The sequence below is a fragment of the Centruroides vittatus genome, unplaced genomic scaffold (assembly GCF_030686945.1).
Source record: "Centruroides vittatus isolate TY-2023 unplaced genomic scaffold, ASM3068694v2 contig_290, whole genome shotgun sequence".
Taxonomy (NCBI): domain Eukaryota; kingdom Metazoa; phylum Arthropoda; class Arachnida; order Scorpiones; family Buthidae; genus Centruroides; species Centruroides vittatus.
The window spans coordinates 432,557-504,645 of NW_027121846.1; the positions used below are offsets into that span (position 1 = coordinate 432,557).

The 72,089-nt window shown below is 32.1% G+C and overlaps 2 protein-coding genes and 3 long non-coding RNA genes across 5 annotated transcripts; 2 read left to right on the top strand and 3 right to left on the bottom strand.

Moving 5' to 3' along the window:
- Positions 1-2,880: 2,880 nt before the first annotated feature.
- On the top strand, positions 2,881-21,384 carry LOC136972359 (glucose dehydrogenase [FAD, quinone]-like). The gene is made up of 11 exons (XM_067266929.1): positions 2,881-2,997; positions 7,115-7,317; positions 7,395-7,584; positions 14,433-14,564; positions 14,662-14,783; positions 16,288-16,458; positions 16,559-16,712; positions 16,795-16,958; positions 17,032-17,209; positions 17,308-17,530; positions 21,153-21,384. The coding sequence occupies exons 1-9, from the start codon at positions 2,889-2,891 to the stop codon at positions 17,200-17,202; spliced, it is 1,416 nt and encodes a 471-aa protein (XP_067123030.1). The 5' UTR covers positions 2,881-2,888; the 3' UTR covers positions 17,203-17,209; positions 17,308-17,530; positions 21,153-21,384.
- A 12,145-nt stretch (positions 21,385-33,529) lies between these two features.
- Positions 33,530-34,268, bottom strand: LOC136972426 (uncharacterized). Its single transcript, XR_010880325.1, has 2 exons — positions 34,169-34,268; positions 33,530-33,804 (listed from the first exon to the last, which is right to left on the bottom strand). It is a non-coding gene; the product is annotated as an uncharacterized lncRNA (long non-coding RNA).
- A 10,622-nt stretch (positions 34,269-44,890) lies between these two features.
- Positions 44,891-45,696, bottom strand: LOC136972427 (uncharacterized). Its single transcript, XR_010880326.1, has 2 exons — positions 45,593-45,696; positions 44,891-45,169 (listed from the first exon to the last, which is right to left on the bottom strand). It is a non-coding gene; the product is annotated as an uncharacterized lncRNA (long non-coding RNA).
- A 7,731-nt stretch (positions 45,697-53,427) lies between these two features.
- Positions 53,428-54,159, top strand: LOC136972428 (uncharacterized). Its single transcript, XR_010880327.1, has 2 exons — positions 53,428-53,521; positions 53,888-54,159. It is a non-coding gene; the product is annotated as an uncharacterized lncRNA (long non-coding RNA).
- Positions 54,160-68,810: 14,651 nt separating this feature from the next.
- Positions 68,811-69,398, bottom strand: LOC136972329 (telomerase reverse transcriptase-like). Its single transcript, XM_067266883.1, has one exon. It carries the CDS (start codon positions 69,396-69,398, stop codon positions 68,811-68,813), a length of 588 nt encoding a protein of 195 aa, XP_067122984.1.
- Between the last annotated feature and the right edge of the window lie 2,691 nt (positions 69,399-72,089).

Genomic DNA, 72,089 nt, shown 5'->3' on the forward strand with positions numbered 1-72,089 from the left:
AAATAGGAAACTTACAAAACAGATACATTGACGGCATTCTTCTGGAAAGCTACACCTAGAACTCCTCCTATCAGAGTAATATATCAGAGATGCAAATGGGAGTTTTCCTTTAGACCGTTTCTTTATCAAGAATAAATAAAACAATTAAACTCCGCGTTTATCGACCAATTCCCATAATAAGTAGAAATGAAACTCGATCGTTAAGTAAATAGTGCCTGTATTATCGTTTTTGCCATTAGGCAAAAACGATAATACAGGCACTATTTACTTAACGGCACTAATTTACAGGCACTAATTATAATACATGCAATCAATTTTTAATTATTCCCTTACAGAATTAATAAAGAAATTAAACGAAAAAGACGTACGTTGTTTCAAAAAATCTTTCACACCGTTGTTCATCTTTCATTGTTATTCATTAATGTCACTTGTTAGTTACTTCTTTACTGTGAAGTGGAAGTTCTAGAATTTCGCTCTAAGGGCGTTTTTTACTGTCCTATTTTTTTTCAGAATAAATGCGTACGGTGTCATGGTAACATCCAAAATCAGGTAATGATGTAAATCATTTCTGAGGTGTGATAACCTTCTTAACTTAATAAAGTTATCTTAATTTTTAAAAAATAAGAATATGGACGTTCTTCAAGCGAACAACTTTGTGTGATATTTGTAAAATTTCCCTCCTAAGAACTTTGCACTACGCCTAGCAATTCAGCAATGAAACGTGTGATTTTTACTAAGCAAAGAAACGTTTCATTTAGCTAAGAGCCAGATAGAAAAGCTGGCAAATTTCTGAAAGGATTATGTCATTATGAATATTTTGTGCGTCAGGTGCTAAAATAAACATTGTTTAGATGTTAAATGCTGATCATATTTATACAAATTGAGTGTTAATAAATCTGTAATAAACGCCCGATTGTGAAAGAGGGACTGGTACAATTAAACGTCCTCGCAGTCCTCGGAAGAGAATTGTGCTTGCACCTAGGAATTAACCTTCGACTCTGTCAACAGTCAATCATGTAATTATTTTCCCCAGGCCAATAGCGTAAAAGGTGGAGACGCCGGTGTTCCGGGCGTTCGTCCCATACAAAGTCGGAAGCAGGCGTTCGTCTCAAACGACGTGAAGGAGCGTTCGGCCCCTACACAGTCGGAAGAAAGGCGATGTCACATAGAAGAAATTAATTAGTGCCCAGAAATACGACGACAAGGTGCAACCTTCAGCGGACCTCCATAAACGGACATTCCCGGCCCATACAAGTCTCGCACACGAAGACTCGCCAGCGACTCGTCAGTCATCGACCTCCGATAGAGCAACGTCATATCCTTGAAAAACGAATATTGAGGTATCAGCAGATTATTGTAAACTCTCTCTCCGCCAGCAAAGCATCAGAACTAGGGCAACAGGTCAAGCACGCGCTTCGCGAGTTAAGTAGAACGGTTTGGCACTCCACCCGATAGGAGTATATGTAACCGTATTTAACCGCATATAGATCTATATATACTAGATTTAGTTATAGAATAAACTTTTATTTTGTTATGTTAATACCTGTCAACCTGTCTTATTTGACAAATGGACACCTATCGCACTCCCACTCGACAATTTGTTCTTCTATCAAGTTTTAGTCAATCCGACAACTCCGAGGTCGGGATTCAACAACGCGTACAGTGTAAGTGGTCAGAAGGGATTAACATTCTTTAAGGAATGATAAAGATAAGGTTAAAAAAATTACACAGAATACAGAATCCCATATAAAAATGAATAATTGGTTTGGAGAAAGAATACACAGTACAAGAATACAAACAGAAACCTTAATAAACGTCTTAAACAACACATATGTAACAGAGAGAAAGAGCAGTTTTATACGGCTTTGTCTAGAATGGTGCAAAGTAAAGGATCGGTGTTAGAATGGACTGAAGCTGTTATAAAATTATAACAGCTAAATTAAATTAAATTATTAAATTAAATTATAACATTATAAAACTGTTATACTTATCAACATTAGCGATGAATTTGGAAAAAGTTGAAATTTACAGAAGTAGCCTTTTGGGCAGATGTATAAACTATAAAGATGCCACAGTATTACCCACAGGTGGAAATAGACGGTTGAAAGAAAGTTATTAGAAAATAGTGCACAATGTCCATACAATCAAAAACTGATATTGTGAATGTGATTTTTTTTTTGCTTTTTTATCTGTTCTATTAATTTTTTATTTTAAATTGTATATATATTAATGTAATTTATTCCTTGCATTCAAATGGGTCAATATACCAAAGAATTTTGTATTTTTAAAATGTATTCTTAACTATTCTACAAAAAAAAACAAAACAAAAAAAATAGTTATCTGTATTCCATGATTTTTAGGTTGAAAACGTTTTTTATAATTAATAAATAATCCCCAGTGAACTAAGGTGTTGTTATGTAGGTTAAGAAGCCTCTAGTTGGGTATTAATTAGGCACAATATTATCAAAAACAATTAAAGCTTTGTTTGATGTATACTTTTATTTTTAAGTTAAAGTAAACAACAAGATAAAAGATTAAAAATTTATTTTTTAAATTTTTAAATAACTTTTAATAATGTGTTAAATTTATCTTTAATAAATAAAATATTTTTATCCAATTAAGTAGTAAAATTTCAAGAGGAATTTATTGAAATTTTAATGTATTTGTAACTCCTGTGAAAAACTAAAAATCAATTAATGGAATAGTATTCTACAAATTGACATTTTATATAAAAATACATTATTATTCTAAACAACAAATTTTAGGAATTAATTTTATAGGTTAATTTTTTTTAACGTAAATCTTAATTATCTCTGTCAAGGTCATCACGTGATATTCGCCAATATCTACTTTAGATGTGGGAATGATTACTGATCTTCAGTAACATAATGAATCTCGTCAGTGCGATTGTAATGTTAACAATTGCGTTTTTCAGAAAGAGGGATGAGAAAATAGAACTTTCGAAATACCCCGAATGGGAATACGATTACATTATTGGTAAGTTGTATTTTAATTGTAATATGATTTTTAAAAATTTGAATTTGAATAGAAATAATAGCTAATTTTAATCTCTATATATTTTGATTTTTAATACTTTTATTAAAAATAAATTTAATTTAAAATTATTATAATAAGTGATAAAAATAGTTAATATTATTATGTAACGATTTTTACGTTATTAAATGCTTAGCCTTCAGAAAAAGAAATTTTTATAAATTTTTTCACGTTTAAAATGTAAAAAATTTTGATATTATTTCATTAAAAATATTATGCGTGGTCATTTGATTACAGAGAATCTTCGAGTTACGCGAAGAGATCGTTCCGTAACCGACTATGTAAATTACATTTCTCACTCGAAGCCCTGCCCAATGTACTTTAGAGTATCTTTACATAGACTATGTGTTTGTTTCGGACACAAATATAACAAATATAACAAACATTATACACTGGGAAGATGCAGCAGCCTACTTTGTGTAGCTGCGCAAACTTCCGCATTAACTTTGCTTGCTTTGCGTAAGCGCTATCTATACATTTTGTGTATGCCAAAGATATTTATACTAAAAGTATGGATTTACGCATTTCAGATTTGTACAGAGGTCTGTCTGTATATAGAAAGTTTTCATATACAGAATTATTATTCGTATATTGTTGACTCGAAAAAGGTTTTTCGAATTATCTATCCACTTTACGATATGGAAAAACCAATTCTCTATGTATCAGTATATTAATAAAAATACGAAAATGCTAAAGGAGTTTGATTGTCTAACGCAGTGGCTCTCAACCTTCCTAATGCCGCGACCCTTTAATACTGTTACTCATTAAATTAGATAAAGTTAGATAACCTCAGTAAATAGGATTTAAACAACTTGGAGGCTTATCACACCAAGACCGACAGAAAGAAGGACCAGATCTTTTACAAAAAAAGTTAGTCTTTAATAATCACATTTAAATTTAGGTAAGACTGCATTTTGGGTACAAGGACCCCTGATCAGCTTACAAACACATGGCACCAACACAATAATTATAGCACTAATAGTTAGCCAATACAAAAAGATATCTAGTATATACAGTACTCTGTATTTACAATTTTTAATGTAACCCATATTCTAACAGAACTAAAACTATCGAGCATAAAAGTTTAATACAATGACAATGTGATATATCGTATTATTTGGGAGCAGTAAACGTCTTATTTTCTCCCACATTTTCCAAATTCTGGTAGATGGTTCCACTATTAATAATAAATATTTTAAGTATATTAAAAACGAAAAAGGAAGGGAAACTAACAGAGCCGTAACTAACCATTCCTGTGCCCTGTGCAAAAATTTGAATTTAGGCCCTTTAATTTATTTGGTTTGGAAAAATAATAATATTTATTTTAATTGAACTTTTCTGGCTTTCATTTCAGCAAATTTATTAATTATATCAATTTAGCAAATAAAAAAATTTCCGGGCAGATTTACTTTTGTTACAAAATGTTACCTTTACAGATTTCTAGCTCTGCACACTAGAAAAATTTAAAAATACGGTTTTGTATAGCGTAATAATATTAGTCGTTGCCAGAGAGCGCTATAGAGAAAAATTTGTAACTTTGAAAACTAAACATAAATTTAAATTTCTCAAAAAATAAATAAAAAAGATTTCAAAAGTCGCTACTTTTGGCTGATTTGTCTGCGGTTGCCGCAACGTCACTACGTCTCTCTAAAAGTCGCCACGGTTGGGAACACTGGTGAGCAGACATTTAGGGTCTAAGTAAGGCAAAATGTAATCGCCAAACCGCGCTGTAGAAAGGCGGAAAAATTTAAAATTTAAAAATATAATTGTGAACAGCAGTTTGGGCCCCCTTTCCAAGTGGGCCCTGTGCGGGTGCACCTGTTGCACCTGCCTAGTTACGGCTCTGGAAACTAACAATGTACTTACAATTATTAAAATAATTGGTTTCCGGACTTTAAACAAATACAAATACGCCTGATGCATAAGACTGTGTGAAGTCAAGTCTTGTTACATCACATTGTAAAATGAATTGTAATGAATTGTAAAATACGAGTTGTTATAAATTTTTTAACTGAACGATAAAAATCATCTGTGAGCAGTAGACATTTTTTGAATAATTTTAAAGTTTTTGTTTTATTTAAACTTTTAACCAAAAAAAAATTTATCAAATAATTTTTAATTTTAATAAATCAATAATTTAAGCATTTTCATACAGTCGACTAATTAATATAATAACTTCATTTAATATATATTGAAAGTTTTAGTAATTTACACTGCAATAATTATAGAAAATTAAACTATAAATTTCTTAGTTTTGCTATTACAATCAATAATTAACAGCTTTTCGTCAGTAATTATTTATGCACATCATGTTTACGTAATGTAGACCTGCCACAACTTAATAAGATGAATTAAAAAATATGCAGAATTTTTTTCGATTAAAGGAACACGTAAAGATTGAGAGCGCGATTAAAAATTTGTTTTATATTTAATGACAAAATTTTAATACAAAAGTAAAAAAATATAATCAAAATGGAATTATTTGTCTAATATTTTATTGGAAAACAAGAAAACTAGCATAAATTTACTATTTATTAAGTTTTTCTTTATTTAAAAGAATATAATAATAAATAATAATTTAAAGTTTTTTCTGTACAATTCTTTGTTATTCATCTAGATACGCTTTATATTATCATACATTTTCTTGTTTTTCTATCATTTCATCGAAAAAACTGCATTAGGAAATATAAAAAGAAGACACACCCATCAATAATAAAAACTTACTTACTACTTAATAAATGAAATATCTGTAGTTTATCTGATATAGAAATATAGTTTATCTGATATAGTTTATCTGATATAGTTTATCTGATATATATAATGTTTTCATAAATCTTTTTGGATGTTTTAATATATATATATTTTTAAGATGTATATCTATTAAAAATGTTGAAACTTATAAAATTATTTTCTGTATTATCGGCGTTCGACACCCAAGTTTGAATATTAGAGAATATAATTAAGAGTTGGGCGTCGGGTTGGCAACCCGTTCCTATAAAAATTATGAGTGCTACGGAAACAGCAAGAATAAACAGAAATTTTGATCGAATAGGCGGAATTGCAGATCTAAATAATATGACAGGTTCGGAGGAAACCGACAACGGTGTCCGATGTCCAAAACAATTTTTTCCGCCAGAAATATTAAGAAAATTGGAACGTGGAATGTGCGTACTCTATATAAAAGTGGAAGACTCGCCCAGCTATTACGGATATTTGATGAAAACCGGTTGGACATCCCTGGCGTCGGTGAGGTTAGATAGACAACAGACGACCGAAACTACAGTACAAGGCTCTGGTTGGCCGTGATCTCCATTCTCTTCCCCCCCGATTGGTCCCTACTTTTTGCCAAGTCCTGTCGAGACAGAATTCGGAGATCGGATATCTGCCGAAAACTTTTTATTGAATTTTGCGCCTGTAGTTCAGAGTGAAGCGTTTTTACCTTGGTTGTAAATAGAACAAGCTGCACTCTCATGACGTTTGGTTTTATTATACATTCTATCTTCCTGTTTTCGCGATGGTTAGAGAAATTGGCCAAATTACCGATCTGCTCTCTCGCGATATTTTATTAATCAAAACATTTTAATCGAAACAACTAACTTTTAAAACAGATTTTGGTCGAGGTTTCGGCCTCTGGTCGAGATATCACATAAGTTACTTTTGCTTTACAGACGCCAAACTGATAAGGTTGCCATTGCCTACATTAATTAGCAAGTAAAAGTGGTGGCCATAAATAATTTGAAGTGGCGAAAAAATTAAAAACTGGCGTAATAGGGGCGATATTTTAAAATTTTCCAGAGTAATCTCTAAAAAATATATCGAGACACTTCTGTTGTGGAGTGAAGTTATTGAAAACAAAACTAAAATAATAAATAAATAAATGAAGATAAAACTAAAATAAAATACACGAAAACTCATATTTAAAATAAAAAATTCTTATAGAAATCTTGCATTATATCTCTTAATACCTTAGATTTAATGAATCAATAGATTAATTAACTTGTAAGATTAATACATACAATTCATAAAATCATTAACATTAAAGTATTTGCTTAACTTATAGTGGGAGGAGGATCTGCTGGGTCGGTCGTTGCCAACAGGTTATCAGAAAATCCTCATAATAAAGTATTGTTATTAGAAGCGGGAAGCAATGAAAACGAATTTTCTGAAATACCTGTAACGAGTGTTGGTTTACTAGTAACCTCAATAGCATGGAAATATGTAACCGAACCTCAGCATTTTGCTTGTTTTGGTTACCAAGGCAGTGTAAGTTTATTATAATTACTTCGTAATGAGTAATAAAGTGAATTTCATATAGTTGGTTATATCTATCACTAATTAAGTCTTCAAGGTGGCCTAGAGGAAAAGCTTTAGGAGGCACAAGTTCAGTCAACTTTATGATATACAGTAGAGGGAATAGACGAGACTACGATAATTGGGCTCGAAGAGGAGCGCGTGGATGGAGTTGGGAAGAAGTATTCCCTTATTTCCTTAAATCTGAAGATAATAGGGATATCAATGTTCTAATGAATGGTAAATAGTTAAATATTATCATTTCTCTATTAAATAGTATTTTAAATATGCAACGCAATAAAAATATTTAATTTTTAAAACTATTTTAATTTTAGCTAAATAATTAAATAAATCTTGAGATAAAAACATGCTAATTTCCAAATTTTTTATAAACAATTTCACTTGTTTTGAAATCTCATTCCTTCGGGTAAAGAGCAATGAAAACAAAAGAAAAGAATAAAAAAAGTATAAACATTTGAATTTTAAACTTAAAATAATTACTTTTTACAGTTAAAAGTAATATCATTAATATTTTGTGTTTTATTATCTTTAATGTATCTATATTTCATGTTTCATATTTCATCACCTGTAACGTAATTACTTAGAAAACCAATAATATTGTTTCTAAATTTTGTGATTATAATAAATTTTTTCTTCTAATATTGAGACTAGTGAGCTTTATGACGTCTTTCTTAATTATCCGCAATTGAGACATTTTACTAAATGTAAATAACATTTTCTTTACATATGTATTTACATATATATTTTTGACATTGCCGATAATTAAATATAGACTGTTAAAAGAAAAATTTCAAAAACATACTTTTATTACTTAAAATATTATTTTGACAAAAAAATCTCGAAGAAAGTGAAACGAGAAGAGAAATTCGTTTTATCTGATACTTGTGAAATGTCGGGTAAATTTTAGAATAGAAATGGATTTGATACTTTACGATAAATGTATATCTTAGTTTTATTAAAACTGTAAGTTTTGTTCGTTTATTAATGTTCGGTGTTTTCAAAAATGTTTCAGATTATTTAAAGATTTTGTTTCAAACAGAAGCCGTGTTACCTCAGTTATAACTTATTATTAATAATACAGGAAACACGGAAAAAAATATATATAATTTCTTATTAAAGAACCTTGTTTAAATGAGACAAGGTTAATAATTGTAACCACCGACGGCCATATTTATGATCCCGATGTCGACGGTGTGCGGCCAGTAAGCAATTTTCATTCTATTATACAGTATTTACGAATTTTATTTATGGTTTTCGTATTTTAATTTATTATTAAGTCATTTATTTCTGTTATTTTTACCTTAAATTATATGTGTATTGCGAGTTTATGTTTCTTGAAATGGGAATTGTTAAGATCTGGAAATAAATTAATAAAATTCCGTTATTTCTAATAGCAAAATTTGATTCTGACTTCAAACGATCCGGAGTTCGAACGGCTTCCTGTAATGAATTAAATGTAAACTATGAGGCACTAATGTATATTTTTTAAACTACTATTTATTGAAACTAGTTACCATTATTATTATTATTATTTTTAGCTTTTTCGCTGGATAAAAAATTTTTTATATAAATAAAAAAGACGTAGTCGTTTCCAAAACTTGGTCAATCACCGTTTATTTCGTTAAAATGTTCTAGAATAAAGATTCGGACGATCCGACCTTCCTTTTTAGGCTACATGATCGCCCAGGAAACAATTCCTTTAAAACATAGAAATAATCCAATTAAAAATATAAAATTTGTAAAAATTGGAATTGGTGACCTTACGACGCCTTTGAATTCATCCTTGACTTCCAGTCGGGAGTTCTGGATCCTTATATCCACGTGAAATAAACGGTGATTGACCAAGTTTTGGAAACGACTACGTCTTTTTTATTTATATTATTATTATTATTATGTTGGGTTAAGTGAGATATACTCGGTTAACACCGGTGGCTGTGTACTATGCCGAACCAAAGTCAAGGCATAGTAACCAAAACAGAAATTAAAGAAGTGTATCAGTGTGTGTGTCTGTATTCAGGAATTTTCTCACAATATGACATGTATTCAATATAGTGGCCTTCTGTAGTGTGATGTATGTGTTTCTATTCAATTCTAATGTGCCCAGGCTTTTGTGTAGTGCGTGTGGTATGACACCTGTAGAGGAGAGAACAACAGGTACAATAAGCACCCTATCCATCCTCCACAGATGCCTTATTTCCTGGGCGAGTTCTGTGTACTTGCTAATTTTTTCAGTGCATGCGTTTTGTATATTGTGAGTGTTTGGAATGGATATGTCTATAATGTATGTGATTTTATTGTGTTTGTCAATGAGTGTGATGTCTGGTCTGTTGTGGTAAATTGTTTTATCTGTGATTATGGCTCTGTCGTAGTACATTTTGTGCGTGTCGTTTTCCAATACTGTCTGTGGAATGTATTTGTAGTATGGTTCGTGGATGTCTGCTAATTTGTGTTTCTTTGCAAGCTCTTGGTGTATTATATTTGCTACTTGATTATGTCTGTGTAAATAATCTGTCTGTGCCAAGAGCTTGCAACCAGAGGTGATGTGTTGTATAGTTTCTGGCATGATGTGACATTTTCTGCATGTGTCATTTGTGAGTGTTGCATCTTTGAGTATGTGTTTTCTGTAGTTTTTAGTATTTATGACCTGATCCTGTATGGCAATCATGAATCCTTCCGTCTCCCCAAAGAGGCATCCCCGAGCTAACCAGCTGTTTGACGCAGTTTTGTCAACAAAATCCTGGGCCAGATCGTAAGGATGCCTGCCATGGAGTGCCTTTCGAGCCCACGATTGCTTAATGGTGTCTATGCTATTTATATGTTGTGTTGTGTCCATATGATGTGAGTGTAAGTTTAATGGTGTGTTATTTGAGTCTGCTAGAGTTACTGCTTTATGTAATTGTGATGTTTCTTGTTTTTTGTAGAAAAACTCTCGCAGTGACTGTATTTGTTTGTAGTGAAGGTTAACTATGTCAATCAGGCCACGTCCGCCATCTTTACGTGGAAGGGTTAATCTTTCTGTGGCGGATTTAGGATGATGTTGTTTATGCTTAGTAAGTGTTGTTCTTGTTTTCCTTTGGAGTTGCTCAAGATCTGTGTGAGTCCAATGTATAACTCCAAAAGAATATGTGAGTACTGGGATGACATATGTGTTTATTGCTTTAACTGTGTGTTTTGCATTTAATTGTGTTCTGAGAATAGCATTTAACCTACTTTGGTATTCTTTAATTAATCTTTGCTTTATTTGTGTATGTTCTGTTAGTTTGGCCTGTTGGAATCCTAAATACTTGTAGAACTCGCCCTCTTCCATGGATTCAATAATGTCTCCATTTCCAAGTGCAAAATCTTCTTTCTTCAGGATTCCTTTTTCTATGTGAACTGTTTTGCATTTATCTAGGCCAAATTCCATTTGTATGTCCTTGGTGTATGAATGTGTGATTTGTAGGAGTTGATGAAGTTGTTTTTGTGTGGATGCATAAAGTTTTATGTCATCCATGTACATGAGATGTGACAGTGTATACTGTGTTGTTTTTTCGTGTCTGATATTGTAGCCATATTGCGTGTTGTTTAACATGTTGGATAATGGATTCAGGGCTAGGCAGAACCAGAGAGGACTCAAGGAATCTCCTTGAAAAATTCCTCGCCTAATAAAAATTTGCTTTGTTTGTATGGAAGTGTTACTAACCCTGAGATGTAGTGTTGTTCTCCAGTGCTGCATAGTGTTTTGAAAGAATGCAATGAGTGATGGATGTATTTTGTACATATGTAGAATATGTAGCAGCCAACTGTGTGGAACACTGTCGAATGCTTTTCTGTAGTCTATATAAGCCATGTGTATGTTTCTGTGTTGTCTGTATGCTTGCCGTAGAATGACTGAATCTATGAGTAACTGTTCTTTGCATCCCCTGTGGTTTCTACAACAACCTTTTTGTTGTTCTGTTAGAATGTCGTGTTCTTCAACATGTTTGTATATTTTGTTTGCAATACAGGATGTCAATAATTTGTAGAGTGTTGGAAGACATGTAATTGGTCTGTATTGTGTGGGGTCTGTGGTATTGTTGTTTTTAGGTTTCATGTAGGTGATGCCCTGAGTAAGAAAATTTGGCATGTCTTGTGGATTGATGATGATGTGTGTTAGGTGTTTAGCTAGTTCCTGGTGCAGGGATGTAAACTTTTTGTACCAGAAATTGTGAATGTTGTCTACACCAGGTGTCTTCCAGTTGTGTGTTCTGTTAACAGTGTATTGGAAATCATGTATGCTTATTTCAACACAGGGCATAGTTGGTATGTTGTGTAAGTTTTTGTTCTCCTCCTCAATCCAGCCTGCTTCAGCATTGTGCGTGACAGCACTGGACCAAAGAGAAGACCAATATGTTGTGAGTTCTTCTTCTGTTGGTGTGCCACTGTGCTGTGTATCAGTGTTTGCTTTGTTATTAATTTGTCTGTAAAAGAGTTTTTCATTGTTTGTAAATAATTTATTTTGTTGTTTTCGTAGTGTACATGTTTTGTATCGTTTGAGTCTACGTGCTTTGGCAGCAAGTTTTTGCTTTAGTGTATCAATGTATTCTGTAATGTGTGTGTTGTGATGTTCATGTTTTGTATGTGTTTTTATTTTCTTAAAAATGTTTTTGAGCTGTTTTCTTAATTTGGGTGTTATGTTGCTTTTAGTGTATTGTGTCAGCCTGCCTAATTGCTGTCTAATGTCATTTATTTGTGTTTCTATTCTTCTCTGCCAGGCAGGTTTGTGATAGAATTGTGTTTTCTGTGTATTTGTCTGTGATTGTACTTTCAGTCCATGTTGTGTCACTACTGTGACTGCCCCAGCATAAACTAATGTATGAATGTCTGAGAGTGTAGAAACTGAATTAATGTAGTGTGGTAGTAAGTGAGTGTTTACATAATTTAGTGTTTTTCCTACTTCCTTCGACGTGTTGATTTTTGGTATTCGTGGTCTTTGTATGGGATCTGTGCCTGTATATTTAGTGAGTGTTTCCTGAAATATAAGTGAGAGCGTATTAACTAAATCCATGTCTATGTTATCAGTGATGGATGAGGAAGTGTCTGTAGTATCATTAGTGGTAATTGTTGTATGTGTGTTATTATCAATGCTTGTTCCTGGATTATCCTGACAGGTTACATGATCTTCATTAATGTTAGATGTTTCTGTCTGTTGATGTATTTGATCAGCAACCTGTTGTTTGATAAGTTCAAGTGTTGTTTGTAGAATAAGGTTGTTGTGTATAATTGTTCTTTTTTGATCAACAACCCTTTGTTCGGTGACAGTGAGATGAGGATACTGTTGTGTTAATCTAAGGTGTAGTTGTTGTCTGTATGCTGTCATGTTTGTTTCGAGTTTTGTGATCGTGTAGTAAGTACGGATGATAAACTCGTTCATTTCTACTGTCCATTTCATCCGTTGGCGTGGTTTTCCAGCCTTTGTGGTCTGTGGATGCATTGCCACAGAAACACCAAGGCTGGGTTGGTTCCTCACATCTGTTGAGGGCATTGCAGTAGCCATGCTTGGGCCGGTGCTGCTTTCGCCACCGGTAACCAGGGGAGACTGTGGCCTATTTTTCGAACGTGAGCCTCTGCCTAACTCACGAACGCGGACCTTGTTAACACGGGCGACGTCCGAGCCGGTATCACATTTGGATCTGGTTACTACCATAATACATATCTCCACAGAATGTGGGTTTGTGGTCACTCTTAGCTTCATTTCTCCCCATAGACCTTACTGGCATGGGTGTCCCTACCAGGAGCTTATGCTCCAGCCTGCATTGCTCTATGGATCAGTAAAATTACTGGGCTCTCCCACCACGACCAGGTGGTGACCACGGGAGAGTTATTATTATTATTATTATTATTATTATTATTATTGTTTTATTTAAAACATATCAGTAATTAAACAAACAAAAAAAATGTCTCCTTGTACTCATCCCATACATTATTAATGCTTCCGAGTTGATATAAATGAGGTTTTTGATTTTTGATTGTAAAAAATTTACCCATGTTGCTTTTCATTGTCAAGGTTTTCACATTGCAATAAATAGAATTTCTAACACATTTTCAGACAAAAACATTAATGTGTATCAGAATATGATTTAAACGCAAACTGAACAATACAAAACGTTAATAAGACATTAAAAACGAAATTTTATTAATAAAAAGTAATAAACAGACATCGATAATGAATATTTTTTTCAGATACGACTAACACAGAGGCGTCTGTAGTGGCAACGCAAAAAACTATATGGATGAATGGATGAACGGATGAAAGGCGAGAAAAAGTTGTAGCGAACTTCTGAAGGATGAAAATTATAAATAAAATATTTTAGCAGTGTGAAAAGTTGGATTTTGGCAAATACGAATCCAATTAATATATCAATTCACTAATTATGTATTTAGGTCGAGTGCGCATAATATTACTATTGGAATAGGAAGGAAATGAATAATTAATTATTGAACTATCAACTGTGTAATTCATTACAATAAATACTTCATAATATATAATCGGCTTGCTGTATGGTAGATTCCAATGTTAATCCGTCTCTGTAATCCAAACAAACACTTTGGTAGACGTATCTCACAGCAATTTCTGGTTAACAAAATTATTTTTTATTTACAATTGAACTACATATGAATTTCGGGTTGGTATAATATACTCCAACCCCTCCTCAGTGTTTTCACCATTATGTAAATTACAAAATCCTCCCACCTCCTATTTTAAGCATAATTTTGTAATTTACATAATGGTAAAAACACTGAGGAGGGGTTGGAGTATATTATACCAACCCGAAATTCATATGTAGTTCAATTGTAAATAAAAAATAATTTTGTTAACCAGAAATTGCTGTGAGATACGTCTACCAAAGTGTTTGTTTGGATTACAGAGACGGATTAGCATTGGAAATACTTCATATTTCTCTTTAGCATCGGTTTGTTTTATCATCGGTTCGGCTTTCTCTTTTTTGCACTTTGTCAAATTTACTGCCGTGAATTCTGATTTAGCAAAATGCATTTTTTGACAGATGTTAAATAAATAATTATAATTGTGATTTTTATTTCTTAAGGATACCACGCTTCAGGAGGCTACCAAACAATTTCTTCTCCGAATTATATAACTCCTTTAGTAAAAGCATATATGGAATCCGCATTATTAAATGGTCATACCATGAGAGACTTCAACGGACCTATTCAAACAGGTAGACTCTTTTAAATTGTTTTTGTTTTATACTAAAAGCCATTTATAATTTCTATTCAATGGTTGACTGTTTTACAAATTATTTACATTTTTTCAAGGTTTTGCTTTTCCACAAGCATTTATAAGGAATGGAAGGAGATGTAGCAGTAACAAAGCATTTCTACAACCAGTGAAAGATCGCCCTAATTTAACTATTCTTCTTTTTTCATTTGTTACTAAGGTAAGAAAATAACCGTTTCGTTTATTTTTACACGGAATAGTAATAAACAAGAGTAAGAAATCTTTCACATCGAGAGGAATCTCACCGGAATCATTGGGAATATATTAGATTCTAAAATGACATAGAAAAAGCTAATAGCTTTTAGCTATCTGAAATTATTAAGTACATCATTTGATACAATTCTTGTTTGCATTTAAATTCGATCCATAATTATTACTAAAATAAATTTTACTGATATGAATGATAATGATACATGCTTCATTACTTTTAGATATTGGAAAGTAAATGTTATAAAATTTATTAATATTCACATTTTTTGCTGAATTAGTTTCTACGATTTACATAAATATAACAAATTTAAAGACATTAATCGATGTTTTTATTTATTGATATCCTTTCTTGTGAAAATAAGCGTCAATAAATACATTTGAGCACTTTTTAAACATCTCTAAATGGTATCGGACCAAAGTGACATACTGTATAACATAATTTATATACGTTTAATCCAAAATTCAGATAAGGTCAGCCTAAAAGAATGAATAGTTTTTATTGAAAACTCATACTTTTATCGCAATTGACAAATGTTTGAATGTTTAGAATTTATTTTACATTTTTGTTATAAAAAATCAGTAATAATTTGTATTTCTCATATTATTTTCCAGCAATAGTGTTCAGCGATTCAGAAAGCATAATTCATAAACAGCGATAAATTCTAAAACAAGTTTTGTTTATTCAAAAATGTAATGCTCTTGTGACGAGTAGTGTAAAGCCAATGCTTTTAAGAGACGCCGTATAAAAATGTGTAAATTTCACAATATAATGTGATTGCTTTATATTAATTAGACAATAGTCTACAATAAACCTTTCTTTTCACAGTTAGCATAACAAACATGATGGAGTTAATATTACTCTATATAATTCCGAAAATATAAGGTTAATAAAAAAGTATTTTAAATTCAGTGTCATTTTTAGAAAATGTTGAATTTTTTTTTTTTTTTTTGTATTGGGAGGTTTCCGACACGTAAATGAAATTTGAATGGTATGTTTAGCAATATTTCTCATTAACATTTATTTTCTACAGGCAAAAACATGCAGTTGCAATTGCAAAAACAAAACGAAAAAATTAATACAGTTTGATATAAAAACCCGCGACATTTTAATTTTCTAAAATGGACATTATAAAAAATATAATGTTGCCTAATTCAGTACAACATGATACAAAACATTATTTCAATTATTTTTCATTGTTTGAATTAGCTATACTAAAAGTAAAAATATTAAATTTGCCTTTTAATTTAGAAAAAAAAAATTTAGGATATAGAAATGTTTTATAATATAAATAAGTATTATGTAATAAATTTTAAATTCATTACATAATATTTAACTAATAATATATATAATTCAACATAAATACATATAAGTAATTATATTACTGCATATTTAATTTATAATAATGTTTAGGCTTATATTACAATAAGTAAAAACGTTAAGTTTAACTTTTTAGATTGTGTTTGATCAATATAAAGTTGCTAGAGCCGTTCGTTTTGAGCGTTTCGGCAAATCTTTCATTGTGTATGCCAGAAAAGAAATCATTGTGTCTGCAGGCGTCGTTAATTCCCCACAACTATTAATGTTGTCAGGCGTCGGTCCTAGAGAAGATTTACACAGATTCGGAGTAAATATATGCTCTTTTATTATATTGTAACAACAATAATTATTAATAATATTAAATAATATTATAAAAATATAATTATTAATTGATATTTTGAATGAAGATTCCCGTTGTTTCTGATCTACCAGTCGGATATAATCTGCAGGATCACGTAGTTACATTTGGAATGGACTTCTTAGTTGATGTTCCTTATACTTACCTTATTTATCGTTTCTTGAAACCAACAAATATTGCTCGATATGTTAAACATGAAGAAGGTGAGATATTATTTAAAATTTGCGAAAAATAATTACTTTGTTTGAGAATTAGGCTATATTGAAAATTTATAATCGTTATAAGGACTTTTAACTGTACCTGGAGGTTTAGACGTCGTAGGTTATATAGATACGAAGTATGCAAATAAATCAGATGATTATCCCGATATCGAAATTAATTTTTACTCTTACGGTGCAGCAGCTGATAGAGGGCTGTTTTTTCGTCATGTTCTTGGATTCAAGAAAGAGGTCAGTTCATTTATGGTCCAAATATTAAATATGTAAAATGCTGTAAGAAAATTTTGTATTAATATTTGTGCAGACATGGGAACGTTGTTATAAACCATTTTCTTACCGAGAATCGTTTGGTATATTACCTATTTTACTCCGTCCAAAAAGTCGAGGGTATATAAAATTAAGGAGTGCAAATCCTCACGACCATCCCATCATCCAACCTAATTATTTATCTCGTTTTGAAGATGTTCTAGTTTAAGTTGATGGTAAGAAATGCCTTTATAATAAACATAATTTTAAATGCAAATAAATGTAAATATAAATAATTTTATGAAATAAATTACATGTGATTTGTATGATTTAGCCCTGAAAGAAATACTTAGATTAGGCAACTCAATAGCGTTAAAAAAATACGGAGCTCGGATATTTCCAAGAAGAATTCCAGGATGCGAAAAATATGTACAATTTAGCGATGAAGATTTGCACTGCATAGTAAGAACTTTAAGTACGACGGGATATCATCCGGTAGGAACATGCAAAATGGGAGCAATTGAAGATCCAACTACAGTAGTAGATTCCATGCTTAGGTTGGATATTACGGTTAAATCACTACTTTAAAATTATTGTAATTTATAATTACAAACACTATTGAAATGTGTTTGTTTTTCTTTTAATATTTATGCGTACTTAAGCCTTGCATCAGAGTCAGGATTTATTACACGTATTGCATGAAACGAAGTAATGATCAGGTAGATTCCGTAATCTATTTTTCTCAAACACATTTCGAATCACTTTGTCCTTTATTAGTGGGCACAAAAGGTTTTCTTCAGTACAGTATTTATAAACTAAAATTATTCAAAAACAGCTTTAACTATATAAAAAATTACATAAAGTGTATTACATTAATTATACAAAACTTCAACTTAGGCTATATGATTCTATATAAAATCATAATTTATATTTACAATGTTGTAGTTTCAATTCCTCAAAAGATTTAGTCTTTCACTATTTTTTTATGACTTAACTAAAATTATCCATGTAAGTTAATAGTAAGTTAATATTATTTACAATATTTCGATAATTTAAAATGCATCTTACTTCTGATTCATATTGCGATATTTCAATTTAACATTCGCTTAGTCTTATTTTGATGTGACACCATTATAATCTATTCCTCCTTTAATAAAATTTTAAACTAAGTAACTTAACTAAAATTAAATCTTAAATAAAAATAAAATAAAGCGCTAAATAAAATTATGCAAACAAATGTTGTTTATTCCTTTAGTTTTAGCTGTTATAAATCCCCAAAAATTTGTATCGAGGAAACAAAAAGACGGTTAAAAGTTAGAATTAATGAAGATATAACATAAATCCAAATAAATTATACACATTCTGCAGTAGTTAGGCATTGTAATGCCCAGGATTTAAAATGAAATTAAATATATTTAAAATCGTAAAAAAACCTGTTTAAATAAATTGTCTCCTTTAATTGTTTGAACATATTAAAATAAAACCTAATATTAACAATGTGGTAAATGATAATCAGGAAGAAATTTTACATAGTCGTGGAAAAGATTTGTATATGTAGGGGGGTATTTGTATACGGTTTTGTATATGTAGGGGGGAATTTGTATACGGTGGGGAAAATTATGTTAGATGGAAATTTATAAAAATAGTCGTTAAAGACTTTCATCTGATGTAAGTTAATTAAATAGGAAAATTTCGTCGATGACTGAAGCGCAGCGACGGCTTTAGAATGACGTTAGATTATAAGGGGCGCTAAATTACAGCGACTCTTCACTCTGCATAAACAGTAAATTCTTACATTTGTTCTACTTTTTAAACTTACATAATAAACTTGTGCAAGGTATAAATATGTTAACGTATATAGTTTATGACTTTATGGTATATGAACAATTTTTAGAGAAAATGTGAAAAGAAAATCGATATTAAAAAAAAAGAAGATTTGTTATTTCGAATGTCGGGTAGTGTTTGCTCGTTTTCTTGCGTTTTTAGAATGGAAAATTTTCTCTTGTTTTAAGCTTTTTTGTTCTTATAAAGAAAGATATTCTTTTTTAAACTAACCTTTTTGCTTAAATATTAAGACTTGTCATAAACCAATAGGAAGGCTTTTAAATTGTAGGATTTTTAATTAATTTATTAAGAAAAATAATTCCTACATTTTTATAATACTGTATAATAGTATGCATTTTAGAAGAGAGCTCTATTCAATTCTCTCTTCAACCTGAGATGATAAACACAATGTACTGGCAAACAGAAAATACATGTAAACGTGAACATTATATTTATTAACAGGAATACTTTCAACTAATTTAAAAAATTGAAAATGTACGATACATACTTTAGATAACTTATTTTCTTACCTTTTTTTAGACATTTTAACAATACCATGGAACTAATTCAAATTGCTACTCGATACCATGTTAAACATATAATAATACAAGGAATATATGTCAACTAACTATAGTCCATTTTAAAATTATAACATAATTTAATACGACTATACATCACTAACGTTATGGATATTGCAACGATACTGTAAACTAAGTACCTCCATACCCCGACTGTATAGTATTTACATATACCCACCAGGGCTGTGGAATCTTTTTACTTTCCAACTTGTTATGTATATAACACGGAAAAGTATTGGAATCGTGTCAAATTTGACTCCGAGTTTTTTGCAAATCCACACGTTTGGAGAACTTTTGAACCCAAAAACTGTAATATAAAGGGAAAATATTTGTGTGTATGTGAATGGCACAGTAGCTTGTGTATAAAGGGGCATTGATGCTATTACATTTTGGTTCTTAATTAAAAGTAAACAGGATGGAGACATAGGAGTCATGTGTCATGTCTCCAGAGTGATAGGACTTAATTATTATTTTACTCGTTATTAGCGTTAACAATTTTTATAAAATTCGTCTCTACCCTCAAATTAAGCTTCTTGTCATTTTATAATAGTACAGTAAAACCTGTTAAGATGTTCTCGCCTAAGATGTTAGAATGTGTATGGGGGTACGATTTAGTATAAACCACACTCGTACCCAGCAGAATTCAATATACAAAAATTATTAAATATATTTTTTGTCCGTTACTAATGATTTGAATTTTTTCAAACTATTGTATTCTTTTAATAGAACGATAATGTATCTTGTTCGAAAGTTATAACCTGAAGATGGCTTATTGAATAAGCCGAAAACGTTAGTTAAATTAATAAATTTCTCAGCGAACATTAAGGTGTTTGTTTAAGTTTTTTGGTACGATTTAGTTCAACCACTTTGAAGCTTAATAACTTCTGTGTTAAACCATCCGAGTCCGATTTAAACAATTTTCATCTATTTTGAGACCTGTATTATGACTGATCCTATTTTATCTGAAAATTTAACGATTTCGAGGTGTCTGTGCAATTAACGAATGATTTCTGCAACAGTTTTAATTACCTTTAATCAGTCTTTGTTTGATGAATTTTATTTACAGTAATAAATTATATTTATTAATTATGGTATTTTTATAAAATATCACACATTAATCACCATAACGAAAATATTTTATCACTCGTTTCATTTCTATCATCTTCAGTATATATCGTACTTAGCGGGCCAATTCATGGCCAAGACAAATTCTTATTGAAATGCCATCCGACAGTTTATAAAATTCTTTTTTAAATTCTAAATTGAAATATTGAAATATAAAATAGAAATAAGATGCATTTTAAATGATCGAAATATTATAAATAATATTAACTTATATGCATGATTTTAGTTAACAGTCATAAAATATGATAAAAGACTAAAGGTTTTTGAGGAATTAAAATTACAACATTGTAAATGTAAATCATGATTTAAGATATTATCATAAAAGTTGAAGGTTTATTTAATTCATGTAATATATATTTTACGTGATTTGTTATAGAATTTAAATTGTTTTTGAATAATTTTAGCTTGTAAATATTGTACGGAAAAACCTTTCTTTTGTGCCCACTGATAAAGATAAAAGTGATTCTAAATGTGTTTGGGAAAAATAAAAAGGATTACGGAATCTACCTAGTGATTACTTCGTTCCATGCAATACGTGTAATAAATACCGACTCTGATACAAGGTCCAACTACTCATAACTATTAAAAGATAAAATTAAAGACAAGAAGTCGCTTCTTGTTTCTGATTCTACTTCTACAAATTGTTTTACAGGGTAAAAGGAGTATCGAGATTAAGAGTTGTTGATGCATCAATTATGCCCACTATCATTTCAGGAAATACAAATGCTGCGACAATTATGATCGGTGAAAAAGCATCTGATATGATTCGAGAAAGTTCATATTTTTAATAACTAATTTAGAATATCGTTCATCTTATATTCGAAAACTTTTTCTCATTAAACTGACATGTGTTTTACTCTGATAACGAGAAAAAACATTGGTTCTTATTTCCTTCTTCCATATTCTTCAAAATTATCTTTTGATGTAAGTTTAAAATTAAAATTTTATTTTAATTATTTGTTGGATATTTAAGTTTTATTTTAAAGGTGATTTGAATACTTTCGGATATCAGAATAATTCTTATTACATGCACAGCTAGGATATAGTTTTTCATTAAAATTATACACTATAAAAAACACATACGATCAACAGGATAGAATATTTTCCTAATGGATATTGCCTATAAAAATTGTTTAGAAACAATCATTATATTATTGTATTATATACAGTAAGTGATCGGTTAACGAATATAATCTGTTCCAAGACTTTGTTCGCTATCCGAATTGTTCGTTAACCGATTATCGATAGGTTTTTATGGGAATTTGATTAATTCGTTCCGGAGACCCCAAAAAATAAAAATTATTTACTTTCTTACTGCGTTCATTTATATGTAATAATAATAATACATATATACACAGTTTTGCATTTTTATTAGTCATGTTTTTTCCGTTTGATTGGTTAAAGAATCTGTCTAATGTCGATTGCTCTTCTCATCTTCTTCAGGATTTTTCAGAAGTAATTAATGGCATTGTAATTGTAGAGATCCCTAAGCTTATTAATCTCAACCTGGTTTGGATGCCATTCTATGACCGTCGTTCTGACATCCTCTCACTTCTTCAAAAAAATGTTTATTAGCAGATATCGATATTAATTTTCTTTTTCAGAAGAAAAAATATCTCGCTGAGTTTCTTGACGTTTTTCTGTCGTCAGATCAGTTTCAGGTTCCATTATGAGCTCTTCAATGTTCTTTATTTCTCAGATGTGATTTTTGTTACTCTCTAAGCTGCTCGAGTCTTCTTGATTATACGGTATCTTTGTTAGATAAAATTGAACTGCGGCCTACTGTAGACCTGTTCAAGACATACTGCCCGGCAACATCAGACATCTTCTGCATTTGCTATTGTACTCTCACCTTTCGAAAATAAAAACCGATACAAAAGTTAACGAGTCCCCGTCCGACAGTTTCAGGAATACTATAAAAGAATTGTTTCGGTCAGAAAAGTAAAATGCTGGAATTACAAGAGAGAACTTCAAAGTTTGGAGCAATACAATCCGATCAGTATATACCGGGTTGAGCATCGATGTCAACGTCTTCCGCGCTCCAAAAAGTTTCGAATTGTTAACTGGAGACAAGGGAAGATCAATCGGTATTCATTATACTACGGCGCTCTTCTTGTGTTTGTTGTGTGAGGTGTTCGTTATCCGAACATAAAAATTTTTCGCGAAAGGGTTTGTTATCCGATCTGTACTTGTTAATTTTGACTGTATTTACAGAATTATTTAATAAAAATAATACATAAGAAGTAAAGGATACATAATCTGACAGTTTTAAAATGCACAGAATAAACAAGTAATATTAATGTATTGAGAAATCCCGCTTTTTTATTACATTTAGACTAATTTCGTTTTCATATTTTAATCGGGCCTTTTAAGTCATATTCATAATGGGTTTGGAATGTTCCACAAAGTGTAGAGGTTAGTAGCAAATGGTCTTGGGGAGATCGCGTATGAAAATTCCTAGGAGCTGGATGCGATATCGACTTCTCAGATCGGCTGGACGAGGTCTAAATTGCTTTGTCCATCCCATCTTCTTTAATACATCCTAAAGTAAGCCTATTTAATATGATGTTATTTTCGTCTACAAGTACGTAATTTCTATTATCAGGACTTACTAGACTGGTTTTGAAGGATACTGCAACACAGTTTCACAGATCAGAAATTCATTTTATATGATATATATTCGGACACATACATTTAACCATTGCGTTTCGAACTCTCTCGTCCCTCCTAAGCAGGTATTTATGCAGTACATTCTATATAAGTTAAAAATGATAAAATAATTTTTAAAACAACATTTTACATTTCCCGACAAGTTTACAGACATTAATATAAAATTCTTACATTTTCAAAACTTTTCACTTCGTTTACTTTTTTCAACTGACAAACAATTTTAAACAATAATAATATTAATTAAACTGTAAACTTAAACGTGTATAAGAACAATTCAATATATTAAACTTTAGCATTATCACAATTTTTTACATTTTCAAACTTACATCTCTTCTTGTTTGCTTTATTCTTCTACGCTGTTCGTCTCCTCTCTGGTTTATATGGAGGTTATAGCCTTATATTCGCCTTTCCTCCGAAGAGTGGTGCCATGATCGCTACGCGACCGAAGAGCCAGCCGTTTATCTCACGGCCTAAACGTACGCGCGGGAAACCGTGCCTTCCGGGAGGACTTTCATGGGGAACTGGCCTCCTATTCAGTCGTTATTAGCTAGGAGAAAACCCGGAAAACTTCTAACGACCAGCCTGTCCGAGTCGCGGCGCGAACCCACGACCGAACTTCCCAGTGTTTAGGATCCAGTCACCACCGCTATGAGCGGCAACGGAGACCACTCGCCCACTGGTGGGGCATTCTTCTATGTTTATGTCGATCGTTCTCTTTATACTTCCGACACACCCCTTCCTCTATAATTTTTCGCCACGATTGGTGTATTTCTCGTCCGGTATTATTATTTATTCTGTTGTTTTGTCTAATTATATTAATGTGTTCATAGAGTTGTCTTTTATAACTATTCTTTTCTTTTTTCCTTATTTTTACTGAATTTAATACTATTTCACAGCCTGTAGAATTACAGTGCTCGGCTACTACTAAATTTGCATAATTACCCCTTATTACTCGGCTGTGTTCATTTAATCTTATTTTTAATTTTCTTTTTGTTTCTCCAAAATATATTTTTTCCGGTTTACAATTACAATTAAAGTAACATACTATTCCTTTTTCTTCTAATATGTCATATTTTTCTTCATTTCTATAGGATAGATGCTTTTTAGTTGTATTTACTTTTTCCGGTATTAAGTTAATTCTACTATTTAATACATTTTTAATTCTTTCAAACAATTTAGGGATATATCTTATTTTAACGAAACTTTTTCCCTTATCTATTAATTTTAATTGTTTTTCATTTGTTAGTTTTTTAATCCATTTGTTCAACAAATTTTTTGGATAATCATTTAACATAAACATTTTCATTATTTTTTTTCTTCTTTTTCTTGTACTTCGATTTCACTTGTTCTTTGTCGGATTTTATTTATATACATTTTAAATATATTATATTTCATACTCATTGGTGTAACAGACTTATAATTAATTGTTTTTGATATTTCTATAGGTTTAACATATTTTTTATAAATTAATTTATCTTCTTTTCTCTCGATTGTTATATCTAGATAATTAATACTATTTTCTTTTTCTTTTTCTAATTCGAATTTAATATTTTCTTTTATCTCATTAGCTTTATTAATAATTATTTGTTCATTTGTTTTCCTTTTATCATATATTATAAGACAACTGCGATCGGAATGGACAACTGCGATTTGTAGGGTTGTGACAGCAAGGTGCAGGGTATCAAACAGGCTGAAGTGAGCACAATCAAATCAATCAATCAATCAATCAATATTGTTTAATTAGGTGCTATTACACATTATCTGGCCCCGCTAAAAAGCATTACCAGAAAAGTTGTTACATGAAAATATTTAGGTATTACATCACTTATGAAAATAATGTACAATTGAATATCATATACAAGAAAATATACAGTAAATATACAAGAAATATCATATACAAGATAATATTTTGGTGTTTCTTCAGTTATGATAGTAGTGTATAAATAACAACATACAGATTGTGTACGGTATGGTACATATTATAAACAGAGTACATACGAGTCATATGACAGAATACCAAGAGCATACAAATATTTGATGTACTTAGTCGGTAGCGCCTGTTACACTGCCTTACATAAGTTATATTTAACTACTGTATTTACAATAAATTCAATAACAGTACATACAAATAACGATATACATAAATAGCTGTGCAGGTTACATTATTTTACTAAAATTATAATTAAATACTGTATTTACCATAAGTACAAAAACAGATAACATGTAACGGAATCAGTTACTGCAGGCATCGAGTGACATACAAGATTCAGTATCTACACTGGCAGTGAAACAGTTTCACTATCGGCGAAATACGGTAACAGTGTTATAACAAGACATATAATTACAACATGTAAGATGATCTTACACCAATTAATACTTGTAATTTATATAAACATGTATATGATAATGCATATAGTAAATACAATCTTTTAACTGAGTTCTAAAACTACTAAATACTAAGCAATAATAAATACAATACTAAATACTAAATACTAAATAAAATACTAAATACTAAGCAATAAACAAAATGAATCCCATTTCTAAATAAATATTTACTTACCTCAGGCACATAACATCAAACCAGGTTCGCTCTGAGAGTCATTAACATTAAAGTTCGGGTTTGATGTATGCAGAGGTGTAACACATACGTATAGATTAATCTATCCACATGAGGTGCAGCAGATTGCAATAGAAGAACACCATTGTTCTCAGCACTACACTGAGCTGCAGACGCAGCCATCCAAGCCAGCAGATCGGCACGAATAGTTCGCCACTCTTTCACCAGGCTGAAGACACGACCATCAAACCAAAGCGCAGCTCCACTTAAAGGTGCCCGTATGTTCTTAAAGATGTAACCTGTCAATTCTCGAGATATGGCAGCTAAAAAAGTAGTACGTTGTGGATTCAGCAGCTGTCATAGCCATCCAGATGGGCATTAAGTTGCTGTCACAGACGTCCAACTAGGTCGCGGCTTCTCTAAGGTGGTCATCGCTGCACATACACTACAGGACTGCCATCATCAAGTGGCAGTAAAATTGGCGATTATATTGAGCCATTAACTCAAATACAAGTAGTTCCTTGTATGTGGCCCAATCACTACACATTATATTAAGAGACGAAGCTGTTTTGCACCATTGAGAGAACGAAATACATTCCTAGTAATGTATGTTCACTGCAACTGATGAAGGAGGCAGGACTATCATTTATTTAGCAGAAGCAGATGTTTAATTTAAAACATGAGGAATGTAGGATGTTAGTTAAACGGATAACAGAAGGTATATAATGTTCCCAGCAAAGGATGAACTATCAGTTGCAAGGCCAACTGTCCAACAAGTACCAAAATGTATCGAGAGATGCAAGTCCTACAAGTACCAGAAGGTTTGCTAACATGCACCAGCATAATGAAGAGTTAATCTCAGCCGTGTTATTCATAAAAACCAAATGTCCATCAAAAAGTATGGCGAATAGTAAGGAAAGATCCCAACATTTTATTCATGAGACTATTAAAGCTATAACATAAAAGATGACACGAGGTGAGACCAGCAATGTGCACAATATATAGAAAACTAAACCTCAAATCAGCAAAGAAATGATCACGATCATTAACTCGTAACCTCGATCAAGATAACAAAGCCACAAATCTTATTTTCATACGGAAAGACTACCAATTCAGCAAGTGCATTGATCGTTTGTATCACAATGTAGTAAGTTTTGTACTTAATTTTGGATTAATTGACTTGTAACCAAGTTAGTTTTCTTAGCCAATCTTTTGAAAGCAGAGAATATTTCGTAATTGTGCCACACATTTGATAGGTGGCATGGCCATTCGATGTTGATTTCACATAAGAGTTGTCTCAACTCCATTCTTTCTGGCTCTGTCATAACGCAGTCATACACGTAATGTTTGGAGCCGTCTTCAATTAGACAGGTGGGACATTGATCTGATAACCTGGTTGTGAATCTCGCAAGGTAACTAGCAAACTTTCCATGATTTGTAAACATTTGAGTAGTGCAGTAATCTGGAACAAACCATTTTATCTTGAAAAATTTCTTAAGATCTGGGATAAAGTCATGGGTTATACTGTGGCTATTAGCATCCCACCTTATTTGCCATTGATTGACAGCTTCTTCCCATAGTAGTCTACGTATGGTAACTTGGCTTATTTTATTATATGCAATGATATTATTATTAATGTCCCGTGCAGCCTCCTTGGCAAGTGTATCTGCTCGTTCATTGCCCAAATACCCTTGATGTGATCGAATCCAACTGATGTCAAATGTACACGTAGAATTTATTATATTGTGCCGAATTTCAACTGCTAGAGGATGCAGTTTTATGCTATAGATTAGGTGGCATGCCGAGCACGTTTGATCTTCGGCAGGGGAGGTGTCAGGGTGGAATAGAGTAGACAGGATTCCCGCCTTTTTTTCTTTTGGACTTGCAACGGTCGCCGTTACAAAAAGAGGGTTGGAATTTGGACTGTTGGAATTTGGACGGATAAACCCCGGTTGGTCATCCGACCCAACGTCGACAAGAGTAGAGGGTAAAGGTCGACACGGGAAAAGGAGAGTTGACTTTTGGAATGTGAGAAAAAAGACAGACAGATGGGGGTTGTCGAAAAGTTTGCCGTGGGACGTTACGCCATCCGGACAGTTCGTGAGCAGCAGAAAATATTCATCGATCGGTTTTGGACATGAGTGAATGCATTAAAGCCTGAATCGAGACAGGACCCAGCGCTCTGTTTGTTCGGATCAAAAGAGTTTCCAGCCATCAACCACCTAAATCGTTGCAAGGTGTCTTTCCGACGAACCTCATCAACAGTTATTTTTAATCGAACTTTCGGAACTTTATCTGATGTTATTGGCGCACCAGGTCGGTCGCAAATCGTGTACACATTGAGTCGTACCAATTGCTTGGTGAGATGCTTGGTGCATCTCTCGTTGAGTTGTACCAATTGCTTGGTGAGCTTGATATTTTAATATGCTAAGCAATCCATGAATTTTATTTTATTAACGTTTAATAAACGTTTTTATTGCGTAATATAAACACGAAATTTACTTATTTCTACAGCTCACTGTATAGCATCAAAACTTTCACCTTTACATTAAAAATTTATTTATAATTGTCCGAGAACATTTTTGCTGATGAGGACACATAATTAAAACTGAAAGATAAGTGAAAAGAATGTAAATAGTAAATAGACATTAGAGAAACAATTACATCTACTTTTAGTTTACGAACAGTCGCTAGTAGTATTGCTTTCTTTATTATTAGCAGTAGAATCCTGATTATTCAGGGTTTTACTTTGGCTAATACTACTGTATAATAAATCGGGGTAATACCGTAAACCAAAGCTACCAGAAATTACCGAAAATTCGGATTAAACAAGTTTAGTTTTTAAGTATTTTACAATGAAATATTTTGTACAAAATTACAAAACTCAAATACATCAATTATTTTTTACCATATAAAAAGCATGCATTTTGGTGCTTTCTGTCACAACCCAGTGCAGAAAAAAACATTGTGATTTTTATTACTTAAAAATAACTAATGATAAAATTACACTGATCTGTAATTTATTTTGCTTTATGAAAGTATTATCTTGATGCAGTTATGCTATGCAATTAAAACTATCAATCTTCAACATGCTTAAATTGAGTAAATCGGATTCTTATTTTCAAAAATCACAGCTTAGAAAAATTTTAACGTTTTATTCCATACTGTAATTTCGAACGATGTTTCTAATATGAAGCGATGCTAATTTCTACCTGACAGAAATTGTATAAATTTTGGGGTTAGATAAATCTCATTTCGAGAAATTGGTCAAAAAAAGATTGAATTGACAATACTGGCAAATTTAACAATTTATAATTTTTTTTTTTACATCAAAAAATCCTTTGGATAAGTAAAAACACATTACACATGTTAAATGTCATTTTTGTCATTATCAAAATCATTATGCCTCATGTTAATGTCGTCTACATTTTCAGTCAATGTTGCCACCTTTTAAAATTGCTTACCCGTATCTTTTAAAAGTGGGATGTTATAATTAGAAATAAAAATTAGGTTCTTTTATTGTTTTATTTCGTAATAAATATTTTTTATTAAAAGGTAAACATGTACATGATATATTATTAAACTAATACAATGATCACATGTGGAATATCCAAGAATAATAATAGCCCGATGTCGATATTAATTTCAAAAATAATACATATAAGTAAGAATAATTAATAACACATACCAACACAACACAAGTCTCTGACTGATTTCAATTTGAAACTGTACGAGGCATGGGCAATGTTATTTTACACCCAAGAACTGAACAATGCGCGCATGCCAATTTTAAATTAGTTAGGGACTTTGGTAAAACATACTTAATATTTTCAACACGAGATGTTTGCAAGTTAGAATTGTAAAAGTGTATTATCTGTCACTTACCCTAGAATAATAGATAAAGATACGTTTCGGGGGAGTGTAAAGGTAAAGTCTTTAACCGTTAAAATAAAATACTGGCAAATATTTTTATAAATTTATTTTGTTTCATCATAATTTCTACGAAAACGGACACATTAATTAATTCGGACGATGAATTTGAAAACCGGGTTGTTCGGGTGAAAATCGGTTTGGTGGCAACATTATCTTCAGTTATCTGACTGTTATGTTTTGAGCTCTTTTAAAATGTTGCAATATGCTGGAATAAGATGCAGCATTTCTTGCAAATTGTCAAAGTTTTCCGTTGGTCATAGGCTTGCCATTTGGATATAATAATGCTGGAACATTAAAAATATCTACTATTGTTTAATACTTATTTCAAAGTGTAGCATTAACTGTTTAAAAAGTATTTGGTTTTTACATATTTATATTATAAAGAAATGTTATAGTTAAAATTTGAAAACTTCGCATGTGTGAAATCCGCGAATTTAACGCATTTGTTTGAAATTTAAATGTAAACATCCCCAATAGAAAAAATGCAGAATCAAGGTGGAGGTCGCTGGTTGTAATAACAACACACCAGTGAAAAACTTGACACTTAGCTGTCAAGAAATGCAGGTCACCTCAATAGCTGACAATCACGTGACCCCTTTCGTTCGACAATAGGATAAAAGCGAAAGCTACTGGATGCTGGGGGCAATAAAAAGGAGCTTGTACATGACATAGCGCACTTCTAGTCCGAGTCCCCGATTCTGCCTGAGAAGACAACAGACAAGAACTACGATCGATTCTTCCTACGGACCGATCGCATCCATTTCTTCCCGCATACAGGTATTTTTGATAGCGATCTGTGAACTCTCTTTCCACAGCTAATGCGAATAGGAATAGCTAACTGCTACCCTTTTCGTATATATTTTTGTCAATATTTAACCACATTAAACCGTATCAATCCTTCTATAACCTCCTGTAGTCTACAGTTAGTCATCTAATAAATGCTGTGTTTATTTGTTAAACCTGTCTCCTGTCACCCCGAACCACGGACACCTGCCGACTTACTCAACCCCCTCGCCACTCATTAAAAAGCCCTCCGAAACGACAACGTGAGTGGTCTTTGCAGACTGTTGCCGAGTAAGTGGTTCCTAGGAACAGCCCTGGAGCCCACGGTTTATCACACATGCTCATTATGAAAGCAGAATACTAAAGGTGTCGCGAACATTATGTTATATAGTTTTTACATTACAGGGAGGGAAAAAAATCAATTAAAGTTAATTCCCCTGCTACAGAATATAGAATGTACAGTACGGTACCTAAAGTTAATTTGCTCGTGATTGGAACATATTACACCAAGGGAGATACAGATTAATTTGAGTTACACGCACATCCGCCATCTTATGATGAGCATTTAGAATGCTACTTTGAAATTGTAAATAGGAAATGGATTATGTGACATATCATTTAGGGTCAGAACTTGACAAAAAATTGATTGCTGAAAGTTTCATTGACTCACCTTACAGAATTATTGATATGTTTCCTTTGTTGTTAGAGGTTGAAGAACAGACAACAGAATGCCCCTAACACCGGACAAACGCATCGAAATTGTTTTTATCAAAAGGAAGAAAAATTCCAGGGTGATTGCACAGGCTTGAACGTTTCTTATCACGGACCGATACAATCTCCTTCAATTTCTGGAGTAGGATGGCAAATGATACGTGTGATACTGGCTTTCGGTTTGAATGGCATTGATTAAAATCCTTTGCAAATGACATTGTATTGGCATTAATTAAACTCCTGAAAAATATCGATATCTTAGGAACAAATGGAGAAAACTCGATTAAATGTGATTCGTAGGTCGAAAAGATTAACAAATAATGATAACTGTCATATTTTGCCTGAATGACGCGTATATCTTTAGTTTATTAATAAAATGTGAATTGGGATAGACAATAAGTTTTATAATTTCAGTATAGTAAGGTTCGCTTCGTTAAGCCGTTCGTTTGTTTGTTCGCCCGTAACGCGGCCACAGTTGTATTTTGTCTTTAGGTGTGGTTTAGTTGATCTGAAAAGAAAACATGAATATAGACATAGACATTTCGGCAAAGTCAGAAACGTGGGTCGTTGGTCACCTGGATGAGCAACTCTTTACTGCCTAGCTTGATGTTGTGCTGGTGGGAGATGAAGGCCTCCACAACTTCCTGGGAGAAGTTGTACCAATCTACCGCTGTGGGCGGGGCGACGCCTCATTCCTCCGCGGCAACGGGGCTTGACCCACGCATAGATAAGCATCAACCCTTGTAAAATACAAACAAAACATATATCATATACTCATACGTCATATTACGCGGTGTGATCAAATTACAGAAACGCATAACGTAGCGTGACTCAGAAGAAATAAACCGTTGATGCTGTGAGACGTTTCGCAAACGACTGAAATATCATACCTGTTGTGCTGATAGTTGGGCTCGTTGGAAAAAACTGTTGTGGGTGCAAGACAGGATAATGGTGCACACGGCCCGCCAGACGGTGCAGCCACTCCGTCTTCTCATTTTCTTTTATTGTTATACTTTTTCAAAGAGGTAGACGATTCCAAACCTGTCAGATGGAACCGGTTCCTCATTTATGGTGCCTGAAATTACGACAAACATATTGAATTAATTTGGAAAAATGACGAAACGCCGCTCCGGAAATATTAGTTTGAGGCCGAAGCTCAAACGTTAAACTTGTACGGGAGGCAGAATTACACGTTTGACGTTTAAACTCCAAGTAAAACACGTTGAGCCACGCTTCACATCGCGCACTGACTCATGGGATATTGTTGAAGAATGGCAGAAATGTTTAACGACGATGAATGCTACCAGAAACAGAAAATAAACAAATTAAACTATTTTAAACTATGGTTGGTTTTCACTTGAACAACGGGCTGGCCACGTAGATTTTTCCGGGTTTTTTTCACGTGTCTAATACCTAAATAGGAGCCAGTTTCTCATTCAAAGTCCTCCCGGGAGGCACTCTATTTGCAGATGTGTTATATTATCTCATACATGTTTTCATCAAATGTTCAACGATCACTTTATTTGGAAATCGGATCGTTTTAAAATTAAACACACTATATTAGATATAGCTTACTGTATATTATGATTTATTTTAATATCATTATATTAGCCTACTGTATATTATTTGTACTTCATTATTCGATATTATATTTAATTTTGATTAATTAATACATACATCTACATATATTAAATATACGAATCAAACACCCAAACTCTTTCACTACAAAATGTATTGTTCAGAAGAAAATAAACTGTAGTAGTTAAATGAATATGTTATTTAGTTAAGATTATGAAATAACAAATAAGTAATTCAACAGATATTTCTTCTCATTGAATCTGTTTATGTTTTATTGTCAGCGACAGTATTTTGTAAACAAATACCGTCAGTTTCATTACATATTGAACAATTTAATACGTGACACTGGGAAATGCCAATATCACGTATTAAGCGAAAAGGTCAGGCATCATTAGGAAATGTGGTGATTGGTTTAACACTCGTGGTTTTTTTAATTTTTTTTTACTCGATTCCATTGTTTCCATAGAAAGACTATAAAACTCATAAGTGAAGACATCCGGTTGGCGAGTGTTAAAATAACACCCAATCCTCCGAGAGGCTGGGAATCAAATACATACGGGTAAAATCATCCCAGAAATTTTTCAAAGCGTAGTTGATTCCCATATGTCGAGTCACCTTTCTCACCAACATCTACTTCATTGTGGGCCTGGCCATATTAATAAAGAACAGATCCGACAAAATCCATAGTGGACTTGCTGAAAACAGAACTCTCTCAGTACTCACACAGTGGAACTTTTATAAAATGTCCACTATATATGCTAATTATAATTTAACAAATAAATAACAAGCAACAGTAATAATGTTCACATAAGATTTATTTTCCTATATCAGTAAAATGCAAATCATTGCACATTTTCAATAGTTGATTATGTTTATTTCCCAATACACGAACCAGTCTCTTTTGTACTTATATCATCAGGAAGACCGTAACACCAACACCTGTAAGACCAAGGACAGAATCCACCTTCACTTTGTCCGCGTTTGCAGATATCATCGCACTCTTTGTTAGTTAGACAACTAACTCTGCAACCTATTGTATTCACTGGGTAATCGTTTTTCTTACAATTTCCATCTAAAAAAATATAAAGTAGTCTTTATACATTTAACTTTAGTCATTGTTTTACCTAAATTTTATGGGTTGAATCAGATAAGTAGCTACACGCTTGATCACATGGTGCTCTTTATACTATTTGATTTACTGGAGACAAAATAGTAGAATTTGCAAATCAAGTATAATTATGTACATTTAAAATATACCACATTAATTTTATTGCTTAAAACTTCTTTCCGGTAAAATATATCAAATAATATAAGCATACGGTGCGATGAATTGTGTGACCATTTTTCTGATTCATTTATGAAACTATTAATTCATTAATATTAGCACTTTCTATTTATTTTTAGTAAATAAATAAAAATATAAAGAAAATTTTTACCCGATATTAATAGAGCTGCAACCAAACTCAATATAAAATAATTCATTTTGAGTCTTCTGATAACGTATGAATTCTTCAAAGATGGCTTTTTCGAATTGATCTTTTCAACTCTATTTATAGAAAGAAAATACATAAAACACATATGGGCGAATAATTATATTAGATAATAAAAATGATTTAATTTGAAAAAATAAAGCAATATTGCTATAATTATCCATTAAATTTATACCTAAAAGCGATTATTTTTCCCTTAAAGTACGACAGGACAGCTGGGAAAACTATAAATTCCTATTTGTATAAAATGATTGCTTAGTAATTAAATAAACTTTGTTAAAATTAAAAATTTATCAAACTGTTTCATTATAACAATTCTCCTTTAATGGCATAATGCTGAAAGGTATTCAGAAGATTGTCTAGAAAAAATTTCATTTTTCATTTTATTTGATGATGAATATTGGCATTATTGAAAATTTTCTATTCGAGAAGAATATCTATAAAAAAAAAATAACACATTATTTTAACTAATAAACGTTTTATTATTATAGAAAATAGTAAATTAGTTACCGTGTATTTTATGGCATATAAGACAACCCTTATTTCAGCCCAGGGTATTTTAAGAGAAATAACAATCTGTATGTTCGCCAACCTACTTCTTCGGCTTCAATATTCCTTTTTACTGTATTCTGGTACAAAAACAAAACTAGAAACACACTTTTACTTATCGGTGTGAAAAATAAATTTAAAAATGTCGTAATATACAGTTAAAATTTCCCATTTAATTATTTAACATGAATGCATAAAATCTGCTTGCATATAATAATAGATTTAATTAAAAAAAAACATTCCGATTGAACAGTTGGGCCAGATAGAAATTACTTGTAGCCTACTAAAGGCTGTCTTTAGCAACTCATTAGTTTATGAGAAATTGTAACTTCACATACAAGACAAACGCCGATTTTTTCAGCCTATATTTTTTATAAAAGTCATATCTTATGTTGCGAAAAATACGGTATTTTATTGAGAATTGACAAATAATTCAATAAAATATATTAATTTGTACTTATTTAAAAATAACATTTATTTATAAATTCGTAAACATTAACACAATAAGAAAAGTTGTATTTTAAGAAATGGAAAGAAATTTAAAATCTTAAAATGTGTTGTACTGTACATAAATAGTTAATTGACTTTTTAATTTGTTTATTATTATTAAAGAAAGCAACTTCTAATTTTCGTTTATGTCAACAAAACTCTTATGAAAAAAGTAAAAATTTTACTAAAAAGTGACGAAAAACATTACTTTTTGAATAATTTTTTGAAAAATTCATTTCTTGACGCCCATTCAAATAGTATGGCAAAGTATTGTTTCTACTTTATACCTCTAAAATCGTCTCTTAATGACATAGATGTTAAGAAATGCTGTAATACGATTTACGCGCAGGTACGAATTACGTTTACCGAAATATTTAAATCACTTTTCAATAAGTAATAACTTTGTTCTATTTATCAACAACTATTAACGAATTCTATACATCAGTTTAAAAAATCAACATCAGCTATATATTTTCGCATTATAAAAATGCCGAAATCATGTCAATTTCAATTGAGTTACTTTCTATTACAAAACGTACTGTATGAAAAATTTACAGAACTAAAATATTAAAAATTGACATGTAAAGGGTTGTGTCTACTAGCAAATTCTTAATAGTTAGTTTTTTAAAAAAACAATTCTAGTTTACGAGAAATGTAAATTTGTCTAAAGTAGATTTATTAATTCGCTTTAAGAACCAGCCTTTCGATATATCTGTAGAATTATTATTATGTAGAATTTCAGTGAAGATAATCCATTTGTAAAGATTATAAAATAAACAAAGTTTATATTTTGCCTTTATTAAAAATACTGACATAAAATAATTTTATTGATAACACGCACATGGTCACAACTCGTGAATATAATTTCCTGTCAGAATATACAAAATAATAAATTTAGTAATAATTATACAGCGTATCTATAGAATCTGTGTACACTTTTATATATTAATAGTTATGGAACTATGCATGTCAGAATTAATTTTTAAAAAGATCTATAATTTTTATGAATCTAGTTTGTTTTCCTTATTTCAAAAAATTGATTATTATTGTGTTAAACTGTAATTTATTGAGTTATTTTTTAAAACGTTAAAATGATTGTTTTAATTTCTTCCGAATTGTTACTGTCTCAAGAGTTGTGTATAAGAGAAAGTAAACTAGGTTCTTTCATCGGATGAGCTGAAATTCGTCGCCACACTCTTCAAACATGAGCCAATGGATCAATAACAATTGGTTATATAGAAAAGTTGGTAGATATAAATTATAAATACAAAGAATAAGCAAATCTAAGCACAAAAGAATATAGCAAATTGTTATTCTTAAATGTTGATATTTTAAACAAAACACATAAAAATATTACAGTAGATTAGCATATAAAAAATAGTAAAATTATCTTTTTATCGAAGTAAATGTTTTTGAGTCATTTAATTACAAATTATTTTGATACCAGGAACAATATTAAATAGTTTAATACTTATATCTGATGGAGCCTCAAGTCTGTTCTTGTACTGTACTTTGATTCGGTTTCAGGTTAATGAAATAAACAGCAACGAGTTACTATTTTGGTGATGCATCTGTTTTCATATTTTATTAGAAATCTTTATATATCTTTAACTAATATAAATTGCAGAATGCTTCATCAGAAAGTAGGGTTAACTTTCGTAAAATGTTTTAAATGCTAAAACGAGTGAAATTGTCAATAAGTGCGATATGTCTAGATGTACACACACACTCGATTCCTTGACCTTTAACAACAAAAACTAAATACCATCAATTTTTCTAATGCGTAAAGTTCTTTGCAGAATTTTAGAAATTTCCCACAAAAAGCATAGGAATTATTAAGCTTCAAAGCCAATGAACGAAATCGTACGACACACACACTAACATCCATACATACAGAAATTACCCCATACTTTTTTTGTATTTCTCGACGTTTCCAGGCGTCTTTAATCCAAAACTGCAAATATTTTCCGGAATTATATTTTACCGATTGCCGTATTTTCCTTCTGTAATATACTATAAAGTTACAATGACATATTTATGCTTTTAAAAATAAAGTAATACAAAAATAGCTAGTTTTGTTACTCTGTGGTATTCTTCTATTAAATTTCTTCAGAAATCATTTAATGGCAGCTCTTTGTATTATTGCTGTAAATCAGTAATTAATTAAATCACAGATATTTGCTTAAAGTCCAACATATTGCTGGAAAGCATTTATAGTTTTTACATATAGAGTTTTTCTTTATCTAAAAACTATAATAATCGCATATACAATATTTTTGAATTCGAATTCCAATGCAATGAAAAGTGTAACAGTTTACTGTTTATCTCATTTATCAGGAAAATCAACCAAAACAAGAGAAATATCGAATAAACAACGCCATTGCATTTATGGTAGATCCACTTTTCCGTTAATCGACAGTAACAGTAGCGACGGCAACAATAAACAATCTATAGTAATAAAAAAAGTGACTGACCTGAATTTACGAAAAATTTAATTTTCACATTAACGTGGTCAAAATGTTATGTCGTAAATCGATAAACATAAAAAAGTATGAAAAAAACGCAGTACGCAAATTTTATTCTTTTTACTACAACCGAAAAAATTTAACAACAAAACAAAAATATTCTTGCCATGATTTCGCGGGAAAAATTCTCAATGCAACACGGTTGCTGCTAATTTTTCTTATCAGTTTAAATACATTTATTTTGCATTAATTTTTAATTATTTAATTTTGAAGTAATTTAATTAATTAAGATGATGCAATGACGATATTCGCTCCACTCATAAGTCGTTAATGAGTTCAATCTTATTTAATATTTTTCAAAGTTATATCATTAAAATATACTTTATTCGTTTTATCATTTTATTTTATTATCAAGTTGTCTCCTATAGTTTAACAATTAATATTATATTACACTTTGACGAGTTTTCACTTTTGACAACTTCGCTTCACCACATTTCTTTAATTACCAATAAAAGTTGATCGTTTTCTCAGCTGGCGTGTTAATGTAAACTGTTAAAGTTATATAAAATAATAAAAGTTTCCTCTAAATGTAATGGATAATTATTGCAATATTATTTTATTACATAAAACTGAGTCTTTTTATTACGTGATTTAAACTAGATGATTATAATTAAGAAAAAGTTCAATTCGAAGGATTTGGTTTCCTTTATTTTGATTTTTGTTACAATCTTTTTAGTTTTAAATAACTCCTTTTTATTTTGAATTAAGAGTATCCTTGATGCTAATTCTTAGTTATAATTTATTGTAAGAATTTTTTTATATTTATTCAGATGTAGAAGGCAAAAACGATGGATATCAATAAGATGAATCTTACTGCAGATACAAATGTTTTAGAAACGTCTATCGCGACAAACTCTGCTAAGACAAGGGAGATAAAAGCGGTTATTGTTAAACATTGTATTGCTGTATCGATCTTCCAATAACCTAATTACAAAATCAAATCATAATTGTCTTAGTAAACGAAGATAACCTTAACAAACACTTAAAAAATATAAGAAACAAAAACGTCTTCATTACGGCTTTTTACGCACCTCAGAAACAGAACTGTCTTTTTCGTCTTTTATTTCCGATTTATATGGAAAAATAGCCTGTGAGCTTTATTTTTCCGAAAGAGCGACATTGTGTATCCGAATAGATGGCTGAAGTTTAATGCTTGGCCATATGCGGGACGCGATGGATAACGCTTTTCGGGCAGAGACTGCGGTGACATTTAGTGATAGGGAAGCTGTGCCGGCTTTGGATAGATTCACTGGAAGCGTTATACGATATTTTGGTGTGTAGCATTTATGAGCTAAACCGCGAAGTTAGTGCTCTGTAACGCGCATGCGCGAATGTGTGTAATGTGGCTGCTTCACACTATTTCATTATTTTTGAGTGGAAGCTATCCCGTATTCGACAATATGGCGCTTTCATTGAGAATATGCATATACGAATTTATATTCGAATATAAAATAGCAATCTTATCAGTTTTTTCACATGTAGTACAGTAATTTGAAATAAGATATATAATGCGGTTATAATAAAATATTAATTTTAATTAATTCAAAGTAAGTTAAAATATGTAAATCGCACAATATGTATTTATAGTTTAGAAAATACAAAAAATCGGCGTTTCCCCAGCTTCCTTAAATCTGTTTTTGAGATGTCGTCTCAAAACTAACTGGCTTCTATTTACGCATTAAAAACGTAGAGAAAATCCGTAAATCTCATGGCCAGCCCGTCATGGCGAGGCGTAAACTCACGAAGGAATTACCGGTGTTCAGAGAACGAACCGTCTTTTACCGGTGAAGTTGATTTTATATTGAAGTTGTATTGCAGGCTACTCGTTTACCGTAATATTCAAAAAAAAAAAAGTTTAAAACATTCCATTGTAATGGCACAGTAAAATAATAAAAATATATTAATAAAGATGGTTGCAATTACAGTTGTCGAAGCAAATATTGTGACAAAGTCTGCAAAGGCCTGAAAGGTAAAAGTGAATACTGTTAAGTATGCTCGGAAGATTGTTAGTGCACAAGTCTTCCTGATGATACACCTACAACTCCGCTTGATAAATGTTTTCCTCTTACGGGGTTTCAACTTTTGAAACGTTGTAATGATCTGTCTTTATTGATAGCAAAATAAACCTTATGCAAACATAATTACTGTTGCTTGATATTTATTTGTTAATGTATATTAGTTATATATACTGTAAAGTTTACAGATTAAACTTTATAAAAGTTTCGCTTTATGGGCTTTAACAGCGTTTTCTTTTTAGCAAGTCCACTACGGGTTTTGTCGCATCTCTTCTTCACTAATGCGGCCAGGCTCACAATAAAGTGGCTGTTGGTGAGAGATCTGACCCGACATATGAAAATGAACCACGCTTTGAAAAATGACTAGGATGATTTTATCCGTTTATATTCGATTCCCGGTCTCTCAGAGCAGTAGGCTGTCATCTTAACCGCTCGCCGAATGGATGTCGCCAGTTATATGTTTTAGTCTGTCTATGGAAAGAATCGACTTAATAGAAAAGTCACGCGTTATAAACGAATTATCACATTTACCGATAATGTCATATATTTTCGCTTAATATGCGAGGAAATCCGTGAATTTCATTTTATTTTCTTTCACTAGATGGCAGAACGACTTTTTTTAAAAATTAATTGTGTTAATTTTTTATAGCATGCATTAACTGTAAATAATCATTCGTTTAACAACTACTATAGCAAAATTTTATGTATTCCAATACCAAAACGTGAAGTGTTCATAAAACAGTTCATAATGGCGGTGAGTTGTTCAACAAATGAGCGTATTCAAAATCTCTGCGCGCTTCCAGCAAACCGCAAGCGACTTTTACGGTGCTCGATACACCAGCAAACAAGATGACCGCCAACACGAGTCTCGTAAGCTGTATTTTGCGTTGATAAACCGACGCATGAAATTAATTTAATTTGCGTGTTAATGAATAAACTCTGAATACATTAATATTCAGAGTTTAGTTACAAATTTTTAGTTTAATAAAGCATTTTTACGAACAAAATGCTTTATTAAACTAAAAAAATCGTCATTTCTTAATGTAAACCCATAGACCACGTGTTGACAGTCGACAGAACATGGCGGCGATGACTCGTATGTTGCTACTCTCATATCTAGGTACTCTAGGTAATACTATAAAAAATCGGGGTAATATCGTGGACAAATGCTACCTCGAATAACTGAAGATTCGGATAAAACAAATCTATTTTTTCAGTACTTTACAATGTAATATTTTATTCCAAATTACAAAAAATAAATACATTAATTGTTTTTTTTTTTATATAAAAAGCATCCACTTTGCTGCTTTCTGTCCCGACCCAAGGCAGAGAGAAACACTGTGATTATTACTACTTAAAAATAACCAATAATAAAGTTACACTGATCTGTAATTTATTTTCCTTTATGTAAGTATTATGTGAGAGTCCGAAATCGATCGATAAAACAAAAGATTTTAAAATTCTTATTTTATATTATTTTATTCATTTTTCTTTGCTTTCTGTACAAATTTCGACATCGAAAATAAAATTCGGAAACAAAAGTCGAAAATTTTCCACCGGAGACTGACTGTATTTCCTTTCCCAAAGTTTGTTTCCTCTCCCCGCAGAACTCGAATCTGAGTCAGGGAGGAACTTAGGACAACTTTCGCTAATTGGCGGACCAAGTAACGTGACAAGATAAAATAAAAAGAGGGACCCGAGATCCGAGAGTTCGTTCGTTGTTCCAGTCTCACGCCGAACACGAAACCCTCTCCGCCGACGATCCTATTATCCACGCCGTCTGCAACTCGATCCGTTCCTCCGACGATCACCTATATGTGGTATGACGACCATTACTATGTAAGCTCTCTCTCGGGTTATTAATACGTATTAGTAAGTAGGGCCGCTATAGTTATATTGATGTTAGCCTTTGTAACCAATCGCTTCAGTTTGTTAATAAATTTTGTATGTTGTTTAACTGGTATCCTCTATTCGAGTACCGCCTCAGTCTTATCGACAAACCCATCCTCCTCCTCCACTCGACCCGACAATTGATCACTTAATCCCGACACTTCGGGATATCAGATAAAAACAGCCATGCGTGACAGTGGGCTGGTGTCTCTCCGACCTGTGAGCCGAAAGACAGGAGGTACGACTCCGTCTACCTCCCGGCGTTTCCACATATTACTTGAATCCAGTTATTAACAACTATCAATCTTTAATAAGTCGGTAGTTCCTTATTCAAAAAAACTACAATAATCTCTTATAATGTTTTTAATATGAAAATATACTAATTTTTCTCCAAAAAAATTGCATAAATTTCGAGGTTGGTTGAATTTCGTTTTGAGGAATTGATAAAAAAGCGGTTGAATCGACAATACTATCATAATTAAACTTTTTATTTTTTCTATTTCAGAAAAGATAGACAATAAACAAACATTACATACGTTACACATTATTTTTGCTACTATTAAAATAAATCTTAAGACTCTACAATTTCGGTGATCTTACTGTCACTTTTAAACTGTTTTATTATGTTCCAATATTCTAGAAAAAGATTCATCATTTTTTGCAAATTGTCAAGTTTTGCCTTGGCCATTAGGCTTGCCATTTGTCCATAATGATGTTCGAACCTTAAAATATCTTTTATTGTTTCAGTAGACCTTAACATTTATTTCCAGCTTTAGAATAAAATGTTTTTAACGTATTTGATTTTCACACATATAAATTATAAAAACAAAAACAAAAAATCTAATCAAAAATATTACTGTCAAAACAGGTGCTTTATGTTGTGAGTGTTTTCTTAATAATACAGATTTAAAAGAAAACATTTATACAAAACAGCACGGAACGAAATAAATGTAGAATCGATTTTTCGAATGCAAGAAGCATTTAGCGGGATAAGAGTGCACAGAAAACAAATATCACAGTTGAACTGTCTGTTCCTTCAAAAAATATGCATTGTTCATGCTAACATAAAAGCAATTTCAACAACGAATTCATCCCTGCGTAGCTGAATCCACGTTCATTACACGAAGAATAAGAAAAAAGTTTTGATTTGACGTAGATGATTTGGTAAGAGTACTTTTAACTCCATTTCTGTACAACAAATCACGCTTTTTTATATATAGAAAATTTATTAAAAGTTAGAACTGATGTGTACAAAAAATTTTGCATTCATACTTTTGCCCAATTGTAGATTCAAATTTTGCTTTACAATTTTTATCTATTAATCAGCGACCGACATTAAACAGATTTCACTTTACAAAACAATTCGTTGTTAATTTTTTGAGCGTATCTTCATAAGTCAGAGAAAGTTTTGTCAGTGATCGATGTTCAAAGAAACCACACTACCACTAAATATGATTTTTACAAATATGTACAACTAGACCTGGCCAATGTCTTGACGAAGAAAAATTCTGAAATTAGGTATTTCTACATACATGCCGAATGTAAAGTCGTCGGGCGAGATGTCAATAGATTTAACAATTGCTGTTAAGTTACACATTGCTACGAAGGCTTTTTATTTTGACCTTTAAAAGCTGAATTTATCATGCTCGACGTCGTGACAATAGAAACTTTTCAAAACTCGCACCTGTTTTCTGAGGCCGAGCATATGCGCGTTTTAATTAGTCTCTGGGGTTTTCTACGCTGCTGGCTGCATATATAAATATTTTAAACATTTCTTAACGTTTTTGCCGGCATTTCCAAAAGACATGCAGTTTTTAAACTACTTAGACCGAAAATTAAAAGCATGCAGACACATGTTGTTTGTGTGCTGTGAATATGAACATAATATGTTTAATCTATACATTAGCTTGTTTTCCATACCTATATTGTTCTGAATACGAGAAACTTTATAAATTGTAGAATAACATCGAATGGCACGAAAAATTTGAAAAATTTAGTTTTTTTCCAAGTTAAAATCATTAACGAAAACGACTGATAATGAGACCAAAATCACGATTATCAGATACATTTTACGCTAAACAAACAGGTCGTATGTAATTACCCATTTTAACTTAAAAGTGTGTAACCTATAATTTGGCAATATGAAAATAAAATACTTTATCTTTACAGAAACACAAGTATATACGATGCTGGAAAAAAAAAAAAAAAAAAAATTAAATGAAAGAAAGAATATATGAATTGTTTCGCATTTATTCTGATATTTAAGCATAGGATTTTTTGAATAATTCATGATGATGTCCAATAATAGTGTTCCCGTATTCGATTCCCCAATGAACAATTTTTGACACTGTCCACTGGTGGCTGAGTGTATAAAGCCACTAAACACAGGTAGTTTTTTGCGAATTCCCGTCTGGCCAATAGGCTAGCCGCATAGAGCTTTCCGGATTTTCTTCACTTGTAGTAAATGAACCGAGAGACATCTGACTAGACGTGTCGCGTTGAATAACACCAATTCAATTACGCAGAGTGACCATTACGAACCCAAAATTAGAAGTTACAAAATGCATTTTGTATACATTTTGAAACTTCTACTTTGAAAATAACTGATCGAAATTCGGGCCGGGCCATATTACATTAATGCTCGGCTCCTCCCGTGTTCAATCCCAGAGACAATCTTAACCGCTTCGGACATCTATCGTCATTTTAGCGATATTAATGAAAATGTTTCTTGTTATTAACATTTAGAATATTTTTAAAAATTCATCTCTACCTTCAAAATGAAAATATTTATTATTTTTTAATAATTAATAATATATAAATTACTTTTTAATAAAATGTTATAACAGATGGTGCCACATAATTTAACTTTGTACTAGTGTTTCTTAGAGTGATTATTAAATATATAAGTACTTTTTCGCAAAGTTACGAATGTTGTTACTGGTTTACATTTTTATTTGAAATCGGCAACTCAATCCACGAGAATGGGTGTTTCTACCTTTATGTGTGGAAGAAAGCACAGCTATTGAAAGAAGCCAGGGAAAATTGTGGACCTGGACGCATTGGTGTAAAACAGAACCGAGAAAACCAGTAGTAAATGCACTAAAATCTATACCTGCTTAGTACTACAGATAGAAACTTTTATAAAATGTACACTATATACACCTACTATAATTTAACAAATAAATAACAAGCAGCAGTAATTATGTTCACATAAGATTTATTTTCCTATATCAGTAAAAGACAGATCATTATATATTTTTAAAAGTTGATTATGTTTACTTTCCATATTGAAGACATTTATCATCCACTTATAGGTGCATCATCAGGAAGACCGTAGCACCAACAATATAGAGAATGTGGACAATATCCACTTCCAGCTTTCATGCTTTTGCAGGCTTTGTCGCAATCTGAGCTATACCAACAAGGAAGACGGAAGTTATCACTAGTCACTGGGTAACCGTCTTTGTTACAATTTACATCTAAATAAATATAAAACAGTCTTTATACATTTAAGTTTAATCATTGTTTTACCTAAATTATACTAATCGAATAAAATAAGTAGTTGCACGCTTGATCTCATGGCGCTCTTTACACTATTTTATTTACTGGAGACAGAATAGTAAAATTTGAAAACAAGTATAATTAAGTACATTTAAAATAAATGAACCACATTTATTTAATTTCTTTAAACTGCTTTCCGGTAAAATATATCAAATAGTGTCAGCACACGGTGTGATCAATTGTGTAACTATTTTTCTGACTCATTATATAAAACTATTGATTCATTAATATTAGAACTCTATTTATTTTTACTAAATAAATATAGTATAATATAATATTATATAGTATGAAAAAAATATTTATTGTTACTAAGAAAATGTATATTATGTAAAAATTTTTACCCAATATTAATAGAGCTGCAACGAAACTCAATATAAAATAATTCATTTTAAGTCTTCTAATGAAGTATGATTCTTCAAAGATGGCTTCTTCGAATTGATCTTTTGAACTCTATTTATACAAAGATAATACATAAAACACATATGGGCGAATAATTTATATCGGATAATAAAAACAATTTAATCTAAAGTAATAAAGTAATATTGCGATAATTATCCATTAAATTTATACCTAAAAGCTATTATTATCACGTAAAGTGCGACACGACAGCTGAGAAAACAATAAATTCGTATTGGTAAGTAAATAATTGCTTAATAATAAAATAAACTCTGTTGAAATCAAAAATTAATTAAAATGTTCAATTTTATTAATTATTAAACTAGAAGAGACTCGCCTAGTTTGAAATAAAACAATATAGCAACTCTACTTTAATGACATATTCTTGAAACGTATTCAAAAGATTGTACTAAAAAGAATTTTATTTTTCACTGAAGATGAATATTGGCGTTCCTGAAAAATTTCTATTCTAGAAGAATTTTCATAATAAAAAAATAACACATTATTGTAAACTGATAAAAAAAACTTTTATTATAGAAAACAGTAAATTACTTACTCTATATTTAATAGGCATAATAGACAAACACCCATTTCAGCATGGAATATTTAAATGTATATATTCGTCAGCCCGCTCCTTCGGCTTCAATTTTTTCTTGTTACTGTATTCTGGTTAAAAAATCAAAACTAGAAACACACTTTTACTTATCGGTGTAAAAGATAAATTAAAAAACGTTGTAATTTACAGTTAAAATTTGTCATTTAAATATTTAACACGAATGCGTAAAAGGTGCATAGATATAATAATACATTTCATTAAACAATAGCATTTCTATTGAAGAGTTGGGCCAGAGAGGTTACTTGTAACCTACTAAAGGTAGTATTTAGCAATTCATTAGTCTATGGGCGATTGCAACTTCACATATAAGACAAACAACGATTTTTTCAGCCTATATTTTTAATAGAAGTCGTATCTTATATTGCAAAAAATACGGTATTTTATCCAGAATTGACAAAATAATTCAATAACCGATTTTGTATTAATTTTTAATTATTTAATAATAGAATTTATTAATAAATTCGTAAACATTTACACAATACGAAGAATTGTATTTTACCAATTGAAAATAACTTTAAACATTTTATTATGTATTGTACGGTACATAAATAGTTAATTGGTTTTTTTAAATTTTTTATTATTATTAAAGATAATAAATTCCAATTTTCGTTTATTTAAACAAAACTGTCGTGAAAGAAATAAAAATTTTACTAAAAAGTGACAATAAACTTTACTTTTTGAATTATGTTTGAAAAATATTTCTTGACGCCAATTCTGAATTCGAGCAGTATGGCTGAGTATTGTTTATACTCTTTACCTCTTTTGTGGCGTCTGTAAATGTCATAGATTTTAAGAAATGCTTAATACAATTTAAGCTCAGATACGAATTAAGTTTACCGTAATATTTAAACTATTTTTCAATTACTAATAACTCTGTTCTATTTCGCAAGAACTAATTATGATTTCTTTATATCAATCGTCATTCATCTGTTTTAATAATCAACATCAGTTATATATTTTCGCATTATAGAAATGCTGAAATCACGTCAAACTCACTTGATTTACTTTCTATTGCAAATCGTGTTAAAAATATACAGAAATAAAAGATTAAAAATCGATATGTAAAGGGTATTACTTATTAGCATATTTTCAGTAATTAGTTTTTAAGAAAATAATTCTAGTTTACGAGAAATCTAAATTTCTTGTAATGTAGATTTATTAATTGACTTTAAGAACAAGCCTTTCAATATATCTGTAGAATTATTATTATGCGCAAGTTTAGTGAAGATACTCCATTTGTTAAGATCATAAAAGATCTAAATTTTATATTTTGCCTTTATTAAAAATACGGACATAAAATAATTTTATTGATAACACGCACATGGTCACAACTCGTGAATATAATTTCCTGTCTGAATATACAAAACAATAAATTTAGTAATAATTATACAGAATATATATAAAGTCTGTTTTTACTTTGAAATATTAATAGTTTTAGAAGTACATATGACAGAATTAATTTTTAAAAATTATAATGTTTATGAATCTAGTTTTTTTTCCTTAATTTTAAAAATTGATTATTATTCTTTTAAGCCGTGATTTATTAAATTAGTGTTCTTGAAACTTTAAAATAACTGTTTTAAATCATCCCGAATTGTTACTGTTTCACAGCTAGTCTAGAAGAGAAAGTAAACTAGTTTCTTTAATTGGATAAGCTAAAATTCGTCGCCACTCTCTCCAAACATGAGCCAATGGGTAAAAATCAATTGGTTATTTAAAAAAGGTGGGAAATATAAATAATAAATACAATGAATAAGCAAATCTAAGCATCAAGTAAAATAGCAACTATTTATTATTAAATATTAATAATGTTAAGAACGTATTGTCGAATACAAGATAGCTTCCACGGCGAAAATATTAAAATAGTGTAAAGCAGCCAGATTATACGCTGCCAAATTTTAAATACGCTCATTTGTTGAACATCTCACCACCATTATGAACAATTTTATCAACACCTCACGTTTTGGTATAGTAGTTGTTAAACGAATGATTATTTACAGTTAATGCATGCTATAAAAAATTAACACAATTAATTTTAAAAAAGTCGTTCTGCCATCTAGTGAAAGAAAATCAAATAAAATTCACGGATTTCCTTGCATATTAAGCGAAAATATATGATATTATCGGTAAATGTGATAATTCGTTCATAACGCGTGACTTTTTTATTAAGTCGATTCTTTCCATAGACAGACTAAAACATATAACTGGCGACATCCGGACGGCGATCGGTTAAGGTGACAGCCTACTGCTCTGAGAGACCGGGAATCGAATATAAACGGATAAAATCATTCCAGTCATTTTTCAAAGCGTGGTTTATTTCCATATGTCGGGTCAGATCTCTCACCAATAGCCACTTTATTGTGAGCCTGGCCGCATTAGTGAAGAAGAGATGCGACAAAACCCGTAGTGGACTTGCTAAAAAGAAAACGCTGTTAAAGCCCATAAAGCGAAACTTTTATAAAGTTTAATCTGTAAACTTTACAGTATATATAACTAATATACATTAACAAATAAATATCAAGCAACAGTAACTATGTTTGCATAAGGCTTATTTTGCTATCAGTAAAGACAGATCATTACGACGTTTCAAAAGTTGAAACCCCGTAAGAAAGAAACATCTATCAAGCGGAGTTGTAGGTGTATCATCAGAAAGACTTGTGCATTAACAATCTTCCGAGCATACTTAACAATATTCACTTTTACCTTTCAGGCCTTTGCAGACTTTGTCACAATATTTGCTTCGACAACTGTAATTGCAACCATCTTTATTAATATATTTTTATTATTTTACTGTGCCATTACAATGGAATGTTTTAAACTTTTTTTTTTTTGAATATTACGGTAAATGAGTAGCCTGCAATACAACTTCAATATTAAATCAACTTCACCGGTAAAAGACGGTTCGTTCTCTGAACACCGGTAATTCCTTCGTGAGTTTACGCTTCGCCATGACAATCTGGCCATGAGATTTCCGGATTTTCTCTACGTTTTTAACCTCTCGGAAGCAGATCCATGGAAGCTGGGGAAACGCCGATTTTTTGCATTTTCTAAACTATAAATACATATTGTGCGATTTTCATATTTTAACGTACTTTGAATTAATTAAAATTAATATTTTATTATAACCGCATTATATATCGTATTACAAATTACTGTACTACATGTGAAAACAATGATAAGATTGCTATTTTATATTCGAATATAAATTCGTATATGCATATTCTCAATAAAAGCGCCATATTGTCGAATACGGGATAGCTACCACTTAAAAATAATGAAATAGTGTAAAGCAGCCACATTACACACATTCGCGCATGCGCGTTACAGAGCACTAACTTCGCGGTTTAGCTCATGGATGCTACACACCAAAATATCGTATAACGCTTCCAGTGAATCTATCCAAAGCCGGCACAGCTTCCCTATCACTAAATGTCACCGCAGTCTCTGCCCGAAAAGCGTTATCCATCGCGTCCCGCATATGACCAAGCATTAAACTTCAGCCATCTATTCGGATACACAATGTCGCTCTTTCGGAAAAATAAAGCTCACAGGCTATTTTTCCATATAAATCGGAAATAAAAGACGAAAAAGACAGTTCTGTTTCTGAGGTGCGTAAAAAGCCGTAATGAAGACGTTTTTGTTTCTTATATTTTTTAAGTGTTTGTTAAGGTTATCTTCGTTTACCAAGACAATTATGATTTAATTTTGTAATTAGGTTATTGGAAGATCGATACAGCAATACAATGTTTAACAATAACCGCTTTTATCTCCCTTGTCTTAGCAGAGTTTGTCGCGATAGACGTTTCTAAAACATTTGTATCTGCAGTAAGATTCATCTTATTGATATCCATCGTTTTTGCCTTCTACATCTGAATAAATATAAAAAAATTCTTACAATAAATTATAACTAAGAATTAGCATCAAGGATACTCTTAATTCAAAATAAAAAGGAGTTATTTAAAACTAAAAAGATTGTAACAAAAATCAAAATAAAGGAAACCAAATCCTTCGAATTGAACTTTTTCTTAATTATAATCATCTAGTTTAAATCACGTAATAAAAAGACTCAGTTTTATGTAATAAAATAATATTGCAATAATTATCCATTACATTTAGAGGAAACTTTTATTATTTTATATAACTTTAACAGTTTACATTAACACGCCAGCTGAGAAAACGATCAACTTTTATTGGTAATTAAAGAAATGTGGTGAAGCGAAGTTGTCAAAAGTGAAAACTCGTCAAAGTGTAATATCATATTAATTGTTAAACTATAGGAGACAACTTGATAATAAAATAAAATGATAAAACGAATAAAGTATATTTTAATGATATAACTTTGAAAAATATTAAATTAGATTGAACTCATTAACGACTTATGAGTGGAGCGAATATCGTCATTGCATCATCTTAATTAATAAAATAATTTCAAAATTAATGCAAAATAAATGTATTTAAACTGATAAGAAAAATTAGCAGCAACCGTGTTGCATTGAGAATTTTTCCCGCGAAATCATGGCAAGAATATTTTTGTTTAGTTGTTAAATTTTTTCGGTTGTAGTAAAGAGAATAAAATTTGCGCACTGCGTTTTTTCATACTTTTTTATGTTTATCGATTTACGACATAACATTTTGACCACGTTAATTTGAAATTAAATTTTTCGTAGATTCAGAATCGTGGATATGCTAATTTTCTGTAATATTTTTATGTGTTTTGTTTAAAATATTAACATTTAAGAATAACCATTTGCTATATTCTTCGGTGCTTAGATTTCCTTATTTTTTGTATTTATAATTTATATCTACCTACTTTTCTACATAACCAATTGTTGTTAATCCATTGGCTCATGTTTGAAGAGTGTGGCGACGAATTTCAGCTTATCCGATAAAAGAACCTAGTTTACTTTCTCTTATACACAACCCTTGAGACAGTAACAATTCGGAAGAAATTAAAACAATCATTTTAACGTTTTAAAAAATAACTCAATAAATTACAGTTTAACACAATAATAATCAATTTTTTGAAATAAGGAAAAAAAAACTAGATTCATAAAAATTATAGATTTTTTTAAAGATTAATTCTGACATGCATAGTTCCATAACTATTAATATATAAAAGTGTACACAGATTCTATAGATACTCTGTATAATTATTACTAAATTTATTATTTTGTATATTTTGACAGGAAAGTTGTGACCATGTATTCACGAGTTGTGACCATGTGCCTGTTATCAATAAAATTACTTTATGTCAGTAATTTTAATAAAAGCAAAATATAAACTTTGTTTATTTTATAATCTTTACAAATGGATTATCTTCACAGAAATTTCACATAATAATAATTCTACAGATTTATCGAAAGGCTGATTCTTAAAGTGAATTAATAAATCTACATTAGACAAATTTAGATTTCTCGTAAACTAGAATTATTTTTTTGGTGTGGTGTAAAGGATTAAAAGATAGACTCAAAAATGTAAAAATTTTTTGTAAATAGTCTAAACTTCATAATATATAGAATTTTTTTTTTTAAAAACTAATTACTAAGAATTTGCTAGTAGACACAGTTCCATAGATGTCAATTTTTAATATTTTAATTCAGTAAATTTTTAATACAGTACGTTTTGTAATAGAAAGTAACTCAATTCAAATTGACATGATTTCGGCATTTTTATAATGCGAAAATATATAGCTGATGTTGATTTTTTAAACTGATGTATAGAAATCTTTACTAGTTGTTGATAAATAGAACAAAGTTATTACTTATTGAAAAGTGATTTAAATATTTCGGTAAACGTAATTCGTACCTGCGCGTAAATCGTATTACAGCATTTCTTAACTCTTATGGCATTAAGAGACGACCTTAGAGGTAAAAAGTAGAAACAATACTTTGCCAAACTATTTGAATGGGCGTCAAGAAATGAATTTTTAAAAAAGTATTCAAAAAGTAATGTTTTTCGTCACTTTTTGGTAAAATTTTTACTTTTTTTCATAAGAGTTTTGTTGATATGAACGAAAATTACTGTACAAGTTGCTTTCTTTAATAATAATAAACAAATTAAAAATTCAATTAACTATTTATGTACAGTACAACACATATTAAGATTTTAAATTTCTGTTCATTTCTTAAAATACAACTTTTCTTATTGTGTCAATGTTTACGAATTTATAAATAAATGTTATTTTTAAATAAGTACAAATTAATATATTTTATTGAATTATTCGTCAATTCTCAATAAAATACCGTATTTTTCGCAACATAAGATATGACTTTTATTAAAAATATAGGCTGAAAAAATCGGCGTTTGTCTTGTATGTAAAGTTACAATCTCTCATAGACTAATGAGTTGCTAAAGACAGCCTTTAGTAGGCTACAAGTAATTTCTATCTGGCCCAACTCTTCAATCGGAATGAATTTTTTAATTAAATCTATTATTATATCTAAGCATTCATGTTTCATGTTAAATAATTCATGTTAAATAATTAAATGGGAAATTTGAACTGTATATTACGACATATTTTAATTCATCTTTCACACCGATAAGTAAAAGTGTGTTTCTAGTTTTGTTTTTGTAACCAGAATATATTAAAAAGTAATATTGAAGCCGAAGAAGTAGGTTGGCGAACATACATATTGTTATTTTCCTTAAAATATTATGGGCTGAAATGAGGGTTGTCTTATATGCCGGAAAATAAACAGTAACTAATTTACTATATTCTATAATAATAAAATTTTAATTAGTTAAAATAATATATATTTCTATATTATAGTTATTTCCCTCGAATAGAAATTTTCAAGAATGCCAATATTCATCTTCAAATAAAATGAAAAATGAAATTTTTTTTAGACAATCTTCTGAATACCTTTTAGCATTATGCCATTAAAGGAGAATTGTTATAATGAAACAGTTTGATGAATTTTTAATTTTAACAAAGTTTATTTAATTACTGAGCAATCATTTTATACAAATAGGAATTTATAGTTTTCCCAGCTGTCCTGTCGTACTTAATCGGAAAAATAATCGCTTTTAGGTATAAATTTAATGAATAATTATAGCAATATTGCTTTATTTTTCAAATTAAATCATTTTTATTATCTAATATAATTATTGGCCCATATGTGTTTTATGTATTCTTTTTGTATAAATTGAGTTGAAAAGATCAATTCGAAAAAGCCATCTTTGAAGAATTCATACATTATCAGAAGACTCAAAATGAATTATTTTATATTGAGTTTGGTTGCAGCTCTATTAATATCGGGTAAAAATTTTTCTTTATATTTTTATTTATTGACTAAAAATAAATAGAAAGTGCTAATATTAATGAATCAATAGTTTGATATAATAAATCAGAAAAATGGTCACACAATTCATCGCACCGTATGCTTATATTATTTGATATATTTTACCGGAAAGAAGTTTTAAGCAATGAAATTAATGTGGTATATTTTAAATGTACATAATTATACTTGATTTGCAAATTCTACTATTTTGTCTCCAGTAAATGAAATAGTATAAAGAGCACCATATGATCAAGCGTGTAGCTACTTATCTGATTCAACCCATAAAATTTAGTTAAAACAATGATTAAAGTTAAATGTATAAAGACTACTTTATATTTTTTTAGATGGAAATTGTAAGAAAAACGATTACCCAATAAATGTAATGGGTTGCAGAATTGCTTGTCGTACTAACATAGAGTGCAATAGTATCTGCAAACGCGAAGAAAGTGAAGGTGGATTTTGTCCTTGGTCTTACAAGTGTTGGTGTTACGGTCTTCGTGATGATATACTTACAAAACAGACGTGTGTTCTTGGGAAGTAAACATAATCAACTATTGAAAATATGTAATGATTTGCATTTTACTGATATAGGAAAATAAATATTATGTGAACATTATTACTGTTGCTTGTTATTTATTTGTTAAATTATAATTAGCATATATAGTGGACATTTTATAAAAGTTCCACTGTGTGAGTACTGAGAGAGTTCTGTTTTCAGCAAGTCCACTATGGATTTTGTCGGATCTGTTCTTTATCAATGTGGCCAGGACCACAATGAAGTAGATGTTGTTGAGGAAGGTGACTCGACATATGGGAATCAACCACGTTTTGAAAAATTTCTGGGATGATTTTACCCGTATGTATTTGATTCCCAGCCTCTCGGAGGATTAAGTGTTATTTTAACACTCGCCAACCGGATGTCTTCACTTATCAGTTTTATAGTCTTTCTATGGAAACAATCGAATTGAGTAAAAAAAAATTAAAAAAACCACGAGTGTTAAACCAATCACCACATTTCCTAATAATGTCAGACCTTTTCGGTTAACACGTGATATTGGCATTTCCCAGTGTCACGTATTAAATTGTTCAATATGTAATGAAACTGACAATATTTGTCACAAAATACTGACGCTGACAATACAAAACATAATCGGATTCAATGAGAGGAAATATCTGTTGAATTACTTATTCTTTATTTCATAATCTTAACTAAATAACACATTCATTTAACTACTACAGTTTATTTTCTTCTGAACAATACATTTTGTAAAGAAAGAGTTTGGGTGTTTGATTCGTATATTTAATATATGTAGATGTATGTATTAATTAATCAAAATTTAATATAATATCGGATAATGAAGTACAAATAATATATAGTAGGCTAATATAATGATATTAGAATAAATCATAATATACCGAAAGCTATATCTAATATAGTGTGTTTAATTTTTAAACGATCCGATTTCCAAATAAAGTGATCGTTGAACATTTGATGAAAACATGTATGAGATAATATAACACATCTGCAAATAGAGTTCCTCCCGGGAAGACTTTGAATGAGAAACTGGCCCCTATTTAAATATTAGACACGTGAAGAAAACCCGTAAAATTACACGTGGCCAGCTCGTTGTTTAAGTGAAACCAAACACAGTTTAAAATAGTATAAATTGTTTATTTTCTGTTACTGGTAGCATTCATCGTCGATAAACATTTCTGCCATTCTTCAACAATATCCCATGAGTCAGTGCGCGATGTGAAGCGTGGCTCAACGTGTTTTACTTGGAGTTTAAACGTCAAACGTGTAATTCTGCCTCCCGTACAAGTTTAACAAACAAACGAACGGATTAACGAAGCGAACCTTACTACATTGGAATTATAAAACTTATTGTCTATCTCAATTCACATTTTATTAATAAACTAAAGATATGCGCGTCATTCAGGCAAAATATGACTGTCATCATTATTTGTTAATCTTTTCGACCTACGAATCACATTTCATTGAGTTTTTTCCATTTGTTCCTAAGATATCGATATTTTTCAGGAGTTTAATTTTTGCCAGTACAATGTCAATTGCACGGGATTATAATCAATGCCATTCAAGCCGAAAGCCAGTATCACACGTATCATTTGCCATCCTACTCCAGAAATTCAAGGAGATTGGATCGGTCCGTGATAAGAAACGTTCAAGCCTATGCAATCACGATGGAATTTTTTTCCTTTTGATAAAAACAATTTCGATGCGTTTGTCCGGTGTTAGGGGCATTCTGTTGTCTGTTCTTCAATTTCTAACAACAAAGGAAAGACATCAATAACTCTGTAAGGTGAGTCAATTAAACTTTCAGCAATCAATTTCTTGTCAAGTTCTGACCCTAAATGATGTGTCACATAATCCATTTCCTATTTACAATTTCAAAGTAGCATTTTAAATGCCCATCATAAAATAATGGATCTGCGTGTAACTCAATCTGTATCACCCTTGGTGTAATATGTTCCTATTACGAGCAAATTAACTTTAGGTACTGTACTGTACATTCTGTATTCTGTAGCAGGGGAATTAACTTTAATTGATTTTCTTCCCTCCCTGTAATGTAAAAACTATATAACATAATGTTCGAAACCATCGACTAGATATGAGAAAAATTCAGTTTCGCTTTTGGAACTGTAACTATTGGAAATAATCCAAACCCCAAACTTTTCCGATCGAAATATTTCTCGGAATTGCTTTCTTAGTCTGTTGGACTAGACGGCGGCCCCAAATCATCATGTTTTGTGAGAATTGCCGTTAGACTCGACGGTTTCTCATCTAAATTTAACTGAAACGTTATTATTTAACTCAAAGACTTAGAGAATAATAAAGAAAAATGTAGTGACGGTTTAAACAATACTTTAAAAACAGAGACAAATGTTTTGTTATCTGACTATATGTCAAACCAATTCCAAATTTGTTTTCGACTAACATGTGCTCTTAATACACTATGACAGGGCTTTTTGAAATTTTAGCATTCGCGACGTCCTGTTGTCTGAAAACATTTTAGGCTACGTGGTAATTCTGTTGCTTTATATTTGACATAATTTTCTTATCTCAGGTTCATAATTAATGCCTTGTAAGAGTATTCACGACACTTTTAGTACTTTGCTTTCATAATGAGCATGTGTGATAAACCGTGGGCTCCAGGGCTGTTCCTAGGAACCACTTACTCGGCAACAGTTTGCAAAGACCATTCACGTTGTCGTTTCGGAAAGCTTTTTAATGAGTGGCGAGGAGGTTGAGGAAGTCGGCAGGTGTCCGTGGTTCGAGGTGACAAGACACAAGTTTAACAAATAAATACAGCATTTATTAGATGACTAACTGTAGACTACAGGAGGTTATAGAAGGGTTCATACAGTTTAATGTGGTTAAATATTGACAAAAATATATACGAAAAGGGTAGCAGTTAGCTATTCCTATTCGCATTAGCTGTGGAGAGAGAGTTCACAGATCGTTATCAAAAATACCTCTATGCGGGAAGGAAATAGATGCGATCGGTCCGTAGGAAGAATCGTAGTCCTTGTCTGTCGTGTTCTCAGGCAGAATCGGGGACTCGGACTAGAAGTGCGCTATGTCATGTACAAGCTCTGTAGCACTGCTTGTACTTAATTACTTACGATATGTAAAGCAAGACTACAAACAAAATATTAAATTTATTCATATACGATATATGGCGCGATTGTACAATTCGGACATAGAATTTAAAGCGCGCGTGTACACAGCGAGGTTCACACCCAAAAGTGAGTTCACAAGTCGAGCAAAGTCGAAGATTAGGCTGCCAGTTTGTTGGGTTCAGTGTTCCACCTGGTGGCGGCCTTTGGAATTACGACCAAAGCTATCGCCACAGTACTCTCCCCCAGTACCGTAGGTACGAAGTTAAAGGTATCGGGGGTTGAATCTGACTCGTCTTCCAGATCGTTTTGTCGTCGTGGTGTTTGTAGGCGCAGAGTCACTCGGAGCGTTTATCGCTTGTCGCTCTAGGGAGTCTGGACGTGTTGTCCTGCACGAGTTTGGCGATGTAGTGACGTTCTCGCTGTCTAAAAACGCTGGCTTCAGTCGGTCGATGTTAACCTCTTAACAGTGAGGGACAGAAATAGCCGTCCAAGGCGATCGAGTGGCAGTGGTGAGGGACGTCAATAGCCGTTAAAAAATTCTTATAAAATACCTGGACCATTTCGTGAAGTCGTAGAATTTTCACGAGTAGTTGGGTTCTCCAACTTTGTTTTGGAATATCCTTTAGTTCTCGAGAAATTACAATAAAAGAGAGAAAATTAAAATAAATATCAAATTTTAGACGGCCATCTATCGACATAAATCGAATTTAAATCTCCCGCCGTCATCTGATTGGTTAAAAAAATTAATATTCCTAATTGGCTCGCGTCAGAAAGAAGTAGGTGTGACTTCTGTAAATGACGCTATTGGGAGTGCACCGATGCAACCGGAAAAAGTAAACAGCCTACGTCATTAGTCTAACGGTCCTTGTCTGACCTACTTTTCGTAGAATCAACATTGGAGTAAGCTGTAGTAAAAGCGTAGTAGTTTATAGTAAAACGGTCTTCTCTAATATTCATAGTAATTTGTAAAGCTCGGATTTCAATTTAATAAGTATTATTTAGTTCAGAAACATTATAAATACATCATTAAGTAGGAGAATAACGAAAAACTTTATTTTTTAGTATAATACAATTTACAAAATCGAAAGTTCGTATATCGTAATATTATAAAAAACTACATCGAAACATACAAAGTCACCTAATTTACTTAAATTCAGTTCATTATACAACTGTAGATACTCTTGCCTTCCTCAGTTTCCTCAAAACAAAATTCGAAAACTTCAATTAATTCTATAAATATTTAAGCGCCATTACTATTCGAATTAACTGTAATTACAAATATAACTGAAAAATATTTTCGACATAAACCCTAGGCAATAATTATCAAAACAAAATTCTTCAAGTATAAATTTTTCTGATCGAGTAATATGTAATAATAGTTTTATCTATTACTCTTGCCATATTCAACTTTCTATGTTCACATCCATTTAGTTTCATCTAATTACACTTTAAATGTAAAAAAATCTACCAACAAATAAGTTTTCTAATAAAGATACTACTTGCTAATTAAAGTTTGTATTCTTCTTTGACGTAGTTCTACGTTTTAGCACTAAATTCGTAGACATGTCTAAATAACACGCTTATAAACACTAAATGCCATAAATGTTTCGAAATTAGAACTAGATAATTATATGCACAAATAAATTTACATGCCTTCATTTACATCCAAACAAAGATCAGTTCTCCCAAATTGTCGAAAAATAAATTATTTTCAACTTTTCTTTCTGAATTTAGAACTAATTCACAGTAAACTTTATGCCTTAAAATATCCATTGCAATCAACGCAAAATGTATGAATCCACATAATAAAAAATTATCGCAGTGAACTTCGAAAAAACGACAAACACAGAATTATTAAACCGCACTTTACGAAATCTGGCGCGAACTGTCGTATACAATAAACAAAACGAAAATGCTCTTGTCCAATGTCATCAGGTGACAAAAAGTTTCTAAATAAACGCTAAAAGTTTTAAAGAATTCTTTTACAAAAACCGATGAATTTAATTAATACACAATAACTAAATCTGTTTAATAAAGGTTAATAATTTTCCATTATAATTATGCAAATTAGATATAAAAAAGATCATCGCGCAAATTCTCCCGCGAACCATGGATGACTCTTACGTCATCTGGATTGAAGTTTCCTGCAAAATACTGAAAATTTTTATATAATTCTTTTACTAATCCAGTCAAATTTAAATAATATAAAATGTCTAGATCTGTTTAATAAAGATTAGTAATGTACTATCACTAATATGCAAATTAGATATGACAAAAATCACTGCGGGAAAACTCCCGCCAAGATAAAAATAGCTTTCGGTCACGTGATCACCAAGAAATACGAAGAAATATGCCTTAAATTTAATCTTTGTGTGCAAATTAATACATTTTAACTAATGTCATCGTTTAAAATTTAACGTTTCTGTAAAAATTAGTAAATTGTAACAAATTTCATCAAAGACAACAGAATAATTTTCAGCTTATAAAAACTCTACAATAAATGATTATTTCTTCGAAAGACGTCGATATGCACGAATAAATAATAAATATGCAATAATGCTTTTATCCATTTTAAGTGGATATTGTAAACATCAAGCTATTTAATTTGTTTGGCTTTTATAATTTAGTTTCCGAATATTTTACTGTGAAATTCCATTTAGTAAACAGAAACAAAGACAAGCTATTAGTTATAAACAGGACAATAGAATAATTTTTACGTAAATTGAGTGAAAATACAGAAAAAAACGAATTATATCAAAGATGGGGACAAACAAGCTTACATCCCTAGAACAGAGCTTATAATTTGTTGTCAATTCCAGCCTGTTCCTACTTTGACTGTTTTATGTTGGTAAAAACTTATTTTTTTAAAATAAAAGTACTTTGTTGTTAGTGAAGAAAGATAAAAGTATCGAAATATAATATTCAGAATTAAAAATATTGATGTATGTCTATATTAGAAATGTATATTTTTTTCTGATATTAGAAATAATATCACGAGAAAAACATTATATAAATGAAATACGGCCATAAACAATTTATTTCTGTCAAATAAATTACGGATTAAACAGGCTTATCTAGAAAAATTCAATCGCGAATAACTGACTTTAAATATACAGAGGATACAGTATGCTTGTTATGTGATAGTATTTGCGTTTACAAATTAACAGAATTTTCCTTTTTTTTACACATTATTATGCTATAATCTAGAAAACTATGTTTAATAATAAGACATACTACAGAAAGGGTAAGAAAGGAACGTCAGTCATTGTAACTAATGTATTATTGAAAGTTTCATTCATATAGATAATTAATTTTATCAAGATACATTTCTCCAAAAGAAAATTATCGATATTTATCGTAAATATAAGTAAATTTTATTATAATTTAGATAAAAACTCATTTTTTCCCCACGCATGGCTTCTTTCCCCTCTCTCTTACTCCTATACTTGGAACATTCCATTTCATAATTTGATGTAATAATAACGTTTAAAATGATTCTAAATAAAATATTGACACTTAAAGTAGGTTAATATAGGCCTATATTGTCACGAGTCTCAGGTGTATTCATAAAAATGTAATAATCTATACAATAATACTTTCTCACATGCTCCATGTGTTAAAGTTTGCAGCTGTAATTGAAGTAATATATAAAGAAACAAAATGTTTATATTATCAATAGTTATAAAAGATATCTTATTTTCACGTAGAAAAACAAAATAAGACAGAAGAAACAGACAATCACACGATATCTCTATCCAGGACATTCTATAATTGATTTCAAATTTCTAATGTCGACATACATGAATATTTTTGTGTGTGTGAATATTATATTTCGATACTTTTATGTTTCTTTACTAAGAACATCTTAAAACATTAACTTTTTACCAACAAAAAACAGTCGAAGTAGAAACAGGCTGAAAATAACAACGAATTATAAGCTCTGTTCTGGGGATGTAAGCTTGTTTGTCCCCATCTTTGATATAATTTGTTTTTTTCTGTATTTTCACTCAATTTACGTAAAAATTATTCTATTGTCCTGTTTATAATTAATAGCTTGTCTTCGTTTCTGTTTACTAAATGGAATTTCACAGTAAAATATTTGGAAACTAAATTATAAAAGCCAAACAAATTAAATAGCTTGATGTTTACAATATCCACTTAAAATGGATAAAAGCATTATTGCATATTTATTATTTATTCGTGCATATCGACGTCTTTCGAAGAAATAATCATTTATTGTAGAGTTTTTATAAGCTGAAAATTATTCTGTTGTCTTTGATGAAATTTGTTACAATTTACTAATTTTTACAGAAACATTAAATTTTAAACGATGACATTAGTTAAAATGTATTAATTCGTACACAAACATTAAATTTAAGCATATTTCTTCGTATTTCTTGGTGATCACGTGACCGAAAGCTATTTTTATCTTGGCGGGAATTTTTCCACAGTGATCTTTGTCATATCTAATTTGCATATTAATGATAGTACATTACTAATCTTTATTAAACAGATCTAGACATTTTATATTATATAAATTTGGCTGAATTAGTAAAATAATTATATAAAAATTTTCAGTATTTTGCAGGAAACTTCAATCCAGATGACGTAAGAGTCATCCATGGTTCGCGGGAGAATTTGCGCGATGATCTTTTTTAGATCTAATTTGCATAATTATAATGGAAAATTATTAATCTTTATTAAACAGATCTAGTTATTGTGTATTAATTAAATTCATCGGATTTTAGGAAAGAATTTTTAAAAACTTTTAGCTTTTATTCAAAAACTTTTCGTCATGTGATGAAATTATTCACAGGTGCATTAAAATATGAATCAGTTCGTGGGAAAATTTTGTACAGTGGAGTCTGGTGTATCTGTGTTTCTGGTTTTTTCGAAGTTCACTGCGATAATTTTTTATTACGTGGATTCGTACATTTTGCGTTGTTTTTAACGGATAAAAGGTGGAAATTTTACTCTGAATATAGAACTTGTTTTTCAGAATATGCTACTTTACAAAAAAAAAGTTGAAAATAATTTATTTTTCAACAATTTGGGAAAACTGACTTTTGGATATAACATATGGATTTACATGAAAGTATGTATTATTGGGCTACTAATTTATTTATGTTTATGTGTATTGTTGTACTGTAACTTACTTTGTTTTACTATGTTAGAGAAAGTAGGTCACACATTGGATTTCTGACATAAAACTGTCGGCTTTTTCAGAGTGAAGCGGACCTTCTCAATGAAGTGTGTTTTAGGGAAGTTGTGCATTTTTTTTTCTGATGCATGCCAATGATGAAAATTGTTTTTAAAATTAAATATTGATCAATGACGATAACATATGTTATAAATGTGAAAATGAATATAAAAATATTTCTACATTTCTTTATTGTTTTGTTGTTTCTTATAGATTAATTCATTTAAATTTATTATATGTGAAGTAAGTTTATTTACAAAATGCTAATATTTTAATTCGCTTTAATATTTCGGCGTAAATTTGAACAAGGAATTTTAAAATTTTAAATAAAGATATACTGAAATTTTCTTTTATTTACAATGATTACGTCACTTCTACAGAAAGTAGAACACGAGACGACCTTCACCCACATTTCAGTCTGGGGGGAAAGGCCGCCAGTTGTAGTCATAACAACCTTTACGTCTTCTATTGTTGTGGATGAAATTCGTTAACTGTCAATTACATTTTCTTGAATTTGATTCGCAGGTTGGAAAAAATCGTCATTACTTAAATGCCTAAAACTTTAAAAAATTTTATAAAATTGAAAATAAATTCAAAAGTTTTGAAAAAATCGTATCGGATGGAAAATCAAAAAAGAATTTAATATAAATTTGAAAAAAAAATTTTTAGCAAAAAATTACCGCGAAAAAAATTCATATATAAAAAAATTATGTGACAATAAAGAACGATTTTTTCTTTACAAGACGTAACTGTTTAAAAATTTTTTTTCCTAAACGGAAACGAGAAAAACGCGTGGGAAAATTCTTAAAAAAATTCCCACGGTTTATCTCCACAACTAACTGGTAGAGCCGAGTCCGACTGTTCCACTGTTAAGAGGTTAACTGTTATCGTTTTTTCGTTGACTAGAATCGTGAAATGCTTAGGTGTTCGCGTGGTAACTGGGAAGGGGCCGTCGTAAGGGGGGTTCAGGGAATTTCTACGACCTTCTCTTTGCACAAAAACGTGGGAGCAGGTGTCGAGTGCTGGATGAACGAAGTGTGAAGGTTTTACGTGTGCAGATGTTGGAGTCGGCGTAAGCGATGGAGGAAGGATGATGGATCTGCTGACGGTTCCTGCGAAGGATGAAAGATCTCTGCCGGGAGACGAAGGGTTGTGCCGTACACCATCTCAGCACAAGTAGCATTGATGTCGTCTTTTAACGCTGATCGGAGGCCGAGGAGAAGGATTGGAAGAGATTCTGTCCAGTGTTGTTGGTGACATCTGAGAGCTTGTTTGCTAACCATTGGCGATGTACTAAACTGTTTGCTGACAGGTGGTATGGTGTTGTACATATGTGTTGGATACCCAACATAGCTGTCAGAGAAGCAAACAGGTGAGATTGAAATTGTCGGCCTTGATCGGTGATGATGATGGAGGGAACGCCGAATCTGGAGATCCAGTGAGAGACGAAGGTGCGAGCAACTGTTTCAGCAGAGATGTCGTGGAGGGGAATAGCTTCCGGCCACCTCATGAATCTATCTACGCAGGTGAGTAGGTAGGTATATCTATCTAAAGGTGGAAGTGGTCCGACGAGGTCAAGATGCACATGTGAAAACCGATTGGATGGAAGGTCGAATCTCTGAAGAGGGCTGTTGGTGTGCCGATTCACTTTGGACCGTTGGCAGTTTACGCAGGAACAGGTCCAGCTGGCGATGTCCTTCTGCATCGAAGGCCACACAAAACGATCTTGGACTAGACGTCTCGTGGCACGAATTCCTGGATGGGTCAAATTGTGCATGGAAGAGAAGATTTGACAGCGAAATTGGAGAGGTATATATGGGCAAACCTTGCTGTCCTTTACGTCACAATATAGTTGTAGTGATGGGCTGATTTGAAGTGGCTGTAGTGTGAGTGATGTTTTATCGTCTGTGAGGAGTGCAGTGCAATTAGTTCATCGTCGTTTACTTGAGCATCTGCTATGACGGTAAAGTCTGTCACGGGAAGTCGAATCTCGTTGATCCGAGAAAGGGTGTCTGCCACAATGTTGTTCGCACCAGTGACGTGCCTGATGTTGGTGCTGAACTGTGCAATGTAATCGAGATGTCGCAGATGACGTGGTGAGCAAGTTTCTGGTTTTTGGCAAAACGCAAAGGTGAGAGGGCGATGGTCCGTAAAGATGACAAAGTTTCGACCTTCGATGGTATGGCAAAAGTGTTTGATCGCGGAGTATATAGCTAGCAGCTCCCTGTCGTAGGTGCTGTATTTTATTTCGGTAGGCGTTAACTTCCGCGAAAATGGCCGGATGGCCGAGCGGTCAAGGTGGCAGCCTACCGCTCTGGCGGACCCGGGATCGAATCCGATCAGGTCGAATAATCCCCAGGAATTTTTCGGAGGGTGGTCCGTTCGGATATGTCAGGCCCCGTCCCTCACCACCCGGTCGCCACATTGTGGGCCTGGCCGAACCCATAATGGGCCTTCTAAAAGAGGCCCTCTTAGTGCCCACAGGGTGGAAAGAGTTAAAAAAAAAAAAAACTTCCGCGAAAAGAAGGCTAGTGGACAAGTTCCTACAGCAGTGTGTGTTTGGAGTACAGCGCCCATGGCGACATTAGATGCATCTACCATTAAAGAGAGATTGTCATGTGACGAATAGTATGCGAGAGTCGTTGCATTTGTGAGATCTGCTTTACTTTGACTGAAGGAGTTTAGAGCAGATTCGTTCCAGCAGATGATGCGTTTATCATTTTTCTTGGAATCCTTGAGAAATTCGAGTAGTGGGGCTTGAGTTTGAGCTGCATTTGGCAAAAAACGTCTATAAAAATTGAGCATGGCTAGGAAGCGACGAAGCTCAGCGACAGTTTTAGGTTGAGGAAAATCGTTGATGGCCTTGGTTTTTGATAACAAAGGCTTTACTCCTGACGATGCGATCATGCAGCCGAGAAATGGAACTGCAGATTTTCCGAGGATGCACTTGGATGGGTTTAATTTTAGGCCGTGATCTTGCAAGCGGAGGAACGTTTGGCGGAGATGGTTCTTGTGTTCATCTGCGTCCTTGGACGCGACAATATATCGTCGAAATAGGGGATGCAGAAGTCGAGGCCAAGTAGAACCTGGTGGATGTATCGCTGGAAGGTTTGGCAAGCGTTTCATAGGCCGAAAAGCATATAGACGTATTCGAACAAGCCGAACAGGGGTTGTTATGGCAGTTTTTGGAATGTCCTCGGGGAAGACTGGTATTTGATGATAGGCATAAGCTGGAGTTGCTCTTCCAGAAAGGTGGAGGTCTGATCGCGACGCGTGCTATATGACGGTTATCGTCGTTATTTTCTGCCTCAGCCATGATTTTAGCGTAGTTGTAGCAGTGTGAAGGTGGTTATCCGTAAATGCTGTGTGCGCAGTTCAGCGCGTGGCGAGAGGACAAAGAAAGATGGCGCGTAAGGCACGTGGAGCAAGAACAAAGAAGGATGGTAATACCTTTTTGTTGAACCGTCGACCGTCGACGAAAAATATCCGTGGTTACACTTTTTGAAGGTCTAGATCAGCTTTTTCAAAGTGAACGATAACGCCCCCTTGTGGGCGGTGAGTAAATCTAGGGATGCGCTGGAGGCAGGGTACTGAACGGTGATCAAAGGTAAAAGTTTCCTTTCCTCTGTCAAACGGATGAGAGGAAACATTGCATTTAATTGTTTCCAGATGTCGAGAACAATGTACGGTAAGGGCACAAAGTGTGAGATTCATAGAAAAGTTTTCCTAAGAATATTTTCAATCCTTTCTCACACTAGGGGCGTTAGGTATAGCTTTATGGAACAAAGGGGGCGGTCGATCGAAAAAGTTTGAGAATCACTGGTCTAGATAAACGATTACACAGTTCCAAAAAAAATGGATGTCCGACTTTTGTGTCCGATGCGAATGGATTGAGTTTTCATGTCGTACGGTAGAGTCCTTCTTCGGATAGTGGGCACTATAAATCATATATCACGTTCGGGTAACCAGTTTGTAGCACTGCTTGTACTTAATTACTTAGGATATGTAAAGCAAGACTACATACAAAAAATTAAATTTATTCATATACGATATATGGCGCGATTGTACAATTCGGATATAGAATGGAAAGCGCGCGTGTACACAGCGAGGTTCACACCCAAAAGTGAGTTCACAAGCCGAGCAAAGTCGAAGGTTAGGCTGCCAGTTCGTTGGGTTCAGTGTTCCACCTGGTGGCAGCCTTTGGAATTACGACCAAAGCTATCGCCACAAGCTCCTTTTGATTGCCCTCAGCACTCAGTAGCTTTCGCTTTTATCCTATTGTCGAACGAAAGGGGTCACGTGATCGTCAGCTGTTGAGGTGACCTGCATTTCTTGACAGCTAAGTGTCAAGTTTCCCACTTGCGTGTTGATATTACAACCAGGGACCTCCACCTTAATTCTCCATTTTTTCTATTGGAGATGTTTACATTTAAATTTCAGACAAATGCGTTAAATTCGCGAAATTCACACATGCGAAGTTTTACAAATTTAACTATAACATTTCTTCATAATACGAGGCGTGTTTTTAAAGTAAGTACCGTTTTAATATAACGCCGCTGGAGCGCTGCAGTTGGCACTTAATGCATGCGCGCTGTGTACCTACATCTGTTGGGAAGCCACAAACGCCATTACGGAGCCAGTCGACTGTGTTTACTGTTGTTTGTGTGTTACTGAAATGCCGCCGCTCATTTAGAATTTCGCCGACTGCGAAGTGCGTGCCGTTATTCGTTTTCTCAGTGCTAAAGGCTCGAAAGCGGCTGAAATTCATCGCCAAATCAGTGAAGTTTATGGTGAAAGCATTATGAGTGATGGAATGGCACGAAAATGGGTTAGGGCCTTTAGTAATGGCCGCACAAACATTCACGAGGAGAAATGAAGTGGGCGACCTTTAGTCATTATCGATGATTTGATTGAAAAAGTGGACTGTAGAGTGAAAGAGAACAGACGTGTGAGACTAAAAAACTGCGCCGCGCAGTACAAAACAAAAGGCGGGGCTTACTGAGCAAGGGTGTCATTTTGCTCCACGATAATGCTCGTCCACATACGGCAAATCAAACTCAAGACCTAATCACATCATTTGGCTGGAAACAATTAGACCACCCTCTATACAGTCTCCACCTAGCACCGAGTGACTATCATTTGTTTCTGCATTTGAAGTAGCATCTGGCAGGGCAGCGCTATAACAATCACGACAAAGTCAAAACGACCGTTCTGCAGTGGTTGTCTCATCAGGCGGCAACATTCTTTGAGGATGGAATACAAAAGCTGGTCCCACGATACGATAAGTGTCTCAATATTAATGGGAATTATGTAGAAAAGTAGTGTAAAATATGGGCTTTCACATAAATAAAAATTTTGTTAAAAATGTTTGCTTGTTTTTTTTATATTTCAAAATGGTACTTACTTTAAAAACACGCCTCGTATATATATGTAAAAACCAAATACTTTTTAAACAGTTAACTCTACACTTTGAAATAAGTATTAAACAATAGTAGATATTTTTAATATTATATAGAAGGTGCTCAGCAAAATATTAAATAATAATCTAACACCTTTATCGTTGCCGAAAAAGTGTAATTTAAAACAAACGTTTTCGACCTCTTCCATAGGTCATCATCAGGTTAAATAAACCGACAAATAAAACAGTTTCGTTCCAGAAAATCGAATACAAATATTTAAATTTCAAAAAATTTACAACGGATTAAACGATGATAAATAATAAACGAATATTGTATAAAATTAAAAACAAGGAATAAAATAAAAATTAAAAATAAACTCAGAAAAAACTCCTAAATACAAGTATCAACTAATACTAATGCAGAACAATAAAATAAACATGTAAATTAAGAGTTCCTTGCAGAGTTTTTAACCATAAACTTCCAGGCCGATGGAAGGCCTTCAGCGTCCCTCGCATTTATATACTCCCCTTCCAGTTTGCTTTTGTAAATCTCTATTTTCTCAGCGGTCCTTGCTAATGTTGGAGAGCTCACGAGTTTGATAATGTCCGCTTCATCCCATTTAACTACCGAGTTTTCGGTCTGAGCCATTTGGGATAGTACTGTGGCGTTGAAACTTTTTCTGATGTTATACTTGTGCTCCTTAAGTCTTACACTCAAACTCCTTGTCGTAACGCCGATATAATTTTTCTTAATTCCCAGCTGTGCGTTCTCGTACGGTATCCTATACACACCTGCTCTTTCTTCTTTCTTAATGCTATCCTTGTCATTCCTTAAAATTTTATATAGGATGGGGGCTCTTTTTAGAATTATTGATGATTCATTGCAGTTCGCAATTTCTTTCATAATGCCTTTGGCATATCTGTTATAAGTGATATTTGTGATTTTACCGGGACCTTGTTTAGAGCCCCTTGTTACGTTCTTTTCTTTTGCTCTGTCTATAACGTTCTCACAATACAGAATGGCCCTTCAAATTAGAGCCCGGAATGCCGCCATCTTATATTGATATGGATCATTTGATATCAAGAGAATATAAAGTGGACTGTGCGTTTGTTTAACGTAAACACTGGTAGATAAATGCCCGTTTTTTAACTGGATGTTGATGTCTAAAAAGTGTATTGTTACGGAACTTTTCTGTTCTAATTTCAGTTTTAAGCCGTCGTTATTACGATTGATGCTTTCAATGAATTCATTAATCTTACGGTTATTATTCCATAATATAAAGATGTCGTCCACATATCTTTTAAAATATACTATATCTTTACGGAAGTCATACAAAACTCTTTTCTCTAGTTTTCCAACAACCAACTCACATAGAATTCCTGATATCGGACTTCCCAATGGAATCCCCCTTTTTTGTCTATATGTTTGACCATCATAGCTGAAGATAGATTCGTGGCATATCAGGTTAGCCAGTTCTACTACTTCGTTGTTGTAATGTATCAATTCTGGGATTCTGCTGAACAATAATTCGAGCAGTGCTTCCTTGCATGATAGAATTCTTATGGACGGATACAAGTTCTCATAATCCAATACCGTTCCTACTTCCTCTTCCATTAACGATATGTGTTGAATTGCCTTAACCACAGTTTCAGGATCTTGTGCCACTAGTGCGTTGCTTTCAAGTTGGGAGGAGATAAACTTGTGTAATCTTTTTTCCAAGACTGCTCGAATTATTGTTCAGCAGAATCCCAGAATTGATACATTACAACAACGAAATAGTAGAACTGGCTAACCTGATATTCTACGAATCTATCTTCAGCTATGATGGTCAAACATATAGACAAAAAAGGGGGATTCCAATGAGACGTCCGATCTCAGGAATTCTTTGTGAGTTAATTGTTAGAAAACTGGAAAAAAGAGTTTTGTATGACTTCTGTAAAGATATAGTATATTTTAAAAGATATGTGGACGACATCTTTATATTATGAAATAATAACCGTAAAATTAATGAATTCATTAATGAATTCATTGAAAGCATCACTCGTAATAACGACGGCTTAAAACTGAAATTAGAACAGAAAAGTTCCGTAACAATACACTTTTTAGACATCAACATCCAGTTCAAAAACGGGCATTTATCTACCAGTGTTTACGTTAAACCAACGCACAGTCCACTTTATATCCCCTCGCAATCAAATGATCCATATCAATATAAGATGGCGGCATTCCGGGCTCTAATTTGAAGGGCCTTTCTGTATTGTGACAACGTTATGGACAGAGCAAAGGAAATTAACAGAATTCCACAGGTAGCCGAAACCTTAAGGTACAAGAAAAGGGCAATAACAGGAATGGTTAGAAGATTCGAGAAGAACGTAACAAGAGGCTCTAAACAAGGTCCCGGTAAAATCACAAAATTCACTTATAACAGATATGCCAAAGGCATTATGAAAGAAATTGCGAACCGCAATGAATCATTAATAATTCTAAAAAGAGCCCCCAACCTATTTAAAATTTTAAGGAGTGACAAGGATAGCATTAAGAAAGAAGAAAGAGCAGGTGTGTATAGGATACCGTACGAGAACGCACAGCTGGGAATTAAGAAAGATTATATCGGCGTTGCGACAAGGAGTTTGAGTGTAAAGCCGGGACTTCACATTACCGAAATCCGCGACGTGATCGTAAAACTGAAAGCCAAACTGACGAAACTTTCAGTTTTGGAATGTTCAGTTAGACAGAAACAAGACTAAAAGCAGAGTTAAGAATTATTTAACTTTTCCGTTTTCGTTCCGCGCTTCTGTCGTGAAGCAACCAATAAAAACGCGAGCATTTGTGACGCGTAGTCACGTGCATTCGTCACGTGTAGTTTGATTGTCGTAATGGCACAAAGTGTAGCGAAAAGGATGAGCAAACGAATAGATTTGGAATTATTCATTGAAGAAGTTAAAAAATACGACAAAAAATGCAAATAATTCAAAGATTATTAACAATGAAATTGTTAATAAATGCAGAGAAACAAGGCAGAATCCGTAGCGTCGTCCACGTTTGACTCTACGACAATTACAAAAGTGATTAACAGATGGCGCAGTTCCACGTAACGTGCTAGTGGAGTCAAGTTAAAACGAAAACAAAACAGTAACGAAAACTCTGTATGTTTGCATTCTGTTTCTGAGTTTCTGTTTTCAGGTAATGTGGAGTCCAGGCTTAAGACTCAAGGAGCACAAGTATAACATCAGAAAAAGTTTCAACGCCACGGTACTATCCCAAATGGCTCAGACCGAAAACTCGGTAGTTAAATGGGATGAAGCGGACATTATCAAACCCGTGAGCTCCCCAACATTAGCAAGGACCGCTGAGAAAATAGAGATTTACAAAAGCAAACTAGAAGGGGAGTGTATAAATGCGAGGGACGCTGAAGGCCTTCCATCGGCCTGGAAGTTTATGGTTAAAAACTCTGCAAGGAACTCTTAATTTACATGTTTATTTTATTGTTCTGCATTAGTATTAGTCGATACTTGTATTTAGGAGTTTTTCTGAGTTTATTTTTAATTTTTATTTTATTCCTTGTTTTTACTTTTATACAATATTCGTTTATTATTTATCATTTTTTAATCCGTTGTAAATTTTTTGAAATTTAAATATTTGTATTCGATCCTCTGGAACGGAACTGTTTTTTTGTCGGTTTATTTAACCTGATGATGACCTATGGAAGAGGTCGAAAACGTTTGTTTTAAATTAAACTTTCTCGGCAACGATAAAGGTGTTAAATTACTATTTAATATTTTTAATGTTCTAGCATTATTATATCCAAATGGCAAGCCTATGACCAACGGAAAACTTTGAAAATTTGCAAGAAATGATGCATCTTGTTCCAGCATATTGCAACATTTTAAAAGAGTTCAAAACATAACAGTCAGATAACTGAAGATAGTGTTGCCACCAAACCGGTTTTCACCCGAACAACCCGGTTTTCAAATTCATCGTCCGAATTAATTAATGTGTCCGTTTTCGTAGAAATTATGATGAAACAAAATAAATTTATAAAAATATTTGCCAGTATTTTATTTTAACGGTTAAAGACTTTACCTTTACACTCCCCCGAAACGTATCTTTATCTATTATTTCTAGGGTAAGTGACAGATAATACACTTTTACAATTCTATCTTGCAAACATCTCTGGAAAATATTAAGTTTGTTTTAACACAAGTCCCTAACTAATTTAAAATTGGCATGCGCGCATTGTTCAGTTCTTGGGTGTAAAATAACATTGCCCATGCCTCGTACAGTTTCAAATTGAAATCAGTCAGA

Bases quoted from the DNA above. Each gene is read 5' to 3' on its own strand.
- LOC136972359 (XM_067266929.1), top strand. From the start codon at position 2,889: ATGAATCTCGTCAGTGCGATTGTAATGTTAACAATTGCGTTTTTCAGA. The intron at 2,998-7,114 runs GTAAGTTGTATT...CTTAACTTATAG, and splicing joins GGAATACGATTACATTATTG to TGGGAGGAGGATCTGCTGGG. The intron at 7,585-14,432 runs GTAAATAGTTAA...TTATTTCTTAAG, and splicing joins TATCAATGTTCTAATGAATG to GATACCACGCTTCAGGAGGC.
- LOC136972329 (XM_067266883.1), bottom strand. From the start codon at position 69,398: ATGGAAGAGGAAGTAGGAACGGTATTGGATTATGAGAACTTGTATCCG.